Source organism: Oryctolagus cuniculus, chromosome 8, assembly GCF_051225735.1.
Source record: "Oryctolagus cuniculus isolate XC-2025 breed Fujian yellow rabbit chromosome 8, ASM5122573v1, whole genome shotgun sequence".
Classification (NCBI taxonomy): domain Eukaryota; kingdom Metazoa; phylum Chordata; class Mammalia; order Lagomorpha; family Leporidae; genus Oryctolagus; species Oryctolagus cuniculus.
Genome location: NC_142874.1, coordinates 27,601,618 through 27,672,294, shown reverse-complemented (window position 1 = coordinate 27,672,294; position 70,677 = coordinate 27,601,618).

The window sequence follows — 70,677 nt, the reverse complement described above, 5'->3', positions numbered from 1 at the left end:
TAGTCTTACGCACTATGCGGGTTTTCAGTAGTCTGAGTAAAAGAGAAGCAGCTTACAGGATTTCTGTACATTGGAAGTAGTGAGAGGCAGTTTACAGGAGTTCTGCGTCCTGAGTGTAGGAATCACTTTACGGGTGTTCTGTCGCATGGGAGAATTCTTACTTTGTATGTGGGTTTTCAGCAGTCTGATAAAAGAGAAGCAGCTTACAGGATTTCTGTACATTTGAAGTAGTGAGAGGCAGTTTAAAGGAGTTCTGCATCCTGAGTGTAAGAAACACTTTACGGGAGTTCTGTAGCATGGGAGTAGTCTTACGCACTATGCGGGTTTTCAGTAGTCTGAGTAAAAGAGAAGCAGCTTCCAGGATTTCTGTACATTGGAAGTAGTGAGAGGCAGTTTACTGGAGTTCTGCATCCTGAGTATACGAAACACTTTACGGGAGTTCTGTAGCATGGGAGTAGTTTTACGCTCTACTCGGGTTTTCAGTAGTCTGAGTAAAAGAGAAGCAGCTTACAGGATTTCTGTACATTGGAAATAGTGAGAGGCAGTTTACAGGAGTTCTGCATCCTGAGTGTAGGAAACACTTTACGGGAGTTCTGTAGCATGGGAGTAGTCTTACGCACTATGAGGGTTTTCAGTAGTCTGAGTAAAAGAGAAGCAGCTTGCAGGATTTCTGTACATTGGAAGTAGTGAGAGGCAGTTTACAGGAGTTCTGTATCCTGAGTGTAGGAAACACTTTACGGGAGTTCTGTAGCATGGGAGTAGTCTTACTCAATATGCGGATTTTCAGTAGTCTGAGTAAAGGAGAAGCAGCTTACAGGATTTCTGAACATTGGAAGTAGTGAGAGTCAGTTTACAGGAGTTCTGCATCCTGAGTGTAGGAAACACTTTACGGGAGTTCTGTAACATGGGAGAATGCTTACTCACTATGCGGGTTTCAACAGTCTGAGTAAAAGAGAAGCAGCTTACAGGATTTCTGTACATTGGAAGTAGTGAGAGGCAGTTTACAGGAGTTCTGCCTCCTGAGGGTAGGAAACACTTTACGGGAGTTCTGTAGCATGGAAGTAGTCTTACGCACTATGCGGGTTTTCAGTAGTCTGAGTAAAAGAGAAGCAGCTTACAGGATTTCTGTACATTGGAAGTAGTGAGAGGCAGTTTACAGGAGTTCTGCATCCTGAGTGTAGGAAACACTTTACGGGAGTTCTGTAGCGTGGGATTAGTCTTACGCACTATGCGCGTTTTCAGTAGTCTGAGTAAAAGAGAAGCAGCTTACAGGATTTCTGTACATTGGAAATAGTGACAGGTAGTTTACAGGAGTTCTGCATCCTGAGTGTAGGAAACACTTTACGGGAGTTCTGTAGCGTGGGATTAGTCTTACGCACTATGCGCGTTTTCAGTAGTCTGAGTAAAAGAGAAGCAGCTTACAGGATTTCTGAACATTGGAAGTAGTGAGAGTCAGTTTACAGGAGTTCTGCATCCTGAGTGTAGGAAACACTTTACGGGAGTTCTGTAGCTTGGGTGTAGTCTTACGCAACTATGCAGGTTTTCAGTAGTCTGAGTAAAAGAGAAGCAGCTTACAGGATTTCTGTACATTGGAAGTAGTGAGAGGCAGTTTACAGGAGTTTTGAATCCAGTGTAGGAAACACTTTACGAGAGTTCTGTAGCATGGGAGTAGTCTTACGCACTGTGCGGGTTTTCAGTAGTCTGAGTAAAGGGAAGCAGCTTACAGGATTTCTGTACATTGGAAGTAGTGAGTGACAGTTTAAAGGAGTCCTTCATCCCGAGGGTAGGAAACACTTTACGGGAGTTCTGTAGCATGGGAGTAATATCACGCACTATGCGGGTTTTCAGTAGTCTGAGTAAAAGAGAAGCAGCTTACAGGATTTCTATACATTGGAAGTAGTGACAGGCAGTTTACAGGAGTTCTGCATCCTGAGTGTAGGAATCACTTTACGGGTGTTCTGTCGCATGGGAGAATTCTTCCTCTGTAGGCGGGTTTTCAGCAGTCTGAGTAATAGAGAAGCAGCTTACAGGATTTCTGTACATTGGAAGTAGTGAGTGACAGTTTAAAGGAGTCCTGCTTCCTGAGGGTAGGAAACACTTTACGGGAGTTATGTAGCATGGAAGTAGTCTTACGCACTATGCGGGTTTTCAGTAGTCTGAGTAAAAGAGAAGCAGCTTACAGGATTTCTGTACATTGGAAGTAGTGAGAGGCAGTTTAAAGGAGTTCTGCAACCTGAGGGTAGGAAACACTTTACGGGAGTTCTGTAGCATGGGAGTAGTCTTACGCACTATGCGGGTTTTCAGTAGTCTGAGTAAAAGAGAAGCAGCTTACAGGATTTCTGTACATTGGAAGTAGTGAGAGGCAGTTTACAGGAGTTCTGCATCCTGAGTGTAATAAACACTTTATGGGAGTTCTGTAGCATGGGGGTAGTCTTACGCTCTATGCGGGTTTTCAGTAGTCTGATTAAAAGAGAAGCAGCTTACAGGATTTCTGTACATTGGAAATAATGAGAGGAAGTTTACACTAGTTCTGCCTCCCGAGGGTAGGAAACACTTTACGGGGTTCTGTAGCATGGGAGTAGTCTTACGCACTATGCGGGTTTTCAGTAGTCCGAGTAAAAGAGAAGCAGCTTGCAGGATTTCTGTACATTGGAAGTAGTGAGAGGCAGTTTACAGGAGTTCTGTATCCTGAGTGTAGGAAACACTTTACGGGAGTTCTGTAGCATGGGAGTAGTCTTACTCAATATGCGGATTTTCAGTAGTCTGAGTAAAAGAGAAGCAGCTTACAGGATTTCTGTACATTGTAAGTAGTGAGAGGCAGTTTAAAGGAGTCCTGCATCCTGAGGGTAGGAAACACTTTACGGGAGTTCTGTAGCATGGGAGTAGTCTTACGCACTATGCGGGTTTTCAGTAGTCTGAGTAAAAGAGAAGCAGCTTGCAGGATTTCTGTACATTGGAAGTAGTGAGAGGCAGTTTACAGGAGTTCTGTATCCTGAGTGTAGGAAACACTTTACGGGAGTTCTGTAGCATGGGAGTAGTCTTACTCAATATGCGGATTTTCAGTAGTCTGAGTAAAAGAGAAGCAGCTTACAGGATTTCTGTACATTGTAAGTAGTGAGAGGCAGTTTAAAGGAGTCCTGCATCCTGAGGGTAGGAAACACTTTACGGGAGTTCTTTAGCATGGGAGTAGTCTTACGCACTATGCGGGGTTTCAGTAGTCTGAGTAAAAGAGAAGCAGCTTCCAGGATTTCTGTACATTGGAAGTAGTGAGAGGCAGTTTACAGGAGTTCTGCATCCTGAGGGTAGGAAACACTTTATGGGAGTTCTGTAGCATGGGAGTAGTCTTACGCACTATGCGGGTTTTCAGTAGTCTGAGTAAAAGAGAAGCAGCTTACAGGATTTCTGTACATTGGAAGTAGTGAGAGGCAGTTTACAGGAGTTCTGCATCCTGAGTGTAGGAAACACGTTACGGGAGTTCTGTAGCTTGGGTATAGTCTTACGCAACTATGCAGGTTTTCAGTAGTCTGAGTAAAAGAGAAGCAGCTTACAGGATTTCTGTACATTGGAAGTAGTGAGAGGCAGTTTACAGGAGTTTTGAATCCAGTGTAGGAAACACTTTACGAGAGTTCTGTAGCATGGGAGTAGTCTTACGCACTGTGCGGGTTTTCAGTAGTCTGAGTAAAAGAGAAGCAGCTTACAGGATTTCTGTACATTGGAAGTAGTGCGTGACAGTTTAAAGGAGTCCTTCATCCCGAGGGTAGGAAACACTTTACGGGAGTTCTGTAGCATGGGAGTAATATCACGCACTATGCGGGTTTTCAGTAGTCTGAGTAAAAGAGAAGCAGCTTACAGGATTTCTGTACATTGGAAGTAGTGACAGGCAGTTTACAGGAGTTCTGCATCCTGAGTGTAGGAAACACTTTACGGGAGTTCTGTAGCGTGGGATTAGTCTTACACACTATGCGCGTTTTCAGTAGTCTGAGTAAAAGAGAAGCAGCTTACAGGATTTCTGTACATTGGAAGTAGTGAGAGGCAGTTTACAGGAGTTCTGCGTCCTGAGTGTAGGAAACACTTTACGGGAGTTCTGTAGCATGGGAGTAGTCTTACTCAATATGAGGGTTTTCAGTAGTCAGAGTAAAAGAGAAGCAGCTTACAGGATTTCTGAACATTGGAAGTAGTGAGAGTCAGTTTACAGGAGTTCTGCATCCTGAGTGTAGGAAACACTTTACGGGGTTCTGTAGCATGGGAGTAGTCTTACTCATTATGCGGGTTTCAACAGTCTGAGTAAAAGAGAAGCAGCTTACAGGATTTCTGTACATTGGAAGTAGTGAGAGGCAGTTTAAAGGAGTTCTGCCTCCTGAGGGTAGGAAACACTTTACGGGAGTTCTGTAGCATGGAAGTAGTCTTACGCACTATGCGGGTTTTCAGTAGTCTGAGTAAAAGAGAAGCAGCTTACAGGATTTCTGTACATTGGAAGTAGTGAGAGGCAGTTTACAGGAGTTCTGCATCCTGAGTGTAGGAAACACTTTACGGGAGTTCTGTAGCATGGAAGTAGTCTTACGCACTATGTGGGTTTTCAGTAGTCTGAGTAAAAGAGAAGCAGCTTACAGGATTTCTGTACAATGGAAGTAGTGAGAGGCAGTTTACAGGAGTTCTGCATCCTGAGTGTAGGAATCACTTTACGGGTGTTCTGTCGCATGGGAGAATTCTTCCTCTGTAGGCGGGTTTTCAGCAGTCTGAGTAATAGAGAAGCAGCTTACAGGATTTCTGTACATTGGAAGTAGTGAGTGACAGTTTAAAGGAGTCCTGCATCCTGAGGGTAGGAAACACTTTACGGGAGTTCTGTAGCATGGAAGTAGTCTTACGCACTATGCGGGTTTTCAGTAGTCTGAGTAAAAGAGAAGCAGCTTACAGGATTTCTGTACATTGGAAGTAGTGAGAGGCAGTTTAAAGGAGTTCTGCAACCTGAGGGTAGGAAGCACTTTACGGGAGTTCTGTAGCATGGGAGTAGTCTTACGCACTATGCGGGTTTTCAGTCTTCTGAGTAAAAGAGAAGCAGCTTACAGGATTTCTGTACATTGGAAGTAGTGAGAGGCAGTTTACAGGAGTTCTGCATCCTGAGTGTAATAAACACTTTATGGGAGTTCTGTAGCATGGGGGTAGTCTTACGCTCTATGCGGGTTTTCAGTAGTCTGATTAAAAGAGAAGCAGCTTACAGGATTTCTGTACATTGGAAGTAGTGAGAGGCAGTTTACACTAGTTCTGTCTTCCGAGGGTAGGAAACACTTTACGGGAGTTCTGTAGCATGGGAGTATTCTTACGCACTATGCGGGTTTTCAGTAGTCTGAGTAAAAGAGAAGCAGCTTACAGGATTTCTGTACATTGGAAGTAGTGAGAGGCAGTTTACAGGAGTTCTGCATCCTGAGTGTAGGAAACACTATACGGGAGTTCCGTAGCATGGGAGAATTCTTCCTCTTTATGCGGGTTTTCAGTAGTCTGAGTAAAAGAGAAGCAGCTTCCAGGATTTCTGTACATTGGAAGTAGTGAGAGGCAGTTTAAAGCAGTCCTGCATCCTGAGGGTAGTAAACACTTTACGGGAGTTCTGTAGCATGGGAGTAGTCTTACGCACTATGCGGGTTTTCAGTCTTCTGAGTAAAAGAGAAGCAGCTTACAGGATTTCTGTACATTGGAAGTAGTGAGCTGCAGTTTACAGGAGTTCTGCATTCTGAGGGTAGCAAACACTTTACGGGAGTTCTGTAGCATGGGAGTAGTCTTACGCACTATGCGGGTTTTCAGTAGTCTGAGTAAAAGAGAAGCCGCTTCCAGGATTTCAGTACATTGGAAGTAGTGAGAGGCAGTTTAAAGAAGTCCTGCATCCTTAAAGTAGGAAACACTTTACGGGAGTTCTGTAGCATGGGAGTAGTCTTACGCACTATGCGGGTTTTCAGTAGTCCGAGTTAAAGAGAAGCAGCTTACAGGATTTCTGTACATTGGAAGTAGTGAGAGGCAGTTTACAGGAGTTCTGCATCCTGAGGGTAGAAAACACTTTACGGGAGTTCTGTAGCATGAGTGTAGTCTTACGCTCTATGCAGGATTTCAGTAGTCTGAGTAAAAGAGAAGCAGCTTACAGGATTTCTGTACATTGGAAGTAGTGAGTGACAGTTTACAGGAGTTCTGCATCCTGAGGGTAGAAAACACTTCACAGGAGTTCTGTAGCATGAGTGTAGTCTTACGCTCTATGCAGGATTTCAGTAGTCTGAGTAAAAGAGAAGCAGCTTACAGGATTTCTGTACATTGGAAGTAGTTAGAGGCAGTTTACACTAGTTCTGTCTCCCGAGGGTAGGAAACACTTTACGGGAGTCCTGTAGCATGGGAGTAGTCTTACGCACTATACGGGGATTCAGTAGTCTGAGTAAAAGAGAAGCAGCTTGCAGGATTTCTGTACATTGGCAGTAGTGAGAGGCAGTTTACAGGAGTTCTGTATCCTGAGTGTAGGAAACACTTTACGGGAGGTTTGTAGCATGGGAGTAGACTTACGCACTATGCGGGTTTTCAGTAGTCTGAGTAAAAGAGAAGCAGCTTACAGGATTTCTGTACATTGTAAGTAGTGAGAGGCAGTTTAAAGGAGTCCTGCATCCTGAGGGTAGGAAACACTTTACGGGAGTTCTGTAGCATGGGAGTAGTCTTACGCACTATGCGGGTTTTCAGTAGTCTGAGTAAAAGAGAAGCAGCTTCCAGGATTTCTGTACATTGGAAGTAGTGAGAGGCAGTTTACAGGAGTTCTGCATCCTGAGGGTAGGAAACACTTTACGGGAGTTCTGTAGCATGGGAGTAGTCTTACGCACTATGCGGGTTTTCAGTAATCTGAGTAAAAGAGAAGCAGCTTACAGGATTTCTGTACATTGGAAGTAGTGAGCAGCAGTTTCCAGGAGTTCTGCATCCTGAGTGTAGGAAACACTTTACGGGGTTCTGTAGCATGGGAGTAGTCTTACGCACTATGCGGGTTTTCAGTAGTCTGAGTAAAAGAGAAGCAGCTTGCAGGATTTCTGTACATTGGAAGTAGTGAGAGGCAGTTTACAGGAGTTTTGAATCCAGTGTAGGAAACACTTTACGAGAGTTCTGTAGCATGGGAGTAGTCTTACGCACTGTGCGGGTTTTCAGTAGTCTGAGTAAAAGAGAAGCAGCTTACAGGATTTCTGTACATTGGAAGTAGTGAGAGGCAGTTTACACTAGTTCTGTCTTCCGAGGGTAGGAAACACTTTACGGGAGTTCTGTAGCATGGGAGTATTCTTACGCACTATGCGGGTTTTCAGTAGTCTGAGTAAAAGAGAAGCAGCTTACAGGATTTCTGTACATTGGAAGTAGTGACAGGCAGTTTACAGGAGTTCTGCATCCTGAGTGTAGGAAACACTTTACGGGAGTTCTGTAGCGTGGGATTAGTCTTACGCACTATGCGGGTTTTCAGTAGTCTGAGTAAAAGAGAAGCAGCTTACAGGATTTCTGAACATTGGAAGTAGTGAGAGGCAGTTTACAGGTGTTCTGCATCCTGAGTGTAGGAAACACTTTACGGGAGTTCTGTAGCTTGAGAGTAGTCTTACGCACTATGCGGGTTTTCAGTAGTCTGAGTAAAAGAGAAGCAGCTTACAGGATTTCTGTACATTGGAAGTAGTGAGAGGCAGTTTACAGGAGTTCTGCGTCCTGAGTGTAGGAATCACTTTACGGGTGTTCTGTCGCATGGGAGAATTCTTACTTTGTATGCGGGTTTTCAGTAGTCTGAGTAAAAGAGAAGCAGCTTACAGGATTTCTGTACATTTGAAGTAGTGAGAGGCAGTTTAAAGGAGTTCTGCATCCTGAGTGTAAGAAACACTTTACGGGAGTTCTGTAGCATGGGAGTAGTCTTACGCACTATGCGGGTTTTCAGTAGTCTGAGTAAAAGAGAAGCAGCTTCCAGGATTTCTGTACATTGGAAGTAGTGAGAGGCAGTTTACAGGAGTTCTGCATCCTGAGTATACGAAACACTTTACGGAAGTTCAGTAGCATGGTTGTAGTCTTACGCACTATGCAGGTTTTCAGTAGTCTGAGTAAAAGAGAAGCAGCTTACAGGATTTCTGTACATTGGAAGTAGTGAGAGGCAGTTTACAGGAGTTCTGCATCCTGAGTGTAGGAAACACTTTACGGGAGTTCTGTAGCATGGGAGTAGTCTTACGCACTATGAGGGTTTTCAGTAGTCAGAGTAAAAGAGAAGCAGCTTACAGGATTTCTGAACATTGGAAGTAGTGAGAGTCAGTTTACAGGAGTTCTGCATCCTGAGTGTAGGAAACACTTTACGGGAGTTCTGTAGCATGGGAGAATGCTTACTCACTATGCGGGTTTCAACAGTCTGAGTAAAAGAGAAGCAGCTTACAGGATTTCTGTACACTGGAAGTAGTGAGAGGCAGTTTACAGGAGTTCTGCCTCCTGAGGTTAGGAAACACTTTACGGGAGTTCTGTAGCATGGAAGTAGTCTTACGCACTATGCGGGTTTTCAGTAGTCTGAGTAAAAGAGAAGCAGCTTACAGGATTTCTGTACATTGGAAGTAGTGAGAGGCAGTTTACAGGAGTTCTGCATCCTGAGTGTAGGAAACACTTTACGGGAGTTCTGTAGCATGGAAGTAGTCTTACGCACTATGTGGGTTTTCAGTAGTCTGAGTAAAAGAGAAGCAGCTTACAGGATTTCTGTACAATGGAAGTAGTGAGAGGCAGTTTACAGGAGTTCTGCATCCTGAGTGTAGGAATCACTTTACGGGTGTTCTGTCGCATGGGAGAATTCTTCCTCTGTAGGCGGGTTTTCAGCAGTCTGAGTAATAGAGAAGCAGCTTACAGGATTTCTGTACATTGGAAGTAGTGAGTGACAGTTTAAAGGAGTCCTGCATCCTGAGGGTAGGAAACACTTTACGGGAGTTCTGTAGCATGGAAGTAGTCTTACGCACTATGCGGGTTTTCAGTAGTCTGAGTAAAAGAGAAGCAGCTTACAGGATTTCTGTACATTGGAAGTAGTGAGAGGCAGTTTACAGGATTTCTGTACATTGGAAGTAGTTAGAGGCAGTTTACACTAGTTCTGTCTCCCGAGGGTAGGAAACACTTTACGGGAGTTCTGTAGCATGGGAGTATTCTTACGCACTATACGGGGATTCAGTAGTCTGAGTAAAAGAGAAGCAGCTTGCAGGATTTCTGTACATTGGAAGTAGTGAGAGGCAGTTTACAGGAGTTCTGCATCCTGAGGGTAGAAAACACTTTACGGGAGTTTTGTAGCATGGGAGTAGTCTTACGCACTATGCGGGTTTTCAGTAGTCTGAGTAAAAGAGAAGCAGCTTACAGGATTTCTGTACATTGTAAGTAGTGAGAGGCAGTTTAAAGGAGTCCTGCATCCTGAGGGTAGGAAACACTTTACGGGAGTTCTGTAGCATGGGAGTAGTCTTACGCACTATGCGGGTTTTCAGTAGTCTGAGTAAAAGAGAAGCAGCTTCCAGGATTTCTGTACATTGGAAGTAGTGAGAGGCAGTTTACAGGAGTTATGCATCTGAGTGTAGGAAACACTTTACGGGAGTTCTGTAGCATGGGAGTAGTCTTACGCACTATGCAGGTTTTCAGTAATCTGAGTAAAAGAGAAGCAGCTTACAGGATTTCTGTACATTGGAAGTAGTGAGCAGCAGTTTCCAGGAGTTCTGCATCCTGAGTGTAGGAAACACTTTACGGGGTTCTGTAGCATGGGAGTAGTCTTACGCACTATGCGGGTTTTCAGTAGTCTGAGTAAAAGAGAAGCAGCTTGCAGGATTTCTGTACATTGGAAGTAGTGAGAGGCAGTTTACAGGAGTTTTGAATCCAGTGTAGGAAACACTTTACGAGAGTTCTGTAGCATGGGAGTAGTCTTACGCACTGTGCGGGTTTTCAGTAGTCTGAGTAAAAGAGAAGCAGCTTACAGGATTTCTGTACATTGGAAGTAGTGAGTGACAGTTTAAAGGAGTCCTTCATCCCGAGGGTAGGAAACACTTTACGGGAGTTCTGTAGCATGGGAGTAATATCACGCACTATGCGGGTTTTCAGTAGTCTGAGTAAAAGAGAAGCAGCTTACCGGATTTCTGTACATTGGAAGTAGTGAGAGGCAGTTTACAGGAGTTCTGCATCCTGAGTGTAGGAAACACTTTACGGGAGTTCTGTAGCGTGGGATTAGTCTTACGCACTATGCGCGTTTTCAGTAGTCTGAGTAAAAGAGAAGCAGCTTACAGGATTTCTGTACATTGGAAGTAGTGAGAGGCAGTTTACAGGTGTTCTGCATCCTGAGTGTAGGAAACACTTTACGGGAGTTCTGTAGCTTGAGAGTAGTCTTACGCACTATGCGGGTTTTCAGTAGTCTGAGTAAAAGAGAAGCAGCTTACAGGATTTCTGTACATTGGAAGTAGTGAGAGGCAGTTTACAGGAGTTCTGCGTCCTGAGTGTAGGAATCACTTTACGGGTGTTCTGTCGCATGGGAGAATTCTTACTTTGTATGCGGGTTTTCAGCAGTCTGAGTAAAAGAGAAGCAGCTTACAGGATTTCTGTACATTTGAAGTAGTGAGAGGCAGTTTAAAGGAGTCCTGCATCCTGAGGGTAGGAAACACTTTACGGGAGTTCTGTAGCATGGGAGTAGTCTTACGCACTATGCGGGTTTTCAGTAGTCTGAGTAAAAGAGAAGCAGCTTCCAGGATTTCTGTACATTGGAAGTAGTGAGAGGCAGTTTACAGGAGTTCTGCATCCTGAGGGTAGAAAACACTTCACAGGAGTTCTGTAGCATGAGTGTAGTCTTACGCTCTATGCAGGATTTCAGTAGTCTGAGTAAAAGAGAAGCAGCTTACAGGATTTCTGTACATTGGAAGTAGTTAGAGGCAGTTTACACTAGTTCTGTCTCCCGAGGGTAGGAAACACTTTACGGGAGTTCTGTAGCATGGGAGTATTCTTACGCACTATACGGGGATTCAGTAGTCTGATTAAAAGAGAAGCAGCTTGCAGGATTTCTGTACATTGGCAGTAGTGAGAGGCAGTTTACAGGAGTTCTGTATCCTGAGTGTAGGAAACACTTTACGGGAGTTTTTTAGCATGGGAGTAGTCTTACGCACTATGCGGGTTTTCAGTAGTCTGAGTAAAAGAGAAGCAGCTTACAGGATTTCTGTACATTGTAAGTAGTGAGAGGCAGTTTAAAGGAGTCCTGCATCCTGAGGGTAGGAAACACTTTACGGGAGTTCTGTAGCATGGGAGTAGTCTTACGCACTATGCGGGTTTTCAGTAGTCTGAGTAAAAGAGAAGCAGCTTCCAGGATTTCTGTACATTGGAAGTAGTGAGAGGCAGTTTACAGGAGTTATGCATCTGAGTGTAGGAAACACTTTACGGAAGTTCTGTAGCATGGGAGTAGTCTTACGCACTATGCAGGTTTTCAGTAATCTGAGTAAAAGAGAAGCAGCTTACAGGATTTCTGTACATTGGAAGTAGTGAGCAGCAGTTTCCAGGAGTTCTGCATCCTGAGTGTAGGAAACACTTTACGGGGTTCTGTAGCATGGGAGTAGTCTTACGCACTATGCGGGTTTTCAGTAGTCTGAGTAAAAGAGAAGCAGCTTGCAGGATTTCTGTACATTGGAAGTAGTGAGAGGCAGTTTACAGGAGTTTTGAATCCAGTGTAGGAAACACTTTACGAGAGTTCTGTAGCATGGGAGTAGTCTTACGCACTGTGCGGGTTTTCAGTAGTCTGAGTAAAAGAGAAGCAGCTTACAGGATTTCTGTACATTGGAAGTAGTGAGTGACAGTTTAAAGGAGTCCTTCATCCCGAGGGTAGGAAACACTTTACGGGAGTTCTGTAGCATGGGAGTAATATCACGCACTATGCGGGTTTTCAGTAGTCTGAGTAAAAGAGAAGCAGCTTACAGGATTTCTGTACATTGGAAGTAGTGACAGGCAGTTTACAGGAGTTCTGCATCCTGAGTGTAGGAATCACTTTACGGGTGTTCTGTCGCATGGGAGAATTCTTCCTCTGTAGGCGGGTTTTCAGCAGTCTGAGTAATAGAGAAGCAGCTTCCAGGATTTCTGTACATTGGAAGTAGTGAGAGGCAGTTTACAGGAGTTCTGCATCCTGAGGGTAGGAAACACTTTACGGGAGTTCTGTAGCATGGGAGAATGCTTACTCACTATGCGGGTTTCAACAGTCTGAGTAAAAGAGAAGCAGCTTACAGGATTTCTGTACAATGGAAGTAGTGAGAGGCAGTTTACAGGAGTTCTGCATCCTGAGTGTAGGAATCACTTTACGGGTGTTCTGTCGCATGGGAGAATTCTTCCTCTGTAGGCGGGTTTTCAGCAGTCTGAGTAATAGAGAAGCAGCTTACAGGATTTCTGTACATTGGAAGTAGTGAGTGACAGTTTAAAGGAGTCCTGCATCCTGAGGGTAGGAAACACTTTACGGGAGTTCTGTAGCATGGAAGTAGTCTTACGCACTATGCGGGTTTTCAGTAGTCTGAGTAAAAGAGAAGCAGCTTACAGGATTTCTGTACATTGGAAGTAGTGAGAGGCAGTTTAAAGGAGTTCCGCAACCTGAGGGTAGGAAACACTTTACGGGAGTTCTGTAGCATGGGAGTAGTCTTACGCACTATGCGGGTTTTCAGTAGTCTGAGTAAAAGAGAAGCAGCTTACAGGATTTCTGTACATTGGAAGTAGTGAGAGGCAGTTTACAGGAGTTCTGCATCCTGAGTGTAATAAACACTTTATGGGAGTTCTGTAGCATGGGAGTAGTCTTACGCTCTATGCGGGTTTTCAGTAGTCTGATTAAAAGAGAAGCAGCTTACAGGATTTCTGTACATTGGAAGTAGTGAGAGGCAGTTTACACTAGTTCTGCCTCCCGAGGATAGGAATCACTTTACGGGAGTTCTGTAGCATGGGAGTAATATCACGCACTATGCGGGTTTTCAGTAGTCTGAGTAAAAGAGAAGCAGCTTGCAGGATTTCTGTACATTGGAAGTAGTGAGAGGCAGTTTACAGGAGTTCTGTATCCTGAGTGTAGGAAACACTTTACGGGAGTTCTGTAGCATGGGAGTAGTCTTACTCACTATGCGGGTTTTCAGTAGTCTGAGTAAAAGAGAAGCAGCTTACAGGATTTCTGTACATTGGAAGTAGTGAGAGGCAGTTTAAAGGAGTCCTGCATCCTGAGGGTAGGAAACACTTTACGGGAGTTCTGTAGCATGGGAGTAGTCTTACGCACTATGCGGGTTTTCAGTAGTCTGAGTAAAAGAGAAGCAGCTTACAGGATTTCTGTACATTGGAAGTAGTGAGAGGCAGTTTACAGGAGTTCTGCATCCTGAGGGTAGGAAACACTTTACGGGAGTTCTGTAGCATGGGAGTAGTCTTACGCACTATGCGGGTTTTCAGTAGTCTGAGTAAAAGAGAAGCAGCTTACAGGATGTCTGTACATTGGAATTAGTGAGAGGCAGTTTACAGGAGTTCTGCATCCTGAGTGTAGGAAACACTTTACGGGAGTTCTGTTGCTTGGGTGTAGTCTTACGCAACTATGCAGGTTTTCAGTAGTCTGAGTAAAAGAGAAGCAGCTTACAGGATTTCTGTACATTGGAAGTAGTGAGAGGCAGTTTACAGGAGTTTTGAATCCAGTGTAGGAAATACTTTACGAGAGTTCTGTAGCATGGGAGTAATATCACGCACTATGCAGGTTTTCAGTAGTCTGAGTAAAAGAGAAGCAGCTTACAGGATTTCTGTACATTGGAAGTAGTGAGAGGCAGTTTACACTAGTTCTGCCTCCCGAGGGTAGGAAATACTTTATGGGAGTTCTGTAGCATGGGAGTAGTCTTACGCACTATGGGGGTTTTCAGTAGTCTGAGTAAAAGAGAAGCAGCTTACAGGATTTCTGTACATTGGAAGTAGTGAGAGGCAGTTTACAGGAGTTCTGCATCCTGAGTGTAGGAAACACTTTACGGGAGTTCTGTAGCATGGAAGTAGTCTTACGCACTATGCAGGTTTTCAGTAGTCTGAGTAAAAGAGAAGCAGCTTACAGGATTTCTGTACAATGGAAGTAGTGAGAGGCAGTTTACAGGAGTTCTGCATCCTGAGTGTAGGAATCACTTTACGGGTGTTCTGTCGCATGGGAGAATTCTTCCTCTGTATGTGGGTTTTCAGCAGTCTGAGTAATAGAGAAGCAGCTTACAGTATTTCTGTACATTGGAAGTAGTGAGTGAAAGTTTAAAGGAGTCCTTCATCCCGAGGGTAGGAAACACTTTACGGGAGTTCTGTAGCATGGGAGTAATATCACGCACTATGCGGGTTTTCAGTAGTCTGATTAAAAGAGAAGCAGCTTACAGGATTTCTGTACATTGGAAGTAGTGACAGGCAGTTTACAGGAGTTCTGCATACAGTATAGGAAACACTTTACGGGAGTTCTGTAGCATGGGAGTAGTCTTACGCACTATGCGGGTTTTCAGTAGTCTGAGTAAAAGAGAAGCAGCTTACAGGATTTCTGTACATTGGAAGTAGTGAGAGGCAGTTTACAGGAGTTCTGCATCCTGAGTGTAGGAAACACTTTACGGGAGTTCTGTAGCATGGGAGTAGTCTTACGCACTATGCGGGTTTTCAGTAGTCTGAGTAAAAGAGAAGCAGCTTACAGGATTTCTGTACATTGGAAGTAGTGAGAGGCAGTTTACAGGAGTTCTGCATCCTGAGTGTAGGAAACACTTTACGGGAGTTCTGTAGCATGGGTGTAGTCTTACGCTCTATGCGGGATTTCAGTAGTCTGAGTAAAAGAGAAGCAGCTTACAGGATTTCTGTACATTGGAAGTAGTGAGAGGCAGTTTACACTAGTTCTGTCTCCCGAGGGTAGGAAACACTTTACGGGAGTTCTGTAGCATGGGAGTAGTTTTACGCACTATACGGGGTTTCAGTAGTCTGAGTAAAAGAGAAGCAGCTTACAGGATTTCTGTACATTGGAAGTAGTGAGAGGCAGTTTACAGGAGTTCTGCATCCTGAGGGTAGAAAACACTTTACGGGAGTTCTGTAGCATGGGTGTAGTCTTACGCTCTATGCGGGATTTCAGTAGTCTGAGTAAAAGAGAAGCAGCTTACAGGATTTCTGTACATTGGAAGTAGTGAGAGGCAGTTTACACTAGTTCTGTTTTCCGAGGGTAGGAAACACTTTACGGGAGTTCTGTAGCATGGGAGTATTCTTACGCACTATGCGGGTTTTTAGTAGTCTGAGTAAAAGAGAAGCAGCTTACAGGATTTCTGTACATTGGAAGTAGTGAGAGGCAGTTTTCAGGAGTTCTGCATCCTGAGTGTAGGAAACACTATACGGGAGTTCCGTAGCATGGGAGAATTCTTCCTCTTTATGCGGGTTTTCAGTACTCTGAGTAAAAGAGAAGCAGCTTACAGGATTTCTGTACATTGGAAGTAGTGAGAGGCAGTTTAAAGCAGTCCTAAATCTTGAGGGTAGTAAACACTTTACGGGAGTTCTGTAGCATGGGAGTAGTCTTACGCACTATGCGGGTTTTCAGTCTTCTGAGTAAAAGAGAAGCAGCTTACAGGATTTCTGTACATTGGAAGTAGTGAGCTGCAGTTTACAGGAGTTCTGCATTCTGAGGGTAGCAAACACTTTACGGGAGTTCTGTAGCATGGGATTAGTCTTACGTATTATGCGGGTTTTTAGTAGTCTGAGTAAAAGAGAAGCCGCTTCCAGGATTTCAGTACATTGGAAGTAGTGAGAGGCAGTTTAAAGGAGTCCTGCATCCTTAAAGTAGGAAACACTTTACGGGAGTTCTGTAGCATGGGAGTAGTCTTACGCACTATGCGGGTTTTCAGTAGTCCGAGTTAAAGAGAAGCAGCTTACAGGATTTCTGTACATTGGAAGTAGTGAGAGGCAGTTTACAGGAGTTCTGCATCCTGAGGGTAGAAAACACTTCACGGGAGTTCTGTAGCATGAGTGTAGTCTTACGCTCTATGCAGGATTTCAGTAGTCTGAGTAAAAGAGAAGCAGCTTACAGGATTTCTGTACATTGGAAGTAGTGAGGGACAGTTTACAGGAGTTCTGCATCCTGAGGGTAGAAAACACTTCACAGGAGTTCTGTAGCATGAGTGTAGTCTTACACTCTATGCAGGATTTCAGTAGTCTGAGTAAAAGAGAAGCAGCTTACAGGATTTCTGTACATTGGAAGTAGTTAGAGGCAGTTTACACTAGTTCTGTCTCCCGAGGGTAGGAAACACTTTACGGGAGTTCTGTAGCATGGGAGTATTCTTACGCAATATACGGGGATTCAGTAGTCTGAGTAAAAGAGAAGCAGCTTGCAGGATTTCTGTACATTGGCAGTAGTGAGAGGCAGTTTACAGGAGTTCTGTATCCTGAGTGTAGGAAACACTTTACGGGAGTTTTGTAGCATGCGAGTAGTCTTACGCACTATGCGGGTTTTCAGTAGTCTGAGTAAAAGAGAAGCAGCTTACAGGATTTATGTACATTGTAAGTAGTGAGAGGCAGTTTAAAGGAGTCCTGCATCCTGAGGGTAGGAAACACTTTACGGGAGTTCTGTAGCATGGGAGTAGTCTTACGCACTATGCGGGTTTTCAGTATTCTGAGTAAAAGAGAAGCAGCTTCCAGGATTTCTGTACATTGGAAGTAGTGAGAGGCAGTTTACAGGAGTTATGCATCTGAGTGTAGGAAACACTTTACGGGAGTTCTGTAGCATGGGAGTAGTCTTACGCACTATGCGGGTTTTCAGTAATCTGAGTAAAAGAGAAGCAGCTTACAGGATTTCTGTACATTGGAAGTAGTGAGAGGCAGTTTAAAGGAGTCCTGCATCCTGAGGGTAGGAAACACTTTACGGGAGTTCTGTAGCATGGGAGTAGTCTTACGCACTATGCGGGGTTTCAGTAGTCTGAGTAAAAGAGAAGCAGCTTCCAGGATTTCTGTACATTGGAAGTAGTGAGAGGCAGTTTACAGGAGTTCTGCATCCTGAGGGTAGGAAACACTTTATGGGAGTTCTGTAGCATGGGAGTAGTCTTACGCACTATGCGGGTTTTCAGTAGTCTGAGTAAAAGAGAAGCAGCTTACAGGATTTCTGTACATTGGAAGTAGTGAGAGGCAGTTTACAGGAGTTCTGCATCCTGAGTGTAGGAAACACTTTACGGGAGTTCTGTAGCTTGGGTGTAGTCTTACGCAACTATGCAGGTTTTCAGTAGTCTGAGTAAAAGAGAAGCAGCTTACAGGATTTCTGTACATTGGAAGTAGTGAGAGGCAGTTTACAGGAGTTTTGGATCCAGTGTAGGAAACACTTTACGGGAGTTCTGTAGCATGGGAGTAATATCACGCACTATGCGGGTTTTCAGTAGTCTGAGTAAAAGAGAAGCAGCTCACAGGATTTCTGTACATTGGAAGTAGTGACAGGCAGTTTACAGGAGTTCTGCATCCTGAGTGTAGGAAACACTTTACGGGAGTTCTGTAGCGTGGGATTAGTCTTACGCACTATGCGCGTTTTCAGTAGTCTGAGTAAAAGAGAAGCAGCTTACAGGATTTCTGTACATTGGAAGTAGTGAGAGGCAGTTTACAGGTGTTCTGCATCCTGAGTGTAGGAAACACTTTACGGGAGTTCTGTAGCTTGAGAGTAGTCTTACGCATTATGCGGGTTTTCAGTAGTCTGAGTAAAAGAGAAGCAGCTTACAGGATTTCTGTACATTGGAAGTAGTGAGAGGCAGTTTACAGGAGTTCTGCGTCCTGAGTGTAGGAATCACTTTACGGGTGTTCTGTCGCATGGGAGAATTCTTACTTTGTATGCGGGTTTTCAGTAGTCAGAGTAAAAGAGAAGCAGCTTACAGGATTTCTGAACATTGGAAGTAGTGAGAGTCAGTTTACAGGAGTTCTGCATCCTGAGTGTAGGAAACACTTTACGGGAGTTCTGTAGCATGGGAGAATGCTTACTCACTATGCGGGTTTCAACAGTCTGAGTAAAAGAGAAGCAGCTTACAGGATTTCTGTACATTGGAAGTAGTGAGCTGCAGTTTACTGGAGTTCTGCATTCTGAGGGTAGCAAACACTTTACGGGAGTTCTGTAGCATGGGAGTAGTCTTAACCACTATGCGGGTTTTCAGTAGTCTGAGTAAAAGAGAAGCCGCTTCCAGGATTTCAGTACATTGGAAGTAGTGAGAGGCAGTTTAAAGGAGTCCTGCATCCTTAAAGTAGGAAACACTTTACGGGAGTTCTGTAGCATGGGAGTAGTCTTACGCACTATGCGGGTTTTCAGTAGTCCGAGTTAAAGAGAAGCAGCTTACAGGATTTCTGTACATTGGAAGTAGTGAGGGACAGTTTACAGGAGTTCTGCATCCTGAGGGTAGAAAACACTTCACGGGAGTTCTGTAGCATGAGTGTAGTCTTACGCTCTATGCAGGATTTCAGTAGTCTGAGTAAAAGAGAAGCAGCTTACAGGATTTCTGTACATTGGAAGTAGTGAGGGACAGTTTACAGGAGTTCTGCATCCTGAGGGTAGAAAACACTTCACAGGAGTTCTGTAGCATGAGTGTAGTCTTACGCTCTATGCAGGATTTCAGTAGTCTGAGTAAAAGAGAAGCAGCTTACAGGATTTCTGTACATTGGAAGTAGTTAGAGGCAGTTTACACTAGTTCTGTCTCCCGAGGGTAGGAAACACTTTACGGGAGTTCTGTAGCATGGGAGTATTCTTACGCACTATACGGGGATTCAGTAGTCTGAGTAAAAGAGAAGCAGCTTGCAGGATTTCTGTACATTGGCAGTAGTGAGAGGCAGTTTACAGGAGTTCTGTATCCTGAGTGTAGGAAACACTTTACGGGAGTTCTGTAGCATGGGATTAGTCTTACGCATTATGCGGGTTTTTAGTAGTCTGAGCAAAAGAGAAGCAGCTTACAGGATTTCTGTACATTGGAATTAGTGAGAGGCAGTTTACAGGAGTTCTGCATCCTGAGTGTAGGAAACACTTTACGGGAGTTCTGTAGCTTGGGTGTAGTCTTACGCAACTATGCAGGTTTTCAGTAGTCTGAGTAAAAGAGAAGCAGCTTACAGGATTTCTGTACATTGGAGGTAGTGAGAGGCAGTTTACAGGAGTTTTGAATCCAGTGTAGGAAACACTTTACGGGAGTTCTGTAGCATGGGAGTAATATCACGCACTATGCGGGTTTTCAGTAGTCTGAGTAAAAGAGAAGCAGCTCACAGGATTTCTGTACATTGGAAGTAGTGACAGGCAGTTTACAGGAGTTCTGCATCCTGAGTGTAGGAAACACTTTACGGGAGTTCTGTAGCGTGGGATTAGTCTTACGCACTATGCGGGTTTTCAGTAGTCTGAGTAAAAGAGAAGCAGCTTACAGGATTTCTGTACATTGGAAGTAGTGAGAGGCAGTTTACAGGTGTTCTGCATCCTGAGTGTAGGAAACACTTTACGGGAGTTCTGTAGCTTGAGAGTAGTCTTACGCACTATGCGGGTTTTCAGTAGTCTGAGTAAAAGAGAAGCAGCTTACAGGATTTCTGTACATTGGAAGTAGTGAGAGGCAGTTTACAGGAGTTCTGCGTCCTGAGTGTAGGAATCACTTTACGGGTGTTCTGTCGCATGGGAGAATTCTTACTTTGTATGCGGGTTTTCAGCAGTCTGAGTAAAAGAGAAGCAGCTTACAGGATTTCTGTACATTTGAAGTAGTGAGAGGCAGTTTAAAGGAGTTCTGCATCCTGAGTGTAAGAAACACTTTACGGGAGTTCTGTAGCATGGGAGTAGTCTTACGCACTATGCGGGTTTTCAGTAGTCTGAGTAAAAGAGAAGCAGCTTCCAGGATTTCTGTACATTGGAAGTAGTGAGAGGCAGTTTACAGGAGTTCTGCATCCTGAGTATACGAAACACTTTACGGAAGTTCAGTAGCATGGTTGTAGTCTTACGCACTATGCAGGATTCAGTAGTCTGAGTAAAAGAGAAGCAGCTTACAGGATTTCTGTACATTGGAAGTAGTGAGAGGCAGTTTACAGGAGTTCTGCATCCTGAGTGTAGGAAACACTTTACGGGAGTTCTGTAGCATGGGAGTAGTCTTACGCACTATGCAGGATTCAGTAGTCTGAGTAAAAGAGAAGCAGCTTACAGGATTTCTGTACATTGGAAGTAGTGAGAGGCAGTTTACAGGAGTTCTGCATCCTGAGTATACGAAACACTTTACGGAAGTTCAGTAGCATGGTTGTAGTCTTACGCACTATGCAGGATTCAGTAGTCTGAGTAAAAGAGAAGCAGCTTACAGGATTTCTGTACATTGGAAGTAGTGAGAGGCAGTTTACAGGAGTTCTGCGTCCTGAGTGTAGGAATCACTTTACGGGTGTTCTGTCGCATGGGAGAATTCTTACTTTGTATGCGGGTTTTCAGCAGTCTGAGTAAAAGAGAAGCAGCTTACAGGATTTCTGTACATTTGAAGTAGTGAGAGGCAGTTTAAAGGAGTTCTGCATCCTGAGTGTAAGAAACACTTTACGGGAGTTCTGTAGCATGGGAGTAGTCTTACGCACTATGCGGGTTTTCAGTAGTCTGAGTAAAAGAGAAGCAGCTTCCAGGATTTCTGTACATTGGAAGTAGTGAGAGGCAGTTTACAGGAGTTCTGCATCCTGAGTATACGAAACACTTTACGGAAGTTCAGTAGCATGGTTGTAGTCTTACGCACTATGCAGGATTCAGTAGTCTGAGTAAAAGAGAAGCAGCTTACAGGATTTCTGTACATTGGAAGTAGTGAGAGGCAGTTTACAGGAGTTCTGCATCCTGAGTGTAGGAAACACTTTACGGGAGTTCTGTAGCATGGGAGTAGTCTTACGCACTATGCGGGTTTTCAGTAGTCAGAGTAAAAGAGAAGCAGCTTACAGGATTTCTGAACATTGGAAGTAGTGAGAGTCAGTTTACAGGAGTTCTGCATCCTGAGTGTAGGAAACACTTTACGGGAGTTCTGTAGCATGGGAGAATGCTTACTCACTATGCGGGTTTCAACAGTCTGAGTAAAAGAGAAGCAGCTTACAGGATTTCTGTACATTGGAAGTAGTGAGAGGCAGTTTACAGGAGTTCTGCCTCCTGAGGTTAGGAAACACTTTACGGGAGTTCTGTAGCATGGGAGTAGTCTTACGCACTATGCGGGTTTTCAGCAGTCTGAGTAAAAGAGAAGCAGCTTACAGGATTTCTGTACATTTGAAGTAGTGAGAGGCAGTTTAAAGGAGTTCTGCATCCTGAGTGTAAGAAACACTTTACGGGAGTTCTGTAGCATGGGAGTAGTCTTACGCACTATGCGGGTTTTCAGTAGTCTGAGTAAAAGAGAAGCAGCTTACAGGATTTCTGTACATTGGAAGTAGTGAGAGGCAGTTTACAGGAGTTCTGCATCCTGAGTATACGAAACACTTTACGGAAGTTCAGTAGCATGGTTGTAGTCTTACGCACTATGCAGGTTTTCAGTAGTCTGAGTAAAAGAGAAGCAGCTTACAGGATTTCTGTACATTGGAAGTAGTGAGAGGCAGTTTACAGGAGTTCTGCATCCTGAGTGTAGGAAACACTTTACGGGAGTTCTGTAGCATGGGAGTAGTCTTACGCACTATGAGGGTTTTCAGTAGTCAGAGTAAAAGAGAAGCAGCTTACAGGATTTCTGAACATTGGAAGTAGTGAGAGTCAGTTTACAGGAGTTCTGCATCCTGAGTGTAGGAAACACTTTACGGGAGTTCTGTAGCATGGGAGAATGCTTACTCACTATGCGGGTTTCAACAGTCTGAGTAAAAGAGAAGCAGCTTACAGGATTTCTGTACATTGGAAGTAGTGAGAGGCAGTTTACAGGAGTTCTGCCTCCTGAGGTTAGGAAACACTTTACGGGAGTTCTGTAGCATGGAAGTAGTCTTACGCACTATGCGGGTTTTCAGTAGTCTGAGTAAAAGAGAAGCAGCTTACAGGATTTCTGTACATTGGAAGTAGTGAGAGGCAGTTTACAGGAGTTCTGCATCCTGAGTGTAGGAAACACTTTACGGGAGTTCTGTAGCATGGAAGTAGTCTTACGCACTATGTGGGTTTTCAGTAGTCTGAGTAAAAGAGAAGCAGCTTACAGGATTTCTGTACAATGGAAGTAGTGAGAGGCAGTTTATAGGAGTCTGCATCCTGAGTGTAGGAATCACTTTACGGGTGTTCTGTCGCATGGGAGAATTCTTCCTCTGTAGGCGGGTTTTCAGCAGTCTGAGTAATAGAGAAGCAGCTTACAGGATTTCTGTACATTGGAAGTAGTGAGTGACAGTTTAAAGGAGTCCTGCATCCTGAGGGTAGGAAACACTTTACGGGAGTTCTGTAGCATGGAAGTAGTCTTACGCACTATGCGGGTTTTCAGTAGTCTGAGTAAAAGAGAAGCAGCTTACAGGATTTCTGTACATTGGAAGTAGTGAGAGGCAGTTTAAAGGAGTTCTGCAACCTGAGGGTAGGAAACACTTTACGGGAGTTCTGTAGCATGGGAGTAGTCTTACGCACTATGCGGGTTTTCTGTAGTCTGAGTAAAAGAGAAGCAGCTTACAGGATTTCTGTACATTGGAAGTAGTGACAGGCAGTTTACAGGAGTTCTGCATCCTGAGTGTAATAAACACTTTATGGGAGTTCTGTAGCATGGGGGTAGTCTTACGCTCTATGCGGGTTTTCAGTAGTCTGATTAAAAGAGAAGCAGCTTACAGGATTTCTGTACATTGGAAGTAGTGAGAGGCAGTTTACACTAGTTCTGCCTCCCGAGGGTAGGAATCACTTTACGGGAGTTCTGTAGCATGGGAGTAATATCACGCACTATGCGGGTTTTCAGTAGTCTGAGTAAAAGAGAAGCAGCTTGCAGGATTTCTGTACATTGGAAGTAGTGAGAGGCAGTTTACAGGAGTTCTGCATCCTGAGTGTAGGAAACACTTTACGGGAGTTCTGTAGCATGGGAGTAGTCTTACTCACTATGCGGGTTTTCAGTAGTCTGAGTAAAAGAGAAGCAGCTTACAGGATTTCTGTACATTGGAAGTAGTGAGAGGCAGTTTAAAGGAGTCCTGCATCCTGAGGGTAGGAAACACTTTACGGGAGTTCTGTAGCATGGGAGTAGTCTTACGCACTATGCGGGTTTTCAGTAGTCTGAGTAAAAGAGAAGCAGCTTACAGGATTTTTGTACATTGGAAGTAGTGAGAGGCAGTTTACAGGAGTTCTGCATCCTGAGGGTAGGAAACACTTTACGGGAGTTCTGTAGCATGGGAGTAGTCTTACGCACTATGCGGGTTTTCAGTAGTCTGAGTAAAAGAGAAGCAGCTTACAGGATTTCTGTACATTGGAAGTAGTGAGAGGCAGTTTACAGGAGTTCTGCATCCTGAGTGTAGGAAACACTTTACGGGAGTTCTGTAGCTTGGGTGTAGTCTTACGCAACTATGCAGGTTTTCAGTAGTCTGAGTAAAAGAGAAGCAGCTTACAGGATTTCTGTACATTGGAAGTAGTGAGAGGCAGTTTACAGGAGTTTTGAATCCAGTGTAGGAAACACTTTACGAGAGTTCTGTAGCATGGGAGTAATATCACGCACTATGCAGGTTTTCAGTAGTCTGAGTAAAAGAGAAGCAGCTTACAGGATTTCTGTACATTGGAAGTAGTGAGAGGCAGTTTACACTAGTTCTGCCTCCCGAGGGTAGGAAACACTTTATGGGAGTTCTGTAGCATGGGAGTAGTCTTACGCACTATGGGGGTTTTCAGTAGTCTGAGTAAAAGAGAAGCAGCTTACAGGATTTCTGTACATTGGAAGTAGTGAGAGGCAGTTTACAGGAGTTCTGCATCCTGAGTGTAGGAAACACTTTACGGGAGTTCTGTAGCATGGAAGTAGTCTTACGCACTATGCGGGTTTTCAGTAGTCTGAGTAAAAGAGAAGCAGCTTACATAATTTCTGTACATTGGAAGTAGTGAGAGGCAGTTTACAGGAGTTCTGCATCCTGAGTGTAGGAATCACTTTACGGGTGTTCTGTCGCATGGGAGAATTCTTCCTCTGTAGGCGGGTTTTCAGCAGTCTGAGTAATAGAGAAGCAGCTTACAGGATTTCTGTACATTGGAAGTAGTGAGTGACAGTTTAAAGGAGTCCTGCATCCTGAGGGTAGGAAACACTTTACGGGAGTTCTGTAGCATGGAAGTAGTCTTACGCACTATGCGGGTTTTCAGTAGTCTGAGTAAAAGAGAAGCAGCTTACAGGATTTCTGTACATTGGAAGTAGTGAGAGGCAGTTTAAAGGAGTTCTGCAACCTGAGGGTAGGAAACACTTTACGGGAGTTCTGTAGCATGGGAGTAGTCTTACGCACTATGCGGGTTTTCAGTAGTCAGAGTAAAAGAGAAGCAGCTTACAGGATTTCTGTACATTGGAAGTAGTGACAGGCAGTTTACAGGAGTTCTGCATCCTGAGTGTAATAAACACTTTATGGGAGTTCTGTAGCATGGGGGTAGTCTTACGCTCTATGCGGGTTTTCAGTAGTCTGATAAAAAGAGAAGCAGATTACAGGATTTCTGTACATTGGAAGTAGTGAGAGGCAGTTTACACTAGTTCTGCCTCCCGAGGGTAGGAATCACTTTACGGGAGTTCTGTAGCATGGGAGTAATATCACGCACTATGCGGGTTTTCAGTAGTCTGAGTAAAAGAGAAGCAGCTTGCAGGATTTCTGTACATTGGAAGTAGTGAGAGGCAGTTTACAGGAGTTCTGCATCCTGAGTGTAGGAAACACTTTACGGGAGTTCTGTAGCATGGGAGTAGTCTTACTCACTATGCGGGTTTTCAGTAGTCTGAGTAAAAGAGAAGCAGCTTACAGGATTTCTGTACATTGGAAGTAGTGAGAGGCAGTTTAAAGGAGTCCTTCATCCTGAGGGTAGGAAACACTTTACGGGAGTTCTGTAGCATGGGAGTAGTCTTACGCACTATGCGGGTTTTCAGTAGTCTGAGTAAAAGAGAAGCAGCTTCCAGGATTTCTGTACATTGGAAGTAGTGAGAGGCAGTTTACAGGAGTTCTGCATCCTGAGGGTAGGAAACACTTTACGGGAGTTCTGTAGCATGGGAGTAGTCTTACGCACTATGCGGGTTTTCAGTAGTCTGAGTAAAAGAGAAGCAGCTTACAGGATTTCTGTACATTGGAATTAGTGAGAGGCAGTTTACAGGAGTTCTGCATCCTGAGTGTAGGAAACACTTTACGGGAGTTCTGTAGCTTGGGTGTAGTCTTACGCAACTATGCAGGTTTTCAGTAGTCTGAGTAAAAGGTAAGCAGCTTACAGGATTTCTGTACATTGGAAGTAGTGAGAGGCAGTTTACAGGAGTTTTGAATCCAGTGTAGGAAACACTTTACGAGAGTTCTGTAGCATGGGAGTAATATCACGCACTATGCAGGTTTTCAGTAGTCTGAGTAAAAGAGAAGCAGCTTACAGGATTTCTGTACATTGGAAGTAGTGAGAGGCAGTTTACACTAGTTCTGCCTCCCGAGGGTAGGAAACACTTTATGGGAGTTCTGTAGCATGGGAGTAGTCTTACGCACTATGGGGGTTTTCAGTAGTCTGAGTAAAAGAGAAGCAGCTTACAGGATTTCTGTACATTGGAAGTAGTGAGAGGCAGTTTACAGGAGTTCTGCATCCTGAGTGTAGGAAACACTTTACGGGAGTTCTGTAGCATGGAAGTAGTCTTACGCACTATGCGGGTTTTCAGTAGTCTGAGTAAAAGAGAAGCAGCTTACAGGATTTCTGTACAATGGAAGTAGTGAGAGGCAGTTTACAGGAGTTCTGCATCCTGAGTGTAGGAATCACTTTACGGGTGTTCTGTCGCATGGGAGAATTCTTCCTCTGTATGTGGGTTTTCAGCAGTCTGAGTAATAGAGAAGCAGCTTACAGTATTTCTGTACATTGGAAGTAGTGAGTGAAAGTTGAAAGGAGTCCTTCATCCCGAGGGTAGGAAACACTTTAAGGGAGTTCTGTAGCATGGGAGTAATATCACGCACTATGCGGGTTTTCAGTAGTCTGAGTAAAAGAGAAGCAGCTTACAGGATTTCTGTACATTGGAAGTAGTGAGAGGCAGTTTACACTAGTTCTGCCTCCCGAGGGTAGGAATCACTTTACGGGAGTTCTGTAGCATGGGAGTAATATCACGCACTATGCGGGTTTTCAGTAGTCTGAGTAAAAGAGAAGCAGCTTGCAGGATTTCTGTACATTGGAAGTAGTGAGAGGCAGTTTACAGGAGTTCTGCATCCTGAGTGTAGGAAACACTTTACGGGAGTTCTGTAGCATGGGAGTAGTCTTACTCACTATGCGGGTTTTCAGTAGTCTGAGTAAAAGAGAAGCAGCTTACAGGATTTCTGTACATTGGAACTAGTGAGAGGCAGTTTAAAGGAGTCCTGCATCCTGAGGGTAGGAAACACTTTACGGGAGTTCTCTAGCATTGAAGTAGTCTTACGCACTATGCGGGTTTTCAGTAGTCTGAGTAAAAGAGAAGCAGCTTACAGGATTTCTGTACATTGGAAGTAGTGAGAGGCAGTTTAAAGGAGTCCTGCATCCTGAGGGTAGGAAACACTTTACGGGAGTTCTGTAGCATGGGAGTAGTCTTACGCACTATGCGGGTTTTCAGTATTCTGAGTAAAAGAGAAGCAGCTTCCAGGATTTCTGTACATTGGAAGTAGTGAGAGGCAGTTTACAGGAGTTATGCATCTGAGTGTAGGAAACACTTTACGGGAGTTCTGTAGCATGGGAGTAGTCTTACGCACTATGCGGGTTTTCAGTAATCTGAGTAAAAGAGAAGCAGCTTACAGGATTTCTGTACATTGGAAGTAGTGAGAGGCAGTTTAAAGGAGTCCTGCATCCTGAGGGTAGGAAACACTTTACGGGAGTTCTGTAGCATGGGAGTAGTCTTACGCACTATGCGGGGTTTCAGTAGTCTGAGTAAAAGAGAAGCAGCTTCCAGGATTTCTGTACATTGGAAGTAGTGAGAGGCAGTTTACAGGAGTTCTGCATCCTGAGGGTAGGAAACACTTTATGGGAGTTCTGTAGCATGGGAGTAGTCTTACGCACTATGCGGGTTTTCAGTAGTCTGAGTAAAAGAGAAGCAGCTTACAGGATTTCTGTACATTGGAAGTAGTGAGAGGCAGTTTACAGGAGTTCTGCATCCTGAGTGTAGGAAACACTTTACGGGAGTTCTGTAGCTTGGGTGTAGTCTTACGCAACTATGCAGGTTTTCAGTAGTCTGAGTAAAAGAGAAGCAGCTTACAGGATTTCTGTACATTGGAAGTAGTGAGAGGCAGTTTACAGGAGTTTTGGATCCAGTGTAGGAAACACTTTACGGGAGTTCTGTAGCATGGGAGTAATATCACGCACTATGCGGGTTTTCAGTAGTCTGAGTAAAAGAGAAGCAGCTCACAGGATTTCTGTACATTGGAAGTAGTGACAGGCAGTTTACAGGAGTTCTGCATCCTGAGTGTAGGAAACACTTTACGGGAGTTCTGTAGCGTGGGATTAGTCTTACGCACTATGCGCGTTTTCAGTAGTCTGAGTAAAAGAGAAGCAGCTTACAGGATTTCTGTACATTGGAAGTAGTGAGAGGCAGTTTACAGGTGTTCTGCATCCTGAGTGTAGGAAACACTTTACGGGAGTTCTGTAGCTTGAGAGTAGTCTTACGCATTATGCGGGTTTTCAGTAGTCTGAGTAAAAGAGAAGCAGCTTACAGGATTTCTGTACATTGGAAGTAGTGAGAGGCAGTTTACAGGAGTTCTGCGTCCTGAGTGTAGGAATCACTTTACGGGTGTTCTGTCGCATGGGAGAATTCTTACTTTGTATGCGGGTTTTCAGTAGTCAGAGTAAAAGAGAAGCAGCTTACAGGATTTCTGAACATTGGAAGTAGTGAGAGTCAGTTTACAGGAGTTCTGCATCCTGAGTGTAGGAAACACTTTACGGGAGTTCTGTAGCATGGGAGAATGCTTACTCACTATGCGGGTTTCAACAGTCTGAGTAAAAGAGAAGCAGCTTACAGGATTTCTGTACATTGGAAGTAGTGAGCTGCAGTTTACTGGAGTTCTGCATTCTGAGGGTAGCAAACACTTTACGGGAGTTCTGTAGCATGGGAGTAGTCTTAACCACTATGCGGGTTTTCAGTAGTCTGAGTAAAAGAGAAGCCGCTTCCAGGATTTCAGTACATTGGAAGTAGTGAGAGGCAGTTTAAAGGAGTCCTGCATCCTTAAAGTAGGAAACACTTTACGGGAGTTCTGTAGCATGGGAGTAGTCTTACGCACTATGCGGGTTTTCAGTAGTCCGAGTTAAAGAGAAGCAGCTTACAGGATTTCTGTACATTGGAAGTAGTGAGGGACAGTTTACAGGAGTTCTGCATCCTGAGGGTAGAAAACACTTCACGGGAGTTCTGTAGCATGAGTGTAGTCTTACGCTCTATGCAGGATTTCAGTAGTCTGAGTAAAAGAGAAGCAGCTTACAGGATTTCTGTACATTGGAAGTAGTGAGGGACAGTTTACAGGAGTTCTGCATCCTGAGGGTAGAAAACACTTCACAGGAGTTCTGTAGCATGAGTGTAGTCTTACGCTCTATGCAGGATTTCAGTAGTCTGAGTAAAAGAGAAGCAGCTTACAGGATTTCTGTACATTGGAAGTAGTTAGAGGCAGTTTACACTAGTTCTGTCTCCCGAGGGTAGGAAACACTTTACGGGAGTTCTGTAGCATGGGAGTATTCTTACGCACTATACGGGGATTCAGTAGTCTGAGTAAAAGAGAAGCAGCTTGCAGGATTTCTGTACATTGGCAGTAGTGAGAGGCAGTTTACAGGAGTTCTGTATCCTGAGTGTAGGAAACACTTTACGGGAGTTCTGTAGCATGGGATTAGTCTTACGCATTATGCGGGTTTTTAGTAGTCTGAGCAAAAGAGAAGCAGCTTACAGGATTTCTGTACATTGGAATTAGTGAGAGGCAGTTTACAGGAGTTCTGCATCCTGAGTGTAGGAAACACTTTACGGGAGTTCTGTAGCTTGGGTGTAGTCTTACGCAACTATGCAGGTTTTCAGTAGTCTGAGTAAAAGAGAAGCAGCTTACAGGATTTCTGTACATTGGAGGTAGTGAGAGGCAGTTTACAGGAGTTTTGAATCCAGTGTAGGAAACACTTTACGGGAGTTCTGTAGCATGGGAGTAATATCACGCACTATGCGGGTTTTCAGTAGTCTGAGTAAAAGAGAAGCAGCTCACAGGATTTCTGTACATTGGAAGTAGTGACAGGCAGTTTACAGGAGTTCTGCATCCTGAGTGTAGGAAACACTTTACGGGAGTTCTGTAGCGTGGGATTAGTCTTACGCACTATGCGGGTTTTCAGTAGTCTGAGTAAAAGAGAAGCAGCTTACAGGATTTCTGTACATTGGAAGTAGTGAGAGGCAGTTTACAGGTGTTCTGCATCCTGAGTGTAGGAAACACTTTACGGGAGTTCTGTAGCTTGAGAGTAGTCTTACGCACTATGCGGGTTTTCAGTAGTCTGAGTAAAAGAGAAGCAGCTTACAGGATTTCTGTACATTGGAAGTAGTGAGAGGCAGTTTACAGGAGTTCTGCGTCCTGAGTGTAGGAATCACTTTACGGGTGTTCTGTCGCATGGGAGAATTCTTACTTTGTATGCGGGTTTTCAGCAGTCTGAGTAAAAGAGAAGCAGCTTACAGGATTTCTGTACATTTGAAGTAGTGAGAGGCAGTTTAAAGGAGTTCTGCATCCTGAGTGTAAGAAACACTTTACGGGAGTTCTGTAGCATGGGAGTAGTCTTACGCACTATGCGGGTTTTCAGTAGTCTGAGTAAAAGAGAAGCAGCTTCCAGGATTTCTGTACATTGGAAGTAGTGAGAGGCAGTTTACAGGAGTTCTGCATCCTGAGTATACGAAACACTTTACGGAAGTTCAGTAGCATGGTTGTAGTCTTACGCACTATGCAGGATTCAGTAGTCTGAGTAAAAGAGAAGCAGCTTACAGGATTTCTGTACATTGGAAGTAGTGAGAGGCAGTTTACAGGAGTTCTGCATCCTGAGTGTAGGAAACACTTTACGGGAGTTCTGTAGCATGGGAGTAGTCTTACGCACTATGCGGGTTTTCAGTAGTCAGAGTAAAAGAGAAGCAGCTTACAGGATTTCTGAACATTGGAAGTAGTGAGAGTCAGTTTACAGGAGTTCTGCATCCTGAGTGTAGGAAACACTTTACGGGAGTTCTGTAGCATGGGAGAATGCTTACTCACTATGCGGGTTTCAACAGTCTGAGTAAAAGAGAAGCAGCTTACAGGATTTCTGTACATTGGAAGTAGTGAGAGGCAGTTTACAGGAGTTCTGCCTCCTGAGGTTAGGAAACACTTTACGGGAGTTCTGTAGCATGGGAGTAGTCTTACGCACTATGCGGGTTTTCAGCAGTCTGAGTAAAAGAGAAGCAGCTTACAGGATTTCTGTACATTTGAAGTAGTGAGAGGCAGTTTAAAGGAGTTCTGCATCCTGAGTGTAAGAAACACTTTACGGGAGTTCTGTAGCATGGGAGTAGTCTTACGCACTATGCGGGTTTTCAGTAGTCTGAGTAAAAGAGAAGCAGCTTACAGGATTTCTGTACATTGGAAGTAGTGAGAGGCAGTTTACAGGAGTTCTGCATCCTGAGTATACGAAACACTTTACGGAAGTTCAGTAGCATGGTTGTAGTCTTACGCACTATGCAGGTTTTCAGTAGTCTGAGTAAAAGAGAAGCAGCTTACAGGATTTCTGTACATTGGAAGTAGTGAGAGGCAGTTTACAGGAGTTCTGCATCCTGAGTGTAGGAAACACTTTACGGGAGTTCTGTAGCATGGGAGTAGTCTTACGCACTATGAGGGTTTTCAGTAGTCAGAGTAAAAGAGAAGCAGCTTACAGGATTTCTGAACATTGGAAGTAGTGAGAGTCAGTTTACAGGAGTTCTGCATCCTGAGTGTAGGAAACACTTTACGGGAGTTCTGTAGCATGGGAGAATGCTTACTCACTATGCGGGTTTCAACAGTCTGAGTAAAAGAGAAGCAGCTTACAGGATTTCTGTACATTGGAAGTAGTGAGAGGCAGTTTACAGGAGTTCTGCCTCCTGAGGTTAGGAAACACTTTACGGGAGTTCTGTAGCATGGAAGTAGTCTTACGCACTATGCGGGTTTTCAGTAGTCTGAGTAAAAGAGAAGCAGCTTACAGGATTTCTGTACATTGGAAGTAGTGAGAGGCAGTTTACAGGAGTTCTGCATCCTGAGTGTAGGAAACACTTTACGGGAGTTCTGTAGCATGGAAGTAGTCTTACGCACTATGTGGGTTTTCAGTAGTCTGAGTAAAAGAGAAGCAGCTTACAGGATTTCTGTACAATGGAAGTAGTGAGAGGCAGTTTATAGGAGTCTGCATCCTGAGTGTAGGAATCACTTTACGGGTGTTCTGTCGCATGGGAGAATTCTTCCTCTGTAGGCGGGTTTTCAGCAGTCTGAGTAATAGAGAAGCAGCTTACAGGATTTCTGTACATTGGAAGTAGTGAGTGACAGTTTAAAGGAGTCCTGCATCCTGAGGGTAGGAAACACTTTACGGGAGTTCTGTAGCATGGAAGTAGTCTTACGCACTATGCGGGTTTTCAGTAGTCTGAGTAAAAGAGAAGCAGCTTACAGGATTTCTGTACATTGGAAGTAGTGAGAGGCAGTTTAAAGGAGTTCTGCAACCTGAGGGTAGGAAACACTTTACGGGAGTTCTGTAGCATGGGAGTAGTCTTACGCACTATGCGGGTTTTCTGTAGTCTGAGTAAAAGAGAAGCAGCTTACAGGATTTCTGTACATTGGAAGTAGTGACAGGCAGTTTACAGGAGTTCTGCATCCTGAGTGTAATAAACACTTTATGGGAGTTCTGTAGCATGGGGGTAGTCTTACGCTCTATGCGGGTTTTCAGTAGTCTGATTAAAAGAGAAGCAGCTTACAGGATTTCTGTACATTGGAAGTAGTGAGAGGCAGTTTACACTAGTTCTGCCTCCCGAGGGTAGGAATCACTTTACGGGAGTTCTGTAGCATGGGAGTAATATCACGCACTATGCGGGTTTTCAGTAGTCTGAGTAAAAGAGAAGCAGCTTGCAGGATTTCTGTACATTGGAAGTAGTGAGAGGCAGTTTACAGGAGTTCTGCATCCTGAGTGTAGGAAACACTTTACGGGAGTTCTGTAGCATGGGAGTAGTCTTACTCACTATGCGGGTTTTCAGTAGTCTGAGTAAAAGAGAAGCAGCTTACAGGATTTCTGTACATTGGAAGTAGTGAGAGGCAGTTTAAAGGAGTCCTGCATCCTGAGGGTAGGAAACACTTTACGGGAGTTCTGTAGCATGGGAGTAGTCTTACGCACTATGCGGGTTTTCAGTAGTCTGAGTAAAAGAGAAGCAGCTTACAGGATTTTTGTACATTGGAAGTAGTGAGAGGCAGTTTACAGGAGTTCTGCATCCTGAGGGTAGGAAACACTTTACGGGAGTTCTGTAGCATGGGAGTAGTCTTACGCACTATGCGGGTTTTCAGTAGTCTGAGTAAAAGAGAAGCAGCTTACAGGATTTCTGTACATTGGAAGTAGTGAGAGGCAGTTTACAGGAGTTCTGCATCCTGAGTGTAGGAAACACTTTACGGGAGTTCTGTAGCTTGGGTGTAGTCTTACGCAACTATGCAGGTTTTCAGTAGTCTGAGTAAAAGAGAAGCAGCTTACAGGATTTCTGTACATTGGAAGTAGTGAGAGGCAGTTTACAGGAGTTTTGAATCCAGTGTAGGAAACACTTTACGAGAGTTCTGTAGCATGGGAGTAATATCACGCACTATGCAGGTTTTCAGTAGTCTGAGTAAAAGAGAAGCAGCTTACAGGATTTCTGTACATTGGAAGTAGTGAGAGGCAGTTTACACTAGTTCTGCCTCCCGAGGGTAGGAAACACTTTATGGGAGTTCTGTAGCATGGGAGTAGTCTTACGCACTATGGGGGTTTTCAGTAGTCTGAGTAAAAGAGAAGCAGCTTACAGGATTTCTGTACATTGGAAGTAGTGAGAGGCAGTTTACAGGAGTTCTGCATCCTGAGTGTAGGAAACACTTTACGGGAGTTCTGTAGCATGGAAGTAGTCTTACGCACTATGCGGGTTTTCAGTAGTCTGAGTAAAAGAGAAGCAGCTTACATAATTTCTGTACATTGGAAGTAGTGAGAGGCAGTTTACAGGAGTTCTGCATCCTGAGTGTAGGAATCACTTTACGGGTGTTCTGTCGCATGGGAGAATTCTTCCTCTGTAGGCGGGTTTTCAGCAGTCTGAGTAATAGAGAAGCAGCTTACAGGATTTCTGTACATTGGAAGTAGTGAGTGACAGTTTAAAGGAGTCCTGCATCCTGAGGGTAGGAAACACTTTACGGGAGTTCTGTAGCATGGAAGTAGTCTTACGCACTATGCGGGTTTTCAGTAGTCTGAGTAAAAGAGAAGCAGCTTACAGGATTTCTGTACATTGGAAGTAGTGAGAGGCAGTTTAAAGGAGTTCTGCAACCTGAGGGTAGGAAACACTTTACGGGAGTTCTGTAGCATGGGAGTAGTCTTACGCACTATGCGGGTTTTCAGTAGTCAGAGTAAAAGAGAAGCAGCTTACAGGATTTCTGTACATTGGAAGTAGTGACAGGCAGTTTACAGGAGTTCTGCATCCTGAGTGTAATAAACACTTTATGGGAGTTCTGTAGCATGGGGGTAGTCTTACGCTCTATGCGGGTTTTCAGTAGTCTGATAAAAAGAGAAGCAGATTACAGGATTTCTGTACATTGGAAGTAGTGAGAGGCAGTTTACACTAGTTCTGCCTCCCGAGGGTAGGAATCACTTTACGGGAGTTCTGTAGCATGGGAGTAATATCACGCACTATGCGGGTTTTCAGTAGTCTGAGTAAAAGAGAAGCAGCTTGCAGGATTTCTGTACATTGGAAGTAGTGAGAGGCAGTTTACAGGAGTTCTGCATCCTGAGTGTAGGAAACACTTTACGGGAGTTCTGTAGCATGGGAGTAGTCTTACTCACTATGCGGGTTTTCAGTAGTCTGAGTAAAAGAGAAGCAGCTTACAGGATTTCTGTACATTGGAAGTAGTGAGAGGCAGTTTAAAGGAGTCCTTCATCCTGAGGGTAGGAAACACTTTACGGGAGTTCTGTAGCATGGGAGTAGTCTTACGCACTATGCGGGTTTTCAGTAGTCTGAGTAAAAGAGAAGCAGCTTCCAGGATTTCTGTACATTGGAAGTAGTGAGAGGCAGTTTACAGGAGTTCTGCATCCTGAGGGTAGGAAACACTTTACGGGAGTTCTGTAGCATGGGAGTAGTCTTACGCACTATGCGGGTTTTCAGTAGTCTGAGTAAAAGAGAAGCAGCTTACAGGATTTCTGTACATTGGAATTAGTGAGAGGCAGTTTACAGGAGTTCTGCATCCTGAGTGTAGGAAACACTTTACGGGAGTTCTGTAGCTTGGGTGTAGTCTTACGCAACTATGCAGGTTTTCAGTAGTCTGAGTAAAAGGTAAGCAGCTTACAGGATTTCTGTACATTGGAAGTAGTGAGAGGCAGTTTACAGGAGTTTTGAATCCAGTGTAGGAAACACTTTACGAGAGTTCTGTAGCATGGGAGTAATATCACGCACTATGCAGGTTTTCAGTAGTCTGAGTAAAAGAGAAGCAGCTTACAGGATTTCTGTACATTGGAAGTAGTGAGAGGCAGTTTACACTAGTTCTGCCTCCCGAGGGTAGGAAACACTTTATGGGAGTTCTGTAGCATGGGAGTAGTCTTACGCACTATGGGGGTTTTCAGTAGTCTGAGTAAAAGAGAAGCAGCTTACAGGATTTCTGTACATTGGAAGTAGTGAGAGGCAGTTTACAGGAGTTCTGCATCCTGAGTGTAGGAAACACTTTACGGGAGTTCTGTAGCATGGAAGTAGTCTTACGCACTATGCGGGTTTTCAGTAGTCTGAGTAAAAGAGAAGCAGCTTACAGGATTTCTGTACAATGGAAGTAGTGAGAGGCAGTTTACAGGAGTTCTGCATCCTGAGTGTAGGAATCACTTTACGGGTGTTCTGTCGCATGGGAGAATTCTTCCTCTGTATGTGGGTTTTCAGCAGTCTGAGTAATAGAGAAGCAGCTTACAGTATTTCTGTACATTGGAAGTAGTGAGTGAAAGTTGAAAGGAGTCCTTCATCCCGAGGGTAGGAAACACTTTAAGGGAGTTCTGTAGCATGGGAGTAATATCACGCACTATGCGGGTTTTCAGTAGTCTGAGTAAAAGAGAAGCAGCTTACAGGATTTCTGTACATTGGAAGTAGTGAGAGGCAGTTTACACTAGTTCTGCCTCCCGAGGGTAGGAATCACTTTACGGGAGTTCTGTAGCATGGGAGTAATATCACGCACTATGCGGGTTTTCAGTAGTCTGAGTAAAAGAGAAGCAGCTTGCAGGATTTCTGTACATTGGAAGTAGTGAGAGGCAGTTTACAGGAGTTCTGCATCCTGAGTGTAGGAAACACTTTACGGGAGTTCTGTAGCATGGGAGTAGTCTTACTCACTATGCGGGTTTTCAGTAGTCTGAGTAAAAGAGAAGCAGCTTACAGGATTTCTGTACATTGGAACTAGTGAGAGGCAGTTTAAAGGAGTCCTGCATCCTGAGGGTAGGAAACACTTTACGGGAGTTCTCTAGCATTGAAGTAGTCTTACGCACTATGCGGGTTTTCAGTAGTCTGAGTAAAAGAGAAGCAGCTTACAGGATTTCTGTACATTGGAAGTAGTGAGAGGCAGTTTACAGGAGTTCTGCATCCTGAGGGTAGGAAACACTTTACGGGAGTTCTGTAGCATGGGAGTAGTCTTACGCACTATGCGGGTTTTCAGTAGTCTGAGTAAAAGAGAAGCAGCTTACAGGATTTCTGTACATTGGAATTAGTGAGAGGCAGTTTACAGGAGTTCTGCATCCTGAGTGTAGGAAACACTTTACGGGAGTTCTGTAGCTTGGGTGTAGTCTTACGCAACTATGCAGGTTTTCAGTAGTCTGAGTAAAAGAGAAGCAGCTTACAGGATTTCTGTACATTGGAAGTAGTGAGAGGCAGTTTACAGGAGTTTTGAATCCAGTGTAGGAAACACTTTACGAGAGTTCTGTAGCATGGGAGTAATATCACGCACTATGCAGGTTTTCAGTAGTCTGAGTAAAAGAGAAGCAGCTTACAGGATTTCTGTACATTGGAAGTAGTGAGAGGCAGTTTACACTAGTTCTGCCTCCCGAGGGTAGGAAACACTTTATGGGAGTTCTGTAGCATGGGAGTAGTCTTACGCACTATGGGGGTTTTCAGTAGTCTGAGTAAAAGAGAAGCAGCTTACAGGATTTCTGTACATTGGAAGTAGTGAGAGGCAGTTTACAGGAGTTCTGCATCCTGAGTGTAGGAAACACTTTACGGGAGTTCTGTAGCATGGAAGTAGTCTTACGCACTATGCGGGTTTTCAGTAGTCTGAGTAAAAGAGAAGCAGCTTACATAATTTCTGTACATTGGAAGTAGTGAGAGGCAGTTTACAGGAGTTCTGCATCCTGAGTGTAGGAATCACTTTACGGGTGTTCTGTCGCATGGGAGAATTCTTCCTCTGTAGGCGGGTTTTCAGCAGTCTGAGTAATAGAGAAGCAGCTTACAGGATTTCTGTACATTGGAAGTAGTGAGTGACAGTTTAAAGGAGTCCTGCATCCTGAGGGTAGGAAACACTTTACGGGAGTTCTGTAGCATGGAAGTAGTCTTACGCACTATGCGGGTTTTCAGTAGTCTGAGTAAAAGAGAAGCAGCTTACAGGATTTCTGTACATTGGAAGTAGTGAGAGGCAGTTTAAAGGAGTTCTGCAACCTGAGGGTAGGAAACACTTTACGGGAGTTCTGTAGCATGGGAGTAGTCTTACGCACTATGCGGGTTTTCAGTAGTCAGAGTAAAAGAGAAGCAGCTTACAGGATTTCTGTACATTGGAAGTAGTGACAGGCAGTTTACAGGAGTTCTGCATCCTGAGTGTAATAAACACTTTATGGGAGTTCTGTAGCATGGGGGTAGTCTTACGCTCTATGCGGGTTTTCAGTAGTCTGATAAAAAGAGAAGCAGCTTACAGGATTTCTGTACATTGGAAGTAGTGAGAGGCAGTTTACACTAGTTCTGCCTCCCGAGGGTAGGAATCACTTTACGGGAGTTCTGTAGCATGGGAGTAATATCACGCACTATGCGGGTTTTCAGTAGTCTGAGTAAAAGAGAAGCAGCTTGCAGGATTTCTGTACATTGGAAGTAGTGAGAGGCAGTTTACAGGAGTTCTGCATCCTGAGTGTAGGAAACACTTTACGGGAGTTCTGTAGCATGGGAGTAGTCTTACTCACTATGCGGGTTTTCAGTAGTCTGAGTAAAAGAGAAGCAGCTTACAGGATTTCTGTACATTGGAAGTAGTGAGAGGCAGTTTAAAGGAGTCCTTCATCCTGAGGGTAGGAAACACTTTACGGGAGTTCTGTAGCATGGGAGTAGTCTTACGCACTATGCGGGTTTTCAGTAGTCTGAGTAAAAGAGAAGCAGCTTACAGGATTTCTGTACATTGGAAGTAGTGAGAGGCAGTTTACAGGAGTTCTGCATCCTGAGGGTAGGAAACACTTTACGGGAGTTCTGTAGCATGGGAGTAGTCTTACGCACTATGCGGGTTTTCAGTAGTCTGAGTAAAAGAGAAGCAGCTTACAGGATTTCTGTACATTGGAATTAGTGAGAGGCAGTTTACAGGAGTTCTGCATCCTGAGTGTAGGAAACACTTTACGGGAGTTCTGTAGCTTGGGTGTAGTCTTACGCAACTATGCAGGTTTTCAGTAGTCTGAGTAAAAGAGAAGCAGCTTACAGGATTTCTGTACATTGGAAGTAGTGAGAGGCAGTTTACAGGAGTTTTGAATCCAGTGTAGGAAACACTTTACGAGAGTTCTGTAGCATGGGAGTAATATCACGCACTATGCAGGTTTTCAGTAGTCTGAGTAAAAGAGAAGCAGCTTACAGGATTTCTGTACATTGGAAGTAGTGAGAGGCAGTTTACACTAGTTCTGCCTCCCGAGGGTAGGAAACACTTTATGGGAGTTCTGTAGCATGGGAGTAGTCTTACGCACTATGGGGGTTTTCAGTAGTCTGAGTAAAAGAGAAGCAGCTTACAGGATTTCTGTACATTGGAAGTAGTGAGAGGCAGTTTACAGGAGTTCTGCATCCTGAGTGTAGGAAACACTTTACGGGAGTTCTGTAGCATGGAAGTAGTCTTACGCACTATGCGGGTTTTCAGTAGTCTGAGTAAAAGAGAAGCAGCTTACAGGATTTCTGTACAATGGAAGTAGTGAGAGGCAGTTTACAGGAGTTCTGCATCCTGAGTGTAGGAATCACTTTACGGGTGTTCTGTCGCATGGGAGAATTCTTCCTCTGTATGTGGGTTTTCAGCAGTCTGAGTAATAGAGAAGCAGCTTACAGTATTTCTGTACATTGGAAGTAGTGAGTGAAAGTTGAAAGGAGTCCTTCATCCCGAGGGTAGGAAACACTTTAAGGGAGTTCTGTAGCATGGGAGTAATATCACGCACTATGCGGGTTTTCAGTAGTCTGAGTAAAAGAGAAGCAGCTTACAGGATTTCTGTACATTGGAAGTAGTGACAGGCAGTTTACAGGAGTTCTGCATACAGTATAGGAAACACTTTACGGGAGTTCTGTAGCATGGGAGTAGTCTTACGCACTATGCGGGTTTTCAGTAGTCTGAGTAAAAGAGAAGCAGCTTACAGGATTTCTGTACATTGGAAGTAGTGAGAGGCAGTTTACAGGAGTTCTGCATCCTGAGTGTAGGAAACACTTTACGGGAGTTCTGTAGCATGGGAGTAGTCTTACGCACTATGCGGGTTTTCAGTAGTCTGAGTAAAAGAGAAGCAGCTTACAGGATTTCTGTACATTGGAAGTAGTGAGAGGCAGTTTACAGGAGTTCTGCATCCTGACTGTAGGAAACACTTTACGGGAGTTCTGTAGCATGGGAGTAGTCTTACGCACTATGCGGGTTTTCAGCAGTCTGAGTAAAAGAGAAGCAGCTTACAGGATTTCTGTACATTGGAAGTAGTGACAGGCAGTTTACAGGTGTACTGCATCCTGAGTGTAGGAAACACTTTACGGGAGTTCTGTAGCATGGGATTAGTCTTACGCATTATGCGGGTTTTTAGTAGTCTGAGCAAAAGAGAAGCAGCTTACAGGATTTCTGTATATTGGAAGTAGAAAGGGGCAGTTTACAGGAGTTCTGCATCCTGAGTGTAGGAAACACTTTACGGGAGTTCTGTAGCATGGGAGTAGTCTTACGCACTATGCGGGTTTTCAGTAGTCTGAGTAAAAGAGAAGCTACTTACAGGATTTCTGTACACTGGAAGTAGTGAGAGGCAGTCTACAGGAGTTCTGCATCCTGAGGGTAGAAAACACTTTACGGGAGTTCTGTAGCATGGGTGTAGTCTTACGCTCTATGCGGGATTTCAGTAGTCTGAGTAAAAGAGAAGCAGCTTACAGGATTTCTGTACATTGGAAGTAGTGAGAGGCAGTTTACACTAGTTCTGTCTCCCGAGGGTAGGAAACACTTTACGGGAGTTCTGTAGCATGGGAGTAGTTTTACGCACTATACGGGGTTTCAGTAGTCTGAGTAAAAGAGAAGCAGCTTACAGGATTTCTGTACATTGGAAGTAGTGAGAGGCAGTTTACAGGAGTTCTGCATCCTGAGGGTAGAAAACACTTTACGGGAGTTCTGTAGCATGGGTGTAGTCTTACGCTCTATGCGGGATTTCAGTAGTCTGAGTAAAAGAGAAGCAGCTTACAGGATTTCTGTACATTGGAAGTAGTGAGAGGCAGTTTACACTAGTTCTGTCTTCCGAGGGTAGGAAACACTCTACGGGAGTTCTGTAGCATGGGAGTATTCTTACGCACTATGCGGGTTTTCAGTAGTCTGAGTAAAAGAGAAGCAGCTCACAGGATTTCTGTACATTGGAAGTAGTGAGAGGCAGTTTACAGGAGTTCTGCATCCTGAGTGTAGGAAACACTATACGGGAGTTCCGTAGCATGGGAGAATTCTTCCTCTTTATGCGGGTTTTCAGTAGTCTGAGTAAAAGAGAAGCAGCTTACAGGATTTCTGTACATTGGAAGTAGTGAGAGGCAGTTTAAAGGAGTCCTGCATCCTGAGGGTAGGAAACACTTTACGGGAGTTCTGTAGCATGGGAGTAGTCTTACGCACTATGCGGGTTTTCAGTAGTCTGAGTAAAAGAGAAGCAGCTTACAGGATTTCTGTACATTGGAAGTAGTGAGAGGCAGTTTACAGGAGTTCTGCATCCTGAGGGTAGGAAACACTTTACGGGAGTTCTGTAGCATGGGAGTAGTCTTACGCACTATGCGGGTTTTCAGTAGTCTGAGTAAAAGAGAAGCAGCTTACAGGATTTCTGTACATTGGAATTAGTGAGAGGCAGTTTACAGGAGTTCTGCATCCTGAGTGTAGGAAACACTTTACGGGAGTTCTGTAGCTTGGGTGTAGTCTTACGCAACTATGCAGGTTTTCAGTAGTCTGAGTAAAAGAGAAGCAGCTTACAGGATTTCTGTACATTGGAAGTAGTGAGAGGCAGTTTACAGGAGTTTTGAATCCAGTGTAGGAAACACTTTACGAGAGTTCTGTAGCATGGGAGTAATATCACGCACTATGCAGGTTTTCAGTAGTCTGAGTAAAAGAGAAGCAGCTTACAGGATTTCTGTACATTGGAAGTAGTGAGAGGCAGTTTACACTAGTTCTGCCTCCCGAGGGTAGGAAACACTTTATGGGAGTTCTGTAGCATGGGAGTAGTCTTACGCACTATGGGGGTTTTCAGTAGTCTGAGTAAAAGAGAAGCAGCTTACAGGATTTCTGTACATTGGAAGTAGTGAGAGGCAGTTTACAGGTGTTCTGCATCCTGAGTGTAGGAAACACTTCACGGGAGTTCTGTAGCATGGAAGTAGTCTTACGCACTATGCGGGCTTTCAGTAGTCTGAGTAAAAGAGAAGCAGCTTACAGGATTTCTATACAATGGAAGTAGTGAGAGGCAGTTTACAGGAGTTCTGCATCCTGATTGTAGGAATCACTTTACGGGTGTTCTGTCGCATGGGAGAATTCTTCCTCTGTATGTGGGTTTTCAGCAGTCTGAGTAATAGAGAAGCAGCTTACAGTATTTCTGTACATTGGAAGTAGTGAGTGAAAGTTTAAAGGAGTCCTTCATCCCGAGGGTAGGAAACACTTTAAGGGAGTTCTGTAGCATGGGAGTAATATCACGCACTATGCGGGTTTTCAGTAGTCTGAGTAAAAGAGAAGCAGCTTACAGGATTTCTGTACATTGGAAGTAGTGACAGGCAGTTTACAGGAGTTCTGCATACAGTATAGGAAACACTTTACGGGAGTTCTGTAGCATGGGAGTAGTCTTACGCACTATGCGGGTTTTCAGTAGTCTGAGTAAAAGAGAAGCAGCTTACAGGATTTCTGTACATTGGAAGTAGTGAGAGGCAGTTTACAGGAGTTCTGCATCCTGAGTGTAGGAAACACTTTACGGGAGTTCTGTAGCATGGGAGTAGTCTTACGCACTATGCGGGTTTTCAGTAGTCTGAGTAAAAGAGAAGCAGCTTACAGGATTTCTGTACATTGGAAGTAGTGAGAGGCAGTTTACAGGAGTTCTGCATCCTGACTGTAGGAAACACTTTACGGGAGTTCTGTACCATGGGAGTAGTCTTACGCACTATGCGGGTTTTCAGCAGTCTGAGTAAAAGAGAAGCAGCTTACAGGATTTCTGTACATTGGAAATAGTGAGAGGCAGTTTACAGGTGTACTGCATCCTGAGTGTAGGAAACACTTTACGGGAGTTCTGTAGCATGGGATTAGTCTTACGCATTATGCGGGTTTTTAGTAGTCTGAGCAAAAGAGAAGCAGCTTACAGGATTTCTGTATATTGGAAGTAGAAAGGGGCAGTTTACAGGAGTTCTGCATCCTGAGTGTAGGAAACACTTTACGGGAGTTCTGTAGCATGGGAGTAGTCTTACGCACTATGCGGGTTTTCAGTAGTCTGAGTAAAAGAGAAGCAGCTTACAGGATTTCTGTACACTGGAAGTAGTGAGAGGCAGTCTACAGGAGTTCTGCATCCTGAGGGTAGAAAACACTTTACGGGAGTTCTGTAGCATGGGTGTAGTCTTACGCTCTATGCGGGATTTCAGTAGTCTGAGTAAAAGAGAAGCAGCTTACAGGATTTCTGTACATTGGAAGTAGTGAGAGGCAGTTTACACTAGTTCTGTCTCCCGAGGGTAGGAAACACTTTACGGGAGTTCTGTAGCATGGGAGTAGTTTTACGCACTATACGGGGTTTCAGTAGTCTGAGTAAAAGAGAAGCAGCTTACAGGATTTCTGTACATTGGAAGTAGTGAGAGGCAGTTTACAGGAGTTCTGCATCCTGAGGGTAGAAAACACTTTACGGGAGTTCTGTAGCATGGGTGTAGTCTTACGCTCTATGCGGGATTTCAGTAGTCTGAGTAAAAGAGAAGCAGCTTACAGGATTTCTGTACATTGGAAGTAGTGAGAGGCAGTTTACACTAGTTCTGTCTTCCGAGGGTAGGAAACACTTTACGGGAGTTCTGTAGCATGGGAGTATTCTTACGCACTATGCGGGTTTTCAGTAGTCTGAGTAAAAGAGAAGCAGCTTACAGGATTTCTGTACATTGGAAGTAGTGAGAGGCAGTTTACAGGAGTTCTGCATCCTGAGTGTAGGAAACACTATACGGGAGTTCCGTAGCATGGGAGAATTCTTCCTCTTTATGCGGGTTTTCAGTAGTCTGAGTAAAAGAGAAGCCGCTTCCAGGATTTCAGTACATTGGAAGTAGTGAGAGGCAGTTTAAAGGAGTCCTGCATCCTTAAAGTAGGAAACACTTTACGGGAGTTCTGTAGCATGGGAGTAGTCTTACGCACTATGCAGGATTTCAGTAGTCTGAGTAAAAGAGAAGCAGCTTACAGGATTTCTGTACATTGGAAGTAGTGAGAGGCAGTTTACAGGAGTTCTGCATCCTGAGGGTAGAAAACACTTCACGGGAGTTCTGTAGCATGAGTGTAGTCTTACGCTCTATGCAGGATTTCAGTAGTCTGAGTAAAAGAGAAGCAGCTTACAGGATTTCTGTACATTGGAAGTAGTGAGGGACAGTTTACAGGAGTTCTGCATCCTGAGGGTAGAAAACACTTCACAGGAGTTCTGTAGCATGAGTGTAGTCTTACGCTCTATGCAGGATTTCAGTAGTCTGAGTAAAAGAGAAGCAGCTTACAGGATTTCTGTACATTGGAAGTAGTTAGAGGCAGTTTACACTAGTTCTGTCTCCCGAGGGTAGGAAACACTTTACGGGAGTTCTGTAGCATGGGAGTATTCTTACGCACTATACGGGGATTCAGTAGTCTGAGTAAAAGAGAAGCAGCTTGCAGGATTTCTGTACATTGGCAGTAGTGAGAGGCAGTTTACAGGAGTTCTGTATCCTGAGTGTAGGAAACACTTTACGGGAGTTTTGTAGCATGGGAGTAGTCTTACGCACTATGCGGGTTTTCAGTAGTCTCAGTAAAAGAGAAGCAGCTTCCAGGATTTCTGTACATTGGAAGTAGTGAGAGGCAGTTTACAGGAGTAATGCATCTGAGTGTAGGAAACACTTTACGGGAGTTCTGTAGCATGGGAGTAGTCTTACGCACTATACGGGTTTTCAGTAATCTGAGTAAAAGAGAAGCAGCTTACAGGATTTCTGTACATTGGAAGTAGTGAGCAGCAGTTTCCAGGAGTTCTGCATCCTGAGTGTAGGAAACACTTTACGGGGTTCTGTAGCATGGGAGTAGTCTTACGCACTATGCGGGTTTTCAGTAGTCTGAGTAAAAGAGAAGCAGCTTGCAGGATTTCTGTACATTGGAAGTAGTGAGAGGCAGTTTACAGGAGTTCTGTATCCTGAGTGTAGGAAACACTTTACGGGAGTTCTGTAGCATGGGAGTAGTCTTACTCAATATGCGAATTTTCAGTAGTCTGAGTAAAAGAGAAGCAGCTTACAGGATTTCTGTACATTGGAAGTAGTGAGAGGCAGTTTAAAGGAGTCCTGCATCCTGAGGGTAGGAAACACTTTACGGGAGTTCTGTAGCATGGGAGTAGTCTTACGCACTATGCGGGGTTTCAGTAGTCTGAGTAAAAGAGAAGCAGCTTACAGGATTTCTGTACATTGGAAGTAGTGAGAGGCAGTTTACAGGAGTTCTGCATCCTGAGGGTAGGAAACACTTTATGGGAGTTCTGTAGCATGGGAGTAGTCTTACGCACTATGCGGGTTTTCAGTAGTCTGAGTAAAAGAGAAGCAGCTTACAGGATTTCTGTACATTGGAATTAGTGAGAGGCAGTTTACAGGAGTTCTGCATCCTGAGTGTAGGAAACACTTTACGGGAGTTCTGTAGCTTGGGTGTAGTCTTACGCAACTATGCAGGTTTTCAGTAGTCTGAGTAAAAGAGAAGCAGCTTACAGGATTTCTGTACATTGGAAGTAGTGAGAGGCAGTTTACAGGAGTTTTGAATCCAGTGTAGGAAACACTTTACGAGAGTTCTGTAGCATGGGAGTAGTCTTACGCACTGTGCGGGTTTTCAGTAGTCTGAGTAAAAGAGAAGCAGCTTACAGGATTTCTGTACATTGGAAGTAGTGAGTGACAGTTTAAAGGAGTCCTTCATTCCAAGGGTAGGAAACACTTTACGGGAGTTCTGTAGCATGGGAGTAATATCACGCACTATGCGGGTTTTCAGTAGTCTGAGTAAAAGAGAAGCAGCTCACAGGATTTCTGTACATTGGAAGTAGTGAGAGGCAGTTTACAGGAGTTCTGCATCCTGAGTGTAGGAAACACTTTACGGGAGTTCTGTAGCGTGGGATTAGTCTTACGCACTATGCGCGTTTTCAGTAGTCTGAGTAAAAGAGAAGCAGCTTACAGGATTTCTGTACATTGGAAGTAGTGAGAGGCAGTTTACAGGTGTTCTGCATCCTGAGTGTAGGAAACACTTTACGGGAGTTTTGTAGCTTGAGAGTAGTCTTACGCACTATGCGGGTTTTCAGTAGTGTGAGTAAAAGAGAAGCAGCTTACAGGATTTCTGTACATTGGAAGTAGTGAGAGGCAGTTTACAGGAGTTCTGCATCCTGAGTGTAGGAATCACTTTACGGGTGTTCTGTCGCATGGGAGAATTCTTACTTTGTATGCGGGTTTTCAGCAGTCTGAGTAAAAGAGAAGCAGCTTACAGGATTTCTGTACATTTGAAGTAGTGAGAGGCAGTTTAAAGGAGTTCTGCATCCTGAGTGTAAGAAACACTTTACGGGAGTTCTGTAGCATGGGAGTAGTCTTACGCACTATGCGGGTTTTCAGTAGTCTGAGTAAAAGAGAAGCAGCTTCCAGGATTTCTGTACATTGGAAGTAGTGAGAGGCAGTTTACAGGAGTTCTGCATCCTGAGTATACGAAACACTTTACGGAAGTTCAGTAGCATGGTTGTAGTCTTACGCACTATGCAGGTTTTCAGTAGTCTGAGTAAAAGAGAAGCAGCTTACAGGATTTCTGTACATTGGAAGTAGTGAGAGGCAGTTTACAGGAGTTCTGCATCCTGAGTGTAGGAAACACTTTACGGGAGTTCTGTAGCATGGGAGTAGTCTTACGCACTATGAGGGTTTTCAGTAGTCAGAGTAAAAGAGAAGCAGCTTACAGGATTTCTGAACATTGGAAGTAGTGAGAGTCAGTTTACAGGAGTTCTGCATCCTGAGTGTAGGAAACACTTTACGGGAGTTCTGTAGCATGGGAGAATGCTTACTCACTATGCGGGTTTCAACAGTCTGATTAAAAGAGAAGCAGCTTACAGGATTTCTGTACATTGGAAGTAGTGAGAGGCAGTTTACAGGAGTTCTGCCTCCTGAGGTTAGGAAACACTTTACGGGAGTTCTGTAGCATGGAAGTAGTCTTACGCACTATGCGGGTTTTCAGTAGTCTGAGTAAAAGAGAAGCAGCTTACAGGATTTCTGTACATTGGAAGTAGTGAGAGGCAGTTTACAGGAGTTTTGAATCCAGTGTAGGAAACACTTTACGAGAGTTCTGTAGCATGGGAGTAGTCTTACGCACTGTGCGGGTTTTCAGTAGTCTGAGTAAAAGAGAAGCAGCTTACAGGATTTCTGTACATTGGAAGTAGTGAGTGACAGTTTAAAGGAGTCCTTCATCCCGAGGGTAGGAAACACTTTACGGGAGTTCTGTAGCATGGGAGTAATATCACGCACTATGCGGGTTTTCAGTAGTCTGAGTAAAAGAGAAGCAGCTTACAGGATTTCTGTACATTGGAAGTAGTGACAGGCAGTTTACAGGAGTTCTGCATCCTGAGTGTAGGAAACACTTTACGGGAGTTCTGTAGCGTGGGATTAGTCTTAAGCACTATGCGCGTTTTCAGTAGTCTGAGTAAAAGAGAAGCAGCTTACAGGATTTCTGTACATTGGAAGTAGTGAGAGGCAGTTTACAGGTGTTCTGCATCCTGAGTGTAGGAAACACTTTACGGGAGTTCTGTAGCTTGAGAGTAGTCTTACGCACTATGCGGGTTTTCAGTAGTCTGAGTAAAAGAGAAGCAGCTTACAGGATTTCTGTACATTGGAAGTAGTGAGAGGCAGTTTACAGGAGTTCTGCGTCCTGAGTGTAGGAATCACTTTACGGGTGTTCTGTCGCATGGGAAAATTCTTACTCTTTATGCGGGTTTTCAGTAGTCTGAGTAAAAGAGAAGCAGCTTACAGGATTTCTGTACATTGGAAGTAGTGAGAGGCAGTTTAAAGCAGTCCTGCATCCTGAGGGTAGTAAACACTTTACGGGAGTTCTGTAGCATGGGAGTAGTCTTACGCACTATGCGGGTTTTCAGTCTTCTGAGTAAAAGAGAAGCAGCTTACAGGATTTCTGTACATTGGAAGTAGTGAGCTGCAGTTTACAGGAGTTCTGCATTCTGAGGGTAGCAAACACTTTACGGGAGTTCTGTAGCATGGGAGTACTCTTAACCACTATGCGGGTTTTCAGTAGTCTGAGTAAAAGAGAAGCCGCTTCCAGGATTTCAGTACATTGGAAGTAGTGAGAGGCAGTTTAAAGGAGTCCTGCATCCTTAAAGTAGGAAACACTTTACGGGAGTTCTGTAGCATGGGAGTAGTCTTACGCACTATGCGGGTTTTCAGTAGTCCGAGTTAAAGAGAAGCAGCTTACAGGATTTCTGTACATTGGAAGTAGTGAGAGGCAGTTTACAGGAGTTCTGCATCCTGAGGGTAGAAAACACTTCACGGGAGTTCTGTAGCATGAGTGTAGTCTTACGCTCTATGCAGGATTTCAGTAGTCTGAGTAAAAGAGAAGCAGCTTACAGGATTTCTGTACATTGGAAGTAGTGAGGGACAGTTTACAGGAGTTCTGCATCCTGAGGGTAGAAAACACTTCACAGGAGTTCTGTAGCATGAGTGTAGTCTTACGCTCTATGCAGGATTTCAGTAGTCTGAGTAAAAGAGAAGCAGCTTACAGGATTTCTGTACATTGGAAGTAGTTAGAGGCAGTTTACACTAGTTCTGTCTCCCGAGGGTAGGAAACACTTTACGGGAGTTCTGTAGCATGGGAGTATTCTTACGCACTATACGGGGATTCAGTAGTCTGAGTAAAAGAGAAGCAGCTTGCAGGATTTCTGTACATTGGCAGTAGTGAGAGGCAGTTTACAGGAGTTCTGTATCCTGAGTGTAGGAAACACTTTACGGGAGTTTTGTAGCATGGGAGTAGTCTTACGCACTATGCGGGTTTTCAGTAGTCTGAGTAAAAGAGAAGCAGCTTACAGGATTTCTGTACATTGTAAGTAGTGAGAGGCAGTTTAAAGGAGTCCTGCATCCTGAGGGTAGGAAACACTTTACGGGAGTTCTGTAGCATGGGAGTAGTCTTACGCACTATGCGGGGTTTCAGTAGTCTGGGTAAAAGAGAAGCAGCTTCCAGGATTTCTGTACATTGGAAGTAGTGAGAGGCAGTTTACAGGAGTTCTGCATCCTGAGGGTAGGAAACACTTTATGGGAGTTCTGTAGCATGGGAGTAGTCTTACGCACTATGCGGGTTTTCAGTAGTCTGAGTAAAAGAGAAGCAGCTTACAGGATTTCTGTACATTGGAATTAGTGAGAGGCAGTTTACAGGAGTTCTGCATCCTGAGTGTAGGAAACACTTTACGGGAGTTCTGTAGCTTGGGTGTAGTCTTACGCAACTATGCAGGTTTTCAGTAGTCTGAGTAAAAGAGAAGCAGCTTACAGGATTTCTGTACATTGGAAGTAGTGAGAGGCAGTTTACAGGAGTTTTGAATCCAGTGTAGGAAACACTTTACGAGAGTTCTGTAGCATGGGAGTAGTCTTACGCACTGTGCGGGTTTTCAGTAGTCCGAGTTAAAGAGAAGCAGCTTACAGGATTTCTGTACATTGGAAGTAGTGAGTGACAGTTTAAAGGAGTCCTTCATCCTGAGGGTAGGAAACACTTTACGGGAGTTCTGTAGCATGGGAGTAATATCACGCACTATGCAGGTTTTCAGTAGTCTGAGTAAAAGAGAAGCATCTCACAGGATTTCTGTACATTGGAAGTAGTGACAGGCAGTTTACAGGAGTTCTGCATCCTGAGTGTAGGAAACACTTTACGGGAGTTCTGTAGCGTGGGATTAGTCTTACGCACTATGCGCGTTTTCAGTAGTCTGAGTAAAAGAGAAGCAGCTTACAGGATTTCTGTACATTGGAAGTAGTGAGAGGCAGTTTACAGGTGTTCTGAATCCTGAGTGTAGGAAACACTTTACGGGAGTTCTGTAGCTTGAGAGTAGTCTTACGCACTATGCGGGTTTTCAGTAGTCTGAGTAAAAGAGAAGCAGCTTACAGGATTTCTGTACATTGGAAGTAGTGAGAGGCAGTTTACAGGAGTTCTGCGTCCTGAGTGTAGGAATCACTTTACGGGTGTTCTGTCGCATGGGAGAATTCTTACTTTGTATGCGGGTTTTCAGCAGTCTGAGTAAAAGAGAAGCAGCTTACAGGATTTCTGTACATTTGAAGTAGTGAGAGGCAGTTTAAAGGAGTTCTGCATCCTGAGTGTAAGAAACACTTTACGCGAGTTCTGTAGCATGGGAGTAGTCTTACGCACTATGCGGGTTTTCAGTAGTCTGAGTAAAAGAGAAGCAGCTTCCAGGATTTCTGTACATTGGAAGTAGTGAGAGGCAGTTTACAGGAGTTCTGCATCCTGAGTATACGAAACACTTTACGGAAGTTCAGTAGCATGGTTGTAGTCTTACGCACTATGCAGGTTTTCAGTAGTCTGAGTAAAAGAGAAGCAGCTTACAGGATTTCTGTACATTGGAAGTAGTGAGAGGCAGTTTACAGGAGTTCTGCATCCTGAGTGTAGGAAACACTTTACGGGAGTTCTGTAGCATGGGAGTAGTCTTACGCACTATGAGGGTTTTCAGTAGTCAGAGTAAAAGAGAAGCAGCTTACAGGATTTCTGAACATTGGAAGTAGTGAGAGTCAGTTTACAGGAGTTCTGCATCCTGAGTGTAGGAAACACTTTACGGGAGTTCTGTAGCATGTGAGAATGCTTACTCACTATGCGGGTTTCAACAGTCTGATTAAAAGAGAAGCAGCTTACAGGATTTCTGTACATTGGAAGTAGTGAGAGGCAGTTTACAGGAGTTCTGCCTCCTGAGGTTAGGAAACACTTTACGGGAGTTCTGTAGCATGGAAGTAGTCTTACGCACTATGCGGGTTTTCAGTAGTCTGAGTAAAAGAGAAGCAGCTTACAGGATTTCTGTACATTGGAAGTAGTGAGAGGCAGTTTACAGGAGTTTTGAATCCAGTGTAGGAAACACTTTACGAGAGTTCTGTAGCATGGGAGTAGTCTTACGCACTGTGCGGGTTTTCAGTAGTCTGAGTAAAAGAGAAGCAGCTTACAGGATTTCTGTACATTGGAAGTAGTGAGTGACAGTTTAAAGGAGTCCTTCATCCCGAGGGTAGGAAACACTTTACGGGAGTTCTGTAGCATGGGAGTAATATCACGCACTATGCGGGTTTTCAGTAGTCTGAGTAAAAGAGAAGCAGCTTACAGGATTTCTGTACATTGGAAGTAGTGAGAGGCAGTTTACAGGAGTTCTGCATCCTGAGTGTAGGAAACACTTTACGGGAGTTCTGTAGCGTGGGATTAGTCTTAAGCACTATGCGCGTTTTCAGTAGTCTGAGTAAAAGAGAAGCAGCTTACAGGATTTCTGTACATTGGAAGTAGTGAGAGGCAGTTTACAGGTGTTCTGCATCCTGAGTGTAGGAAACACTTTACGGGAGTTCTGTAGCTTGAGAGTAGTCTTACGCACTATGCGGGTTTTCAGTAGTCTGAGTAAAAGAGAAGCAGCTTACAGGATTTCTGTACATTGGAAGTAGTGAGAGGCAGTTTACAGGAGTTCTGCGTCCTGAGTGTAGGAATCACTTTACGGGTGTTCTGTCGCATGGGAGAATTCTTACTTTGTATGCGGGTTTTCAGCAGTCTGAGTAAAAGAGAAGCAGCTTACAGGATTTCTGTACATTTGAAGTAGTGAGAGGCAGTTTAAAGGAGTTCTGCATCCTGAGTGTAAGAAACACTTTACGGGAGTTCTGTAGCATGGGAGTAGTCTTACGCACTATGCGGGTTTTCAGTAGTCTGAGTAAAAGAGAAGCAGCTTCCAGGATTTCTGTACATTGGAAGTAGTGAGAGGCAGTTTACAGGAGTTCTGCATCCTGAGTATACGAAACACTTTACGGAAGTTCAGTAGCATGGTTGTAGTCTTACGCACTATGCAGGTTTTCAGTAGTCTGAGTAAAAGAGAAGCAGCTTACAGGATTTCTGTACATTGGAAGTAGTGAGAGGCAGTTTACAGGAGTTCTGCATCCTGAGTGTAGGAAACACTTTACGGGAGTTCTGTAGCATGGGAGTAGTCTTACGCACTATGAGGGTTTTCAGTAGTCAGAGTAAAAGAGAAGCAGCTTACAGGATTTCTGTACATTGGAAGTAGTGAGAGTCAGTTTACAGGAGTTCTGCATCCTGAGTGTAGGAAACACTTTACGGGAGTTCTGTAGCATGGGAGAATGCTTACTCACTATCCGGGTTTCAACAGTCTGAGTAAAAGAGAAGCAGCTTACAGGATTTCTGTACATTGGAAGTAGTGAGAGGCAGTTTAAAGGAGTTCTGCAACCTGAGGGTAGGAAACACTTTACGGGAGTTCTGTAGCATGGGAGTAGTTTTACGCACTATACGGGGTTTCAGTAGTCTGAGTAAAAGAGAAGCAGCTTACAGGATTTCTGTACATTGGAAGTAGTGAGAGGCAGTTTACAGGAGTTCTGCATCCTGAGGGTAGAAAACACTTTACGGGAGTTCTCTAGCATGGGTGTAGTCTTACGCTCTATGCGGGATTTCAGTAGTCTGAGTAAAAGAGAAGCAGCTTACAGGATTTCTGTACATTGGAAGTAGTGAGAGGCAGTTTACACTAGTTCTGTCTTCCGAGGGTAGGAAACACTCTACGGGAGTTCTGTAGCATGGGAGTATTCTTACGCACTATGCGGGTTTTCAGTAGTCTGAGTAAAAGAGAAGCAGCTTACAGGATTTCTGTACATTGGAAGTAGTGAGAGGCAGTTTACAGGAGTTCTGCATCCTGAGTGTAGGAAACACTATACGGGAGTTCCGTAGCATGGGAGAATTCTTCCTCTTTATGCGGGTTTTCAGTAGTCTGAGTAAAAGAGAAGCAGCTTACAGGATTTCTGTACATTGGAAGTAGTGAGAGGCAGTTTACAGGAGTAATGCATCTGAGTGTAGGAAACACTTTACGGGAGTTCTGTAGCATGGGAGTAGTCTTACGCACTATACGGGTTTTCAGTAATCTGAGTAAAAGAGAAGCAGCTTACAGGATTTCTGTACATTGGAAGTAGTGAGCAGCAGTTTCCAGGAGTTCTGCATCCTGAGTGTAGGAAACACTTTACGGGGTTCTGTAGCATGGGAGTAGTCTTACGCACTATGCGGGTTTTCAGTAGTCTGAGTAAAAGAGAAGCAGCTTGCAGGATTTCTGTACATTGGAAGTAGTGAGAGGCAGTTTACAGGAGTTCTGTATCCTGAGTGTAGGAAACACTTTACGGGAGTTCTGTAGCATGGGAGTAGTCTTACTCAATATGCGAATTTTCAGTAGTCTGAGTAAAAGAGAAGCAGCTTACAGGATTTCTGTACATTGTAAGTAGTGAGAGGCAGTTTAAAGGAGTCCTGCATCCTGAGGGTAGGAAACACTTTACGGGAGTTCTGTAGCATGGGAGTAGTCTTACGCACTATGCGGGGTTTCAGTAGTCTGAGTAAAAGAGAAGCAGCTTCCAGGATTTCTGTACATTGGAAGTAGTGAGAGGCAGTTTACAGGAGTTCTGCATCCTGAGGGTAGGAAACACTTTATGGGAGTTCTGTAGCATGGGAGTAGTCTTACGCACTATGCGGGTTTTCAGTAGTCTGAGTAAAAGAGAAGCAGCTTACAGGATTTCTGTACATTGGAATTAGTGAGAGGCAGTTTACAGGAGTTCTGCATCCTGAGTGTAGGAAACACTTTACGGGAGTTCTGTAGCTTGGGTGTAGTCTTACGCAACTATGCAGGTTTTCAGTAGTCTGAGTAAAAGAGAAGCAGCTTACAGGATTTCTGTACATTGGAAGTAGTGAGAGGCAGTTTACAGGAGTTTTGAATCCAGTGTAGGAAACACTTTACGAGAGTTCTGTAGCATGGGAGTAGTCTTACGCACTGTGCGGGTTTTCAGTAGTCTGAGTAAAAGAGAAGCAGCTTACAGGATTTCTGTACATTGGAAGTAGTGAGTGACAGTTTAAAGGAGTCCTTCATCCCGAGGGTAGGAAACACTTTACGGGAGTTCTGTAGCATGGGAGTAATATCACGCACTATGCGGGTTTTCAGTAGTCTGAGTAAAAGAGAAGCAGCTCACAGGATTTCTGTACATTGGAAGTAGTGACAGGCAGTTTACAGGAGTTCTGCATCCTGAGTGTAGGAAACACTTTACGGGAGTTCTGTAGCGTGGGATTAGTCTTACGCACTATGCGCGTTTTCAGTAGTCTGAGTAAAAGAGAAGCAGCTTACAGGATTTCTGTACATTGGAAGTAGTGAGAGGCAGTTTACAGGTGTTCTGCATCCTGAGTGTAGGAAACACTTTACGGGAGTTCTGTAGCTTGAGAGTAGTCTTACGCACTATGCGGGTTTTCAGTAGTGTGAGTAAAAGAGAAGCAGCTTACAGGATTTCTGTACATTGGAAGTAGTGAGAGGCAGTTTACAGGAGTTCTGCGTCCTGAGTGTAGCAATCACTTTACGGGTGTTCTGTCGCATGGGAGAATTCTTACTTTGTATGCGGGTTTTCAGCAGTCTGAGTAAAAGAGAAGCAGCTTACAGGATTTCTGTACATTTGAAGTAGTGAGAGGCAGTTTAAAGGAGTTCTGCATCCTGAGTGTAAGAAACACTTTACGGGAGTTCTGTAGCATGGGAGTAGTCTTACGCACTATGCGGGTTTTCAGTAGTCTGAGTAAAAGAGAAGCAGCTTCCAGGATTTCTGTACATTGGAAGTAGTGAGAGGCAGTTTACAGGAGTTCTGCATCCTGAGTATACGAAACACTTTACGGAAGTTCAGTAGCATGGTTGTAGTCTTACGCACTATGCAGGTTTTCAGAAGTCTGAGTAAAAGAGAAGCAGCTTACAGGATTTCTGTACATTGGAAGTAGTGAGAGGCAGTTTACAGGAGTTCTGCATCCTGAGTGTAGGAAACACTTTACGGGAGTTCTGTAGCATGGGAGTAGTCTTACGCACTATGAGGGTTTTCAGTAGTCAGAGTAAAAGAGAAGCAGCTTACAGGATTTCTGAACATTGGAAGTAGTGAGAGTCAGTTTACAGGAGTTCTGCATCCTGAGTGTAGGAAACACTTTACGGGAGTTCTGTAGCATGGGAGAATGCTTACTCACTATGCGGGTTTCAACAGTCTGATTAAAAGAGAAGCAGCTTACAGGATTTCTGTACATTGGAAGTAGTGAGAGGCAGTTTACAGGAGTTCTGCCTCCTGAGGTTAGGAAACACTTTACGGGAGTTCTGTAGCATGGAAGTAGTCTTACGCACTATGCGGGTTTTCAGTAGTCTGAGTAAAAGAGAAGCAGCTTACAGGATTTCTGTACATTGGAAGTAGTGAGAGGCAGTTTACAGGAGTTTTGAATCCAGTGTAGGAAACACTTTACGAGAGTTCTGTAGCATGGGAGTAGTCTTACGCACTGTGCGGGTTTTCAGTAGTCTGAGTAAAAGAGAAGCAGCTTACAGGATTTCTGTACATTGGAAGTAGTGAGTGACAGTTTAAAGGAGTCCTTCATCCCGAGGGTAGGAAACACTTTACGGGAGTTCTGTAGCATGGGAGTAATATCACGCACTATGCGGGTTTTCAGTAGTCTGAGTAAAAGAGAAGCAGCTTACAGGATTTCTGTACATTGGAAGTAGTGACAGGCAGTTTACAGGAGTTCTGCATCCTGAGTGTAGGAAACACTTTACGGGAGTTCTGTAGCGTGGGATTAGTCTTAAGCACTATGCGCGTTTTCAGTAGTCTGAGTAAAAGAGAAGCAGCTTACAGGATTTCTGTACATTGGAAGTAGTGAGAGGCAGTTTACAGGAGTTCTGCATCCTGAGTGTAATAAACACTTTATGGGAGTTCTGTAGCATGGGGGTAGTCTTACGCTCTATGCGGGTTTTCAGTAGTCTGATTAAAAGAGAAGCAGCTTACAGGATTTCTGTACATTGGAAGTAGTGAGAGGCAGTTTACACTAGTTCTGCCTCCCGAGGGTAGGAATCACTTTACGGGAGTTCTGTAGCATGGGAGTAATATCACGCACTATGCGGGTTTTCAGTAGTCTGAGTAAAAGAGAAGCAGCTTGCAGGATTTCTGTACATTGGAAGTAGTGAGAGGCAGTTTACAGGAGTTCTGTATCCTGAGTGTAGGAAACACTTTACGGGAGTTCTGTAGCATGGGAGTAGTCTTACTCACTATGCGGGTTTTCAGTAGTCTGAGTAAAAGAGAAGCAGCTTACAGGATTTCTGTACATTGGAAGTAGTGAGAGGCAGTCTACAGGAGTTCTGCATCCTGAGGGTAGGAAACACTTTACGGGAGTTCTGTAGCATGGGAGTAGTCTTACGCACTATGCGGGTTTTCAGTAGTCTGAGTAAAAGAGAAGCAGCTTACAGGATTTCTGTACATTGGAAGTAGTGAGAGGCAGTTTACAGGAGTTCTGCATCCTGAGGGTAGGAAACACTTTACGGGAGTTCTGTAGCATGGGAGTAGTCTTACGCACTATGCGGGTTTTCAGTAGTCTGAGTAAAAGAGAAGCAGCTTACAGGATTTCTGTACATTGGAATTAGTGAGAGGCAGTTTACAGGAGTTCTGCATCCTGAGTGTAGGAAACACTTTACGGGAGTTCTGTAGCTTGGGTGTAGTCTTACGCAACTATGCAGGTTTTCAGTAGTCTGAGTAAAAGAGAAGCAGCTTACAGGATTTCTGTACATTGGAAGTAGTGAGAGGCAGTTTACAGGAGTTTTGAATCCAGTGTAGGAAACACTTTACGAGAGTTCTGTAGCATGGGAGTAATATCACGCACTATGCAGGTTTTCAGTAGTCTGAGTAAAAGAGAAGCAGCTTACAGGATTTCTGTACATTGGAAGTAGTGAGAGGCAGTTTACACTAGTTCTGCCTCCCGAGGGTAGGAAACACTTTATGGGAGTTCTGTAGCATGGGAGTAGTCTTACGCACTATGGGGGTTTTCAGTAGTCTGAGTAAAAGAGAAGCAGCTTACAGGATTTCTGTACATTGGAAGTAGTGAGAGGCAGTTTACAGGAGTTCTGCATCCTGAGTGTAGGAAACACTTTACGGGAGTTCTGTAGCATGGAAGTAGTCTTACGCACTATGCGGGTTTTCAGTAGTCTGAGTAAAAGAGAAGCAGCTTACAGGATTTCTGTACAATGGAAGTAGTGAGAGGCAGTTTACAGGAGTTCTGCATCCTGAGTGTAGGAATCACTTTACGGGTGTTCTGTCGCATGGGAGAATTCTTCCTCTGTATGTGGGTTTTCAGCAGTCTGAGTAATAGAGAAGCAGCTTACAGTATTTCTGTACATTGGAAGTAGTGAGTGAAAGTTTAAAGGAGTCCTTCATCCCGAGGGTAGGAAACACTTTAAGGGAGTTCTGTAGCATGGGAGTAATATCACGCACTATGCGGGTTTTCAGTAGTCTGAGTAAAAGAGAAGCAGCTTACAGGATTTCTGTACATTGGAAGTAGTGACAGGCAGTTTACAGGAGTTCTGCATACAGTATAGGAAACACTTTACGGGAGTTCTGTAGCATGGGAGTAGTCTTACGCACTATGCGGGTTTTCAGTAGTCTGAGTAAAAGAGAAGCAGCTTACAGGATTTCTGTACATTGGAAGTAGTGAGAGGCAGTTTACAGGAGTTCTGCATCCTGAGTGTAGGAAACACTTTACGGGAGTTCTGTAGCATGGGAGTAGTCTTACGCACTATGCGGGTTTTCAGTAGTCTGAGTAAAAGAGAAGCAGCTTACAGGATTTCTGTACATTGGAAGTAGTGAGAGGCAGTTTACAGGAGTTCTGCATCCTGACTGTAGGAAACACTTTACGGGAGTTCTGTAGCATGGGAGTAGTCTTACGCACTATGCGGGTTTTCAGCAGTCTGAGTAAAAGAGAAGCAGCTTACAGGATTTCTGTACATTGGAAGTAGTGAGAGGCAGTTTACAGGTGTACTGCATCCTGAGTGTAGGAAACACTTTACGGGAGTTCTGTAGCATGGGATTAGTCTTACGCATTATGCGGGTTTTTAGTAGTCTGAGCAAAACAGAAGCAGCTTACAGGATTTCTGTATATTGGAAGTAGAAAGGGGCAGTTTACAGGAGTTCTGCATCCTGAGTGTAGGAAACACTTTACGGGAGTTCTGTAGCATGGGAGTAGTCTTACGCACTATGCGGGTTTTCAGTAGTCTGAGTAAAAGAGAAGCAGCTTACAGGATTTCTGTACACTGGAAGTAGTGAGAGGCAGTCTACAGGAGTTCTGCATCCTGAGTGTAGAAAACACTTTACGGGAGTTCTGTAGCATGGGTGTAGTCTTACGCTCTATGCGGGATTTCAGTAGTCTGAGTAAAAGAGAAGCAGCTTCCAGGATTTCTGTACATTGGAAGTAGTGAGAGGCAGTTTACAGGAGTAATGCATCTGAGTGTAGGAAACACTTTACGGGAGTTCTGTAGCATGGGAGTAGTCTTACGCACTATACGGGTTTTCAGTATTCTGAGTAAAAGAGAAGCAGCTTACAGGATTTCTGTACATTGGAAGTAGTGAGCAGCAGTTTCCAGGAGTTCTGCATCCTGAGTGTAGGAAACACTTTACGGGGTTCTGTAGCATGGGAGTAGTCTTACGCACTATGCGGGTTTTCAGTAGTCTGAGTAAAAGAGAAGCAGCTTGCAGGATTTCTGTACATTGGAAGTAGTGAGAGGCAGTTTACAGGAGTTCTGTATCCTGAGTGTAGGAAACACTTTACGGGAGTTCTGTAGCATGGGAGTAGTCTTACTCAATATGCGAATTTTCAGTAGTCTGAGTAAAAGAGAAGCAGCTTACAGGATTTCTGTACATTGTAAGTAGTGAGAGGCAGTTTAAAGGAGTCCTGCATCCTGAGGGTAGGAAACACTTTACGGGAGTTCTGTAGCATGGGAGTAGTCTTACGCACTATGCGGGGTTTCAGTAGTCTGAGTAAAAGAGAAGCAGCTTACAGGATTTCTGTACATTGGAAGTAGTGAGAGTCAGTTTACAGGAGTTCTGCATCCTGAGTGTAGGAAACACTTTACGGGAGTTCTGTAGCATGGGAGAATGCTTACTCACTATGCGGGTTTCAACAGTCTGATTAAAAGAGAAGCAGCTTACAGGATTTCTGTACATTGGAAGTAGTGAGAGGCAGTTTACAGGAGTTCTGCCTCCTGAGGTTAGGAAACACTTTACGGGAGTTCTGTAGCATGGAAGTAGTCTTACGCACTATGCGGGTTTTCAGTAGTCTGAGTAAAAGAGAAGCAGCTTACAGGATTTCTGTACATTGGAAGTAGTGAGAGGCAGTTTACAGGAGTTTTGAATCCAGTGTAGGAAACACTTTACGAGAGTTCTGTAGCATGGGAGTAGTCTTATGCACTGTGCGGGTTTTCAGTAGTCTGAGTAAAAGAGAAGCAGCTTACAGGATTTCTGTACATTGGAAGTAGTGAGTGACAGTTTAAAGGAGTCCTTCATCCCGAGGGTAGGAAACACTTTACGGGAGTTCTGTAGCATGGGAGTAATATCACGCACTATGCGGGTTTTCAGTAGTCTGAGTAAAAGAGAAGCAGCTTACAGGATTTCTGTACATTGGAAGTAGTGACAGGCAGTTTACAGGAGTTCTGCATCCTGAGTGTAGGAAACACTTTACGGGAGTTCTGTAGCGTGGGATTAGTCTTAAGCACTATGCGCGTTTTCAGTAGTCTGAGTAAAAGAGAAGCAGCTTACAGGATTTCTGTACATTGGAAGTAGTGAGAGGCAGTTTACAGGTGTTCTGCATCCTGAGTGTAGGAAACACTTTACGGGAGTTCTGTAGCTTGAGAGTAGTCTTACGCACTATGCGGGTTTTCAGTAGTCTGAGTAAAAGAGAAGCAGCTTACAGGATTTCTGTACATTGGAAGTAGTGAGAGGCAGTTTACAGGAGTTCTGCGTCCTGAGTGTAGGAATCACTTTACGGGTGTTCTGTCGCATGGGAGAATTCTTACTTTGTATGCGGGTTTTCAGCAGTCTGAGTAAAAGAGAAGCAGCTTACAGGATTTCTGTACATTTGAAGTAGTGAGAGGCAGTTTAAAGGAGTTCTGCATCCTGAGTGTAAGAAACACTTTACGGGAGTTCTGTAGCATGGGAGTAGTCTTACGCACTATGCGGGTTTTCAGTAGTCTGAGTAAAAGAGAAGCAGCTTCCAGGATTTCTGTACATTGGAAGTAGTGAGAGGCAGTTTACAGGAGTTCTGCATCCTGAGTATACGAAACACTTTACGGAAGTTCAGTAGCATGGTTGTAGTCTTACGCACTATGCGGGTTTTCAGTAGTCTGAGTAAAAGAGAAGCAGCTTACAGGATTTCTGTACATTGGAATTAGTGAGAGGCAGTTTACAGGAGTTCTGCATCCTGAGTGTAGGAAACACTTTACGGGAGTTCTGTAGCTTGGGTGTAGTCTTACGCAACTATGCAGGTTTTCAGTAGTCTGAGTAAAAGAGAAGCAGCTTACAGGATTTCTGTACATTGGAAGTAGTGAGAGGCAGTTTACAGGAGTTTTGAATCCAGTGTAGGAAACACTTTACGAGAGTTCTGTAGCATGGGAGTAATATCACGCACTATGCAGGTTTTCAGTAGTCTGAGTAAAAGAGAAGCAGCTTACAGGATTTCTGTACATTGGAAGTAGTGAGAGGCAGTTTACACTAGTTCTGCCTCCCGAGGGTAGGAAACACTTTATGGGAGTTCTGTAGCATGGGAGTAGTCTTACGCACTATGGGGGTTTTCAGTAGTCTGAGTAAAAGAGAAGCAGCTTACAGGATTTCTGTACATTGGAAGTAGTGAGAGGCAGTTTACAGGAGTTCTGCATCCTGAGTGTAGGAAACACTTTACGGGAGTTCTGTAGCATGGATGTAGTCTTACGCACTATGCGGGTTTTCAGTAGTCTGAGTAAAAGAGAAGCAGCTTACAGGATTTCTGTACAATGGAAGTAGTGAGAGGCAGTTTACAGGAGTTCTGCATCCTGAGTGTAGGAATCACTTTACGGGTGTTCTGTCGCATGGGAGAATTCTTCCTCTGTATGTGGGTTTTCAGCAGTCTGAGTAATAGAGAAGCAGCTTACAGTATTTCTGTACATTGGAAGTAGTGAGTGAAAGTTGAAAGGAGTCCTTCATCCCGAGGGTAGGAAACACTTTAAGGGAGTTCTGTAGCATGGGAGTAGTCTTACGCACTATGCGGGTTTTCAGTAGTCTGAGTAAAAGAGAAGCAGCTTACAGGATTTCTGTACATTGGAAGTAGTGACAGGCAGTTTACAGGAGTTCTGCATACAGTATAGGAAACACTTTACGGGAGTTCTGTAGCATGGGAGTAGTCTTACGCACTATGCGGGTTTTCAGTAGTCTGAGTAAAAGAGAAGCAGCTTACAGGATTTCTGTACATTGGAAGTAGTGAGAGGCAGTTTACAGGAGTTCTGCATCCTGAGTGTAGGAAACACTTTACGGGAGTTCTGTAGCATGGGAGTAGTCTTACGCACTATGCGGGTTTTCAGTAGTCTGAGTAAAAGAGAAGCAGCTTACAGGATTTCTGTACATTGGAAGTAGTGAGAGGCAGTTTACAGGAGTTCTGCATCCTGACTGTAGGAAACACTTTACGGGAGTTCTGTAGCATGGGAGTAGTCTTACGCACTATGCGGGTTTTCAGCAGTCTGAGTAAAAGAGAAGCAGCTTACAGGATTTCTGTACATTGGAAGTAGTGAGAGGCAGTTTACAGGTGTACTGCATCCTGAGTGTAGGAAACACTTTACGGGAGTTCTGTAGCATGGGATTAGTCTTACGAATTATGCGGGTTTTTAGTAGTCTGAGCAAAAGAGAAGCAGCTTACAGGATTTCTGTATATTGGAAGTAGAAAGGGGCAGTTTACAGGAGTTCTGCATCCTGAGTGTAGGAAACACTTTACGGGAGTTCTGTAGCATGGGAGTAGTCTTACGCACTATGCGGGTTTTCAGTAGTCTGAGTAAAAGAGAAGCAGCTTACAGGATTTCTGTACACTGGAAGTAGTGAGAGGCAGTCTACAGGAGTTCTGCATCCTGAGTGTAGAAAACACTTTACGGGAGTTCTGTAGCATGGGTGTAGTCTTACGCTCTATGCGGGATTTCAGTAGTCTGAGTAAAAGAGAAGCAGCTTCCAGGATTTCTGTACATTGGAAGTAGTGAGAGGCAGTTTACAGGAGTAATGCATCCTGAGTGTAGGAAACACTTTACGGGGTTCTGTAGCATGGGAGTAGTCTTACGCACTATGCGGGTTTTCAGTAGTCTGAGTAAAAGAGAAGCAGCTTGCAGGATTTCTGTACATTGGAAGTAGTGAGAGGCAGTTTACAGGAGTTCTGTATCCTGAGTGTAGGAAACACTTTACGGGAGTTCTGTAGCATGGGAGTAGTCTTACTCAATATGCGAATTTTCAGTAGTCTGAGTAAAAGAGAAGCAGCTTACAGGATTTCTGTACATTGTAAGTAGTGAGAGGCAGTTTAAAGGAGTCCTGCATCCTGAGGGTAGGAAACACTTTACGGGAGTTCTGTAGCATGGGAGTAGTCTTACGCACTGTGCGGGGTTTCAGTAGTCTGAGTAAAAGAGAAGCAGCTTACAGGATTTCTGTACATTGGAAGTAGTGAGAGGCAGTTTACAGGAGTTCTGCATCCTGAGGGTAGGAAACACTTTATGGGAGTTCTGTAGCATGGGAGTAGTCTTACGCACTATGCGGGTTTTCAGTAGTCTGAGTAAAAGAGAAGCAGCTTACAGGATTTCTGTACATTGGAATTAGTGAGAGGCAGTTTACAGGAGTTCTGCATCCTGAGTGTAGGAAACACTTTACGGGAGTTCTGTAGCTTGGGTGTAGTCTTACGCAACTATGCAGGTTTTCAGTAGTCTGAGTAAAAGAGAAGCAGCTTACAGGATTTCTGTACATTGGAAGTAGTGAGAGGCAGTTTACAGGAGTTTTGAATCCAGTGTAGGAAACACTTTACGAGAGTTCTGTAGCATGGGAGTAGTCTTACGCACTGTGCGGGTTTTCAGTAGTCTGAGTAAAAGAGAAGCAGCTTACAGGATTTCTGTACATTGGAAGTAGTGAGTGACAGTTTAAAGGAGTCCTTCATCCCGAGGGTAGGAAACACTTTACGGGAGTTCTGTAGCATGGGAGTAATATCACGCACTATGCGGGTTTTCAGTAGTCTGAGTAAAAGAGAAGCAGCTCACAGGATTTCTGTACATTGGAAGTAGTGACAGGCAGTTTACAGGAGTTCTGCATACAGTATAGGAAACACTTTACGGGAGTTCTGTAGCGTGGGATTAGTCTTACGCACTATGCGCGTTTTCAGTAGTCTGAGTAAAAGAGAAGCAGCTTACAGGATTTCTGTACATTGGAAGTAGTGAGAGGCAGTTTACAGGTGTTCTGCATCCTGAGTGTAGGAAACACTTTACGGGAGTTCTGTAGCTTGAGAGTAGTCTTACGCACTATGCGGGTTTTCAGTAGTCTGAGTAAAAGAGAAGCAGCTTACAGGATTTCTGTACATTGGAAGTAGTGAGAGGCAGTTTACAGGAGTTCTGCGTCCTGAGTGTAGGAATCACTTTACGGGTGTTCTGTCGCATGGGAGAATTCTTACTTTGTATGCGGGTTTTCAGCAGTCTGAGTAAAAGAGAAGCAGCTTACAGGATTTCTGTACATTTGAAGTAGTGAGAGGCAGTTTAAAGGAGTTCTGCATCCTGAGTGTAAGAAACACTTTACGGGAGTTCTGTAGCATGGGAGTAGTCTTACGCACTATGCGGGTTTTCAGTAGTCTGAGTAAAAGAGAAGCAGCTTCCAGGATTTCTGTACATTTGAAGTAGTGAGAGGCAGTTTACAGGAGTTCTGCATCCTGAGTATACGAAACACTTTACGGAAGTTCAGTAGCATGGTTGTAGTCTTACGCACTATGCAGGTTTTCAGTAGTCTGAGTAAAAGAGAAGCAGCTTACAGGATTTCTGTACATTGGAAGTAGTGAGAGGCAGTTTACAGGAGTTCTGCATCCTGAGTGTAGGAAACACTTTACGGGAGTTCTGTAGCATGGGAGTAGTCTTACGCACTATGAGGGTTTTCAGTAGTCAGAGTAAAAGAGAAGCAGCTTACAGGATTTCTGAACATTGGAAGTAGTGAGAGTCAGTTTACAGGAGTTCTGCATCCTGAGTGTAGGAAACACTTTACGGGAGTTCTGTAGCATGGGAGAATGCTTACTCACTATGCGGGTTTCAACAGTCTGATTAAAAGAGAAGCAGCTTACAGGATTTCTGTACATTGGAAGTAGTGAGAGGCAGTTTACAGGAGTTCTGCCTCCTGAGGTTAGGAAACACTTTACGGGAGTTCTGTAGCATGGAAGTAGTCTTACGCACTATGCGGGTTTTCAGTAGTCTGAGTAAAAGAGAAGCAGCTTACAGGATTTCTGTACATTGGAAGTAGTGAGAGGCAGTTTACAGGAGTTTTGAATCCAGTGTAGGAAACACTTTATGAGAGTTCTGTAGCATGGGAGTAGTCTTACGCACTGTGCGGGTTTTCAGTAGTCTGAGTAAAAGAGAAGCAGCTTACAGGATTTCTGTACATTGGAAGTAGTGAGTGACAGTTTAAAGGAGTCCTTCATCCCGAGGGTAGGAAACACTTTACGGGAGTTCTGTAGCATGGGAGTAATATCACGCACTATGCGGGTTTTCAGTAGTCTGAGTAAAAGAGAAGCAGCTTACAGGATTTCTGTACATTGGAAGTAGTGACAGGCAGTTTACAGGAGTTCTGCATCCTGAGTGTAGGAAACACTTTACGGGAGTTCTGTAGCGTGGGATTAGTCTTAAGCACTATGCGCGTTTTCAGTAGTCTGAGTAAAAGAGAAGCAGCTTACAAGATTTCTGTACATTGGAAGTAGTGACAGGCAGTTTACAGGAGTTCTGCATACAGTATAGGAAACACTTTACGGGAGTTCTGTAGCATGGGAGTAGTCTTACGCACTATGCGGGTTTTCAGTAGTCTGAGTAAAAGAGAAGCAGCTTACAGGATTTCTGTACATTGGAAGTAGTGAGAGGCAGTTTACAGGAGTTCTGCATCCTGAGTGTAGGAAACACTTTACGGGAGTTCTGTAGCATGGGAGTAGTCTTACGCACTATGCGGGTTTTCAGTAGTCTGAGTAAAAGAGAAGCAGCTTACAGGATTTCTGTACATTGGAAGTAGTGAGAGGCAGTTTACAGGAGTTCTGCATCCTGACTGTAGGAAACACTTTACGGGAGTTCTGTAGCATGGGAGTAGTCTTACGCACTATGCGGGTTTTCAGCAGTCTGAGTAAAAGAGAAGCAGCTTACAGGATTTCTGTACATTGGAAGTAGTGACAGGCAGTTTACAGGTGTACTGCATCCTGAGTGTAGGAAACACTTTACGGGAGTTCTGTAGCATGGGATTAGTCTTACGCATTATGCGGGTTTTTAGTAGTCTGAGCAAAAGAGAAGCAGCTTACAGGATTTCTGTATATATGAAGTAGAAAGGGGCAGTTTACAGGAGTTCTGCATCCTGAGGGTAGGAAACACTTTACGGGAGTTCTGTAGCATGGGAGTAGTCTTACGCACTATGCGGGTTTTCAGTAGTCTGAGTAAAAGAGAAGCAGCTTACAGGATTTCTGTACACTGGAAGTAGTGAGAGGCAGTCTACAGGAGTTCTGCATCCTGAGTGTAGAAAACACTTTACGGGAGTTCTGTAGCATGGGTGTAGTCTTACGCTCTATGCGGGATTTCAGTAGTCTGAGTAAAAGAGAAGCAGCTTCCAGGATTTCTGTACATTGGAAGTAGTGAGAGGCAGTTTACAGGAGTAATGCATCTGAGTGTAGGAAACACTTTACGGGAGTTCTGTAGTTGGGAGTAGTCTTACGCACTATACGGGTTTTCAGTAATCTGAGTAAAAGAGAAGCAGCTTACAGGATTTCTGTACATTGGAAGTAGTGAGCAGCAGTTTCCAGGAGTTCTGCATCCTGAGTGTAGGAAACACTTTACGGGGTTCTGTAGCATGGGAGTAGTCTTACGCACTATGCGGGTTTTCAGTAGTCTGAGTAAAAGAGAAGCAGCTTACAGGATTTCTGTACATTGGAAGTAGTGAGAGGCAGTTTACAGGAGTTCTGCGTCCTGAGTGTAGGAATCACTTTACGGGTGTTCTGTCGCATGGGAGAATTCTTACTTTGTATGCGGGTTTTCAGCAGTCTGAGTAAAAGAGAAGCAGCTTACAGGATTTCTGTACATTTGAAGTAGTGAGAGGCAGTTTAAAGGAGTTCTGCATCCTGAGTGTAAGAAACACTTTACGGGAGTTCTGTAGCATGGGAGTAGTCTTACGCACTATGCGGGTTTTCAGTAGTCTGAGTAAAAGAGAAGCAGCTTCCAGGATTTCTGTACATTGGAAGTAGTGAGAGGCAGTTTACAGGAGTTCTGCATCCTGAGTATACGAAACACTTTACGGAAGTTCAGTAGCATGGTTGTAGTCTTACGCACTATGCAGGTTTTCAGTAGTCTGAGTAAAAGAGAAGCAGCTTACAGGATTTCTGTACATTGGAAGTAGTGAGAGGCAGTTTACAGGAGTTCTGCATCCTGAGTGTAGGAAACACTTTACGGGAGTTCTGTAGCATGGGAGTAGTCTTACGCACTATGAGGGTTTTCAGTAGTCAGAGTAAAAGAGAAGCAGCTTACAGGATTTCTGAACATTGGAAGTAGTGAGAGTCAGTTTACAGGAGTTCTGCATCCTGAGTGTAGGAAACACTTTACGGGAGTTCTGTAGCATGGGAGAATGCTTACTCACTATGCGGGTTTCAACAGTCTGATTAAAAGAGAAGCAGCTTACAGGATTTCTGTACATTGGAAGTAGTGAGAGGCAGTTTACAGGAGTTCTGCCTCCTGAGGTTAGGAAACACTTTACGGGAGTTCTGTAGCATGGAAGTAGTCTTACGCACTATGCGGGTTTTCAGTAGTCTGAGTAAAATAGAAGCAGCTTACAGGATTTCTGTACATTGGAAGTAGTGAGAGGCAGTTTACAGGAGTTTTGAATCCAGTGTAGGAAACACTTTACGAGAGTTCTGTAGCATGGGAGTAGTCTTACGCACTGTGCGGGTTTTCAGTAGTCTGAGTAAAAGAGAAGCAGCTTACAGGATTTCTGTACATTGGAAGTAGTGAGTGACAGTTTAAAGGAGTCCTTCATCCCGAGGGTAGGAAACACTTTACGGGAGTTCTGTAGCATGGGAGTAATATCACGCACTATGCGGGTTTTCAGTAGTCTGAGTAAAAGAGAAGCAGCTTACAGGATTTCTGTACATTGGAAGTAGTGACAGGCAGTTTACAGGAGTTCTGCATCCTGAGTGTAGGAAACACTTTACGGGAGTTCTGTAGCGTGGGATTAGTCTTAAGCACTATGCGCGTTTTCAGTAGTCTGAGTAAAAGAGAAGCAGCTTACAGGATTTCTGTACATTGGAAGTAGTGACAGGCAGTTTACAGGAGTTCTGCATACAGTATAGGAAACACTTTACGGGAGTTCTGTAGCATGGCAGTAGTCTTACGCACTATGCGGGTTTTCAGTAGTCTGAGTAAAAGAGAAGCAGCTTACAGGATTTCTGTACATTGGAAGTAGTGAGAGGCAGTTTACAGGAGTTCTGCATCCTGAGTGTAGGAAACACTTTACGGGAGTTCTGTAGCATGGGAGTAGTCTTACGCACTATGCGGGTTTTCAGTAGTCTGAGTAAAAGAGAAGCAGCTTACAGGATTTCTGTACATTGGAAGTAGTGAGAGGCAGTTTACAGGAGTTCTGCATCCTGACTGTAGGAAACACTTTACGGGAGTTCTGTAGCATGGGAGTAGTCTTACGCACTATGCGGGTTTTCAGCAGTCTGAGTAAAAGAGAAGCAGCTTACAGGATTTCTGTACATTGGAAGTAGTGAGAGGCAGTTTACAGGTGTACTGCATCCTGAGTGTAGGAAACACTTTACGGGAGTTCTGTAGCATGGGATTAGTCTTACGCATTATGCGGGTTTTTAGTAGTCTGAGCAAAAGAGAAGCAGCTTACAGGATTTCTGTATATATGAAGTAGAAAGGGGCAGTTTACAGGAGTTCTGCATCCTGAGTGTAGGAAACACTTTACGGGAGTTCTGTAGCATGGGAGTAGTCTTACGCACTATGCGGGTTTTCAGTAGTCTGAGTAAAAGAGAAGCAGCTTACAGGATTTCTGTACACTGGAAGTAGTGAGAGGCAGTCTACAGGAGTTCTGCATCCTGAGTGTAGAAAACACTTTACGGGAGTTCTGTAGCATGGGTGTAGTCTTACGCTCTATGCGGGATTTCAGTAGTCTGAGTAAAAGAGAAGCAGCTTCCAGGATTTCTGTACATTGGAAGTAGTGAGAGGCAGTTTACAGGAGTAATGCATCTGAGTGTAGGAAACACTTTACGGGAGTTCTGTAGTTGGGAGTAGTCTTACGCACTATACGGGTTTTCAGTAATCTGAGTAAAAGAGAAGCAGCTTACAGGATTTCTGTACATTGGAAGTAGTGAGCAGCAGTTTCCAGGAGTTCTGCATCCTGAGTGTAGGAAACACTTTACGGGGTTCTGTAGCATGGGAGTAGTCTTACGCACTATGCGGGTTTTCAGTAGTCTGAGTAAAAGAGAAGCAGCTTACAGGATTTCTGTACATTGGAAGTAGTGAGTGACAGTTTAAAGGAGTCCTTCATCCCGAGGGTAGGAAACACTTTACGGGAGTTCTGTAGCATGGGAGTAATATCACGCACTATGCGGGTTTTCAGTAGTCTGAGTAAAAGAGAAGCAGCTCACAGGATTTCTGTACATTGGAAGTAGTGACAGGCAGTTTACAGGAGTTCTGCATACAGTATAGGAAACACTTTACGGGAGTTCTGTAGCGTGGGATTAGTCTTACGCACTATGCGCGTTTTCAGTAGTCTGAGTAAAAGAGAAGCAGCTTACAGGATTTCTGTACATTGGAAGTAGTGAGAGGCAGTTTACAGGTGTTCTGCATCCTGAGTGTAGGAAACACTTTACGGGAGTTCTGTAGCTTGAGAGTAGTCTTACGCACTATGCGGGTTTTCAGTAGTCTGAGTAAAAGAGAAGCAGCTTACAGGATTTCTGTACATTGGAAGTAGTGAGAGGCAGTTTACAGGAGTTCTGCGTCCTGAGTGTAGGAATCACTTTACGGGTGTTCTGTCGCATGGGAGAATTCTTACTTTGTATGCGGGTTTTCAGCAGTCTGAGTAAAAGAGAAGCAGCTTACAGGATTTCTGTACATTTGAAGTAGTGAGAGGCAGTTTAAAGGAGTTCTGCATCCTGAGTGTAAGAAACACTTTACGGGAGTTCTGTAGCATGGGAGTAGTCTTACGCACTATGCGGGTTTTCAGTAGTCTGAGTAAAAGAGAAGCAGCTTCCAGGATTTCTGTACATTGGAAGTAGTGAGAGGCAGTTTACAGGAGTTCTGCATCCTGAGTATACGAAACACTTTACGGAAGTTCAGTAGCATGGTTGTAGTCTTACGCACTATGCAGGTTTTCAGTAGTCTGAGTAAAAGAGAAGCAGCTTACAGGATTTCTGTACATTGGAAGTAGTGAGAGGCAGTTTACAGGAGTTCTGCATCCTGAGTGTAGGAAACACTTTACGGGAGTTCTGTAGCATGGGAGTAGTCTTACGCACTATGAGGGTTTTCAGTAGTCAGAGTAAAAGAGAAGCAGCTTACAGGATTTCTGAACATTGGAAGTAGTGAGAGTCAGTTTACAGGAGTTCTGCATCCTGAGTGTAGGAAACACTTTACGGGAGTTCTGTAGCATGGGAGAATGCTTACTCACTATGCGGGTTTCAACAGTCTGATTAAAAGAGAAGCAGCTTACAGGATTTCTGTACATTGGAAGTAGTGAGAGGCAGTTTACAGGAGTTCTGCCTCCTGAGGTTAGGAAACACTTTACGGGAGTTCTGTAGCATGGAAGTAGTCTTACGCACTATGCGGGTTTTCAGTAGTCTGAGTAAAAGAGAAGCAGCTTACAGGATTTCTGTACATTGGAAGTAGTGAGAGGCAGTTTACAGGAGTTTTGAATCCAGTGTAGGAAACACTTTACGAGAGTTCTGTAGCATGGGAGTAGTCTTACGCACTGTGCGGGTTTTCAGTAGTCTGAGTAAAAGAGAAGCAGCTTCCAGGATTTCTGTACATTGGAAGTAGTGAGAGGCAGTTTACAGGAGTAATGCATCTGAGTGTAGGAAACACTTTACGGGAGTTCTGTAGCATGGGAGTAGTCTTACGCACTATACGGGTTTTCAGTAATCTGAGTAAAAGAGAAGCAGCTTACAGGATTTCTGTACATTGGAAGTAGTGAGCAGCAGTTTCCAGGAGTTCTGCATCCTGAGTGTAGGAAACACTTTACGGGGTTCTGTAGCATGGGAGTAGTCTTACGCACTATGCGGGTTTTCAGTAGTCTGAGTAAAAGAGAAGCAGCTTACAGGATTTCTGTACATTGGAAGTAGTGAGTGACAGTTTAAAGGAGTCCTTCATCCCGAGGGTAGGAAACACTTTACGGGAGTTCTGTAGCATGGGAGTAATATCACGCACTATGCGGGTTTTCAGTAGTCTGAGTAAAAGAGAAGCAGCTCACAGGATTTCTGTACATTGGAAGTAGTGACAGGCAGTTTACAGGAGTTCTGCATACAGTATAGGAAACACTTTACGGGAGTTCTGTAGCGTGGGATTAGTCTTACGCACTATGCGCGTTTTCAGTAGTCTGAGTAAAAGAGAAGCAGCTTACAGGATTTCTGTACATTGGAAGTAGTGAGAGGCAGTTTACAGGTGTTCTGCATCCTGAGTGTAGGAAACACTTTACGGGAGTTCTGTAGCTTGAGAGTAGTCTTACGCACTATGCGGGTTTTCAGTAGTCTGAGTAAAAGAGAAGCAGCTTACAGGATTTCTGTACATTGGAAGTAGTGAGAGGCAGTTTACAGGAGTTCTGCGTCCTGAGTGTAGGAATCACTTTACGGGTGTTCTGTCGCATGGGAGAATTCTTACTTTGTATGCGGGTTTTCAGCAGTCTGAGTAAAAGAGAAGCAGCTTACAGGATTTCTGTACATTTGAAGTAGTGAGAGGCAGTTTAAAGGAGTTCTGCATCCTGAGTGTAAGAAACACTTTACGGGAGTTCTGTAGCATGGGAGTAGTCTTACGCACTATGCGGGTTTTCAGTAGTCTGAGTAAAAGAGAAGCAGCTTCCAGGATTTCTGTACATTGGAAGTAGTGAGAGGCAGTTTACAGGAGTTCTGCATCCTGAGTATACGAAACACTTTACGGAAGTTCAGTAGCATGGTTGTAGTCTTACGCACTATGCAGGTTTTCAGTAGTCTGAGTAAAAGAGAAGCAGCTTCCAGGATTTCTGTACATTGGAAGTAGTGAGAGGCAGTTTACAGGAGTTCTGCATCCTGAGTGTAGGAAACACTTTACGGGAGTTCTGTAGCATGGGAGTAGTCTTACGCACTATGAGGGTTTTCAGTAGTCAGAGTAAAAGAGAAGCAGCTTACAGGATTTCTGAACATTGGAAGTAGTGAGAGTCAGTTTACAGGAGTTCTGCATCCTGAGTGTAGGAAACACTTTACGGGAGTTCTGTAGCATGGGAGAATGCTTACTCACTATGCGGGTTTCAACAGTCTGATTAAAAGAGAAGCAGCTTACAGGATTTCTGTACA